General features: G+C 50.6%; 2 protein-coding genes and 1 long non-coding RNA gene across 3 annotated transcripts in view; all 3 read left to right on the top strand.

Moving 5' to 3' along the window:
* Window positions 1-13,879: 13,879 nt before the first annotated feature.
* On the top strand, window positions 13,880-28,617 carry Wnt6 (Wnt family member 6). Its single transcript, XM_070016933.1, has 4 exons — window positions 13,880-14,174; window positions 25,120-25,340; window positions 25,577-25,911; window positions 27,417-28,617. Exons 1-4 carry the CDS (start codon window positions 13,945-13,947, stop codon window positions 27,876-27,878), a joined length of 1,248 nt encoding a protein of 415 aa, XP_069873034.1. The 5' UTR covers window positions 13,880-13,944; the 3' UTR covers window positions 27,879-28,617.
* A 7,046-nt stretch (window positions 28,618-35,663) lies between these two features.
* Wnt10a (Wnt family member 10A) lies at window positions 35,664-50,575 on the top strand. Its single transcript, XM_070016919.1, has 4 exons — window positions 35,664-36,248; window positions 37,247-37,509; window positions 45,675-46,054; window positions 48,297-50,575. The coding sequence occupies exons 1-4, from the start codon at window positions 36,136-36,138 to the stop codon at window positions 48,792-48,794; spliced, it is 1,254 nt and encodes a 417-aa protein (XP_069873020.1). The 5' UTR covers window positions 35,664-36,135; the 3' UTR covers window positions 48,795-50,575.
* Window positions 50,576-64,653: 14,078 nt separating this feature from the next.
* Window positions 64,654-69,629, top strand: part of LOC138829843 (uncharacterized) — a 15,535-nt gene continuing 10,559 nt past the window's right edge. The window contains exon 1 of the long non-coding RNA XR_011372755.1: window positions 64,654-64,737. This is a non-coding gene — a long non-coding RNA (uncharacterized lncRNA). The remainder of the gene's footprint in view (window positions 64,738-69,629) is intronic.

The following is a 69,629-nucleotide window of genomic DNA, read 5'->3' as shown; positions in this document are numbered from 1 at the left end:
ACAAACAAAAGCAGACAGAAGATACATAAGAGTCTGCAACAGAAAGGTTAGAGTAGGAAAGTCTAAAACACACTTTAAGATAGTCCCTGAAAGAAAGGGGAGAGAAAATGGGAGCAGGACACTGTGTGATAAGATTAGCCAAGTCTTTCTGGAACTGATGAAAAACAACAATGTCTTCATTTGAGCTGGAACAAATCTGCAGGTGATAACAGGGAAGAAACTTGGCAACTTCATAGTAAAAAAATCAATGACATAGAAAATCAATGACAAAGACAAAACATTTGAAAGCAACCGGAATTTCAAAGGCAGATTACCTGCAAAAGGCCTTGTATCATTTTGTATCATTTACTGGCAGGCTACTTTTGTATCATTTACTGCTACCAATAATTCCTTAACAAGCTATTTTATTTAAATAACTTGAAATTACTTTGAACTTGGATGTAAAAATGGACATTCGGGTTTTGAGAAAAATTCAATAATTTTCCATGATACTAGATTTTGTTACCCCAAAGATCATTTTAAAAAGCTGGGCACTGGTGACTGACACCTATAATCCTTGCTACTCAGGAGGCTGAGAGCTGAGGATTGTGGCTCAAAGCCAGACCAAGCAGGATAGTCTTTGAGACTCATCTGCAATTAACATTCAGAAAACCAGAAGTGGTGCTGTGGTTCAAGTGGTAGAATGCTTGCCTTGCTCTGAAGAGCTGGGGGGGGAGGGGGAGGAAGCATCATCTTTAGTGTGTGGGTCCCAGGGAAAATGGTGCTGGTACCGAATGTTACCTATGAAGGGTGAGGGTTGGTCTTTAATTGCTATAAACCCAGACAGAAATGCCTTCCTTGGAACAGACCTGGAAACCCTGTCCTTCCTCAGAGCCTTGTCCTGAGCAGAGGTCCCTGTAGTAAATCAAGCCTTTGGGAAATCTCAATCTGAGGGTAGACCACTTTCCCCTGGCTTTGTGATTCTTCCAACTTCCTGCTGTAGTGCCTGAAAATTGCTCCTTAGGGCCTGCCGCCCTCTACTGGCTCCAATGATTCACCACATTCCTTAGAGGGTGTGGGACTTTTGCTGACTCACTCTGTATAAGCATGTAAGAAACCCAGGCAACCAGTGAAGTGACTGGTTGAGGATCACAATGCATATTCTCAGCTCCTAGGAGCAAAGCCTGGGCCTCCTAGCCTTCTTCCAGCACACCATTGGTGGAAGAAATCCAGAAGGCCCACGAGGTGCCAGACTAGACCCCTGGCCTCAGGGACGCCTCCCACGTTGTCCTCAGAGGTATTTAGGAGCTCCAGCCACAATAGGGAGTCCCCTGGGCTACTCATCTTGAGCTTCTGTGATATTCGGGGACACTGGGCCCTGCCCCCTCCCATGGATGCCTTATTTCCAGAGGAACAGGCACAGGCCATGTTCTGCTGAACAGCATCAGCCTGTGTCTTCAGGTATTTTATCATGTTCATGTACCACCTACACTATTATTCATTGCCACTCTTCTTCAGTTGGTCTCAGTTTAAGCTTAAATTTCCAAGGAAAGGTGTCCTCCATTCCCTGGGTCCAAAATCCAGGAATGTTCTGGTTCCTTTGGTGTTGTCTTGAGTCCCCATCATACTTATTTAGTCCAATAAAACTTGATCTGCATCCTGAATTCATCACTTCAAATAACAAAAAAAGCAAAAACATAAAACAAAAAAACCTTATTTTCTGGGCCCTGGCAGTCCATCTACTCAGGAGGACCTGAGATTTGAGGATCCCAGTTCAAAGCCAGCCTGGGCAGAAAAGTCCATGAGACTCTTATCTCCAATGAACCGACAAAAAAAGGCAGAAGTGGAGGCATGGCTTAAGAGGTAGAAAGCCAGCATTGAGGGAAAAAGCTGAATTCAAGCCCCAGTAGCAGCAGGAAAAAAAATAATAAATAATACAAAGTGATAGCTTAGAAATGATGGCAGGGGCAGCCTCTGTGTCGCAGAGGCTCCCTGCAGAGGTGGTAGACAGTGACCAGGAGGACAGCATGTGGGCCATAGTATGACAGAGGCAGGGGCAAAGTATGGGTCATAAGTCCTCAAGATGGGCTGGGGGGAGGGGAGGGAAGAGTAAGAAGGAGCCACTTTGGGGTCCTGCCTTTGATGTCGTTGGCCCTGCTGAGTATCCTGTGGCTTGCTTTGATCATGTACAGGGCATCAGTCACATGTTCTCCATGGGAGCCTGTCAGAGGGGGAATGGCTCTTAGGCCTCCCAGGCGTGGTTCAGAACTGCTTTGGGACAGGCAGAAAGGAAAGGGCTGAACACATGCGCAGAAGCCAAGCTGGAATGATGATAACTTGCAATGATATGGACAGAGGCCTCAGTGTTCTCATTCGCCAAAGGTCTCATTGGTGTGAACACATAGATGTTCCACCCAGGCTTTCTGTCCAGGAGTGACTTGCTATGGGAACTGTGGGCAGCAGGTGGTGGGCACTTGCTGTCAGCTCCTTCAAGGGAGCTCAGCCCTTCAAGGGCCTCAGCAGTAAGGAATATCCCTTACCCTTTCTGAGCCTGCCCACCAGCTGCCCACCAGCTTACAACAGAAGGAGAGGTGCCAAGGCATGGGCTGTTGAAACCCAATAGGGGACACTGGTGGGACAATCATCCTCTGCTGTTCTGGGCGGCTGGGTTAAGGGCTGACAGAGGCTTTGTCTGCTCAATCCTGTTTCCTTCTCTTCTTTTTTTTTTCTTTTTTTCCAGTCGTGGGGCCTGAACTCTGGGCCTGGGCGCTGTCCCTCAGCTCTTCAGCTCAAGGCTAGCGCTCTACCACTTGAGGCGCAGCGCCACTTCCGGCTTTTTTCTTTTTGCTTATGTGGTGCTGAGGAATCGAACCCAGGGCCTTAGGCATGCAAGGCAAGCACTCTACCACTGAGCCACCTTCCCAGCCCCCTTCTCTTCTTTTTCATGTGTCTACTCCAAGCAAATCTCATTCACCCCAAATAGTACCTAATTCTGGAGATCCCAGCTTGTAAATTATTTATTTTATATGCCCAAAATATGGGAGGCACACAGCTAGGTGGGGTTTTTTGGTTTTTTGCTTGTTTGTTTTGTGTTGGTTGTAGGGCTTGAACACTGGACCTGGGTGCTGTCTCTGACTCTTCAGCTCAAGGCAAGCACTCTACCACCTGAGCCACAGAACCACTTACAATTTTCTGGTGGTTTATTAGAGATAAGAGTGTCGGGCTGGGAAGTTGGCTCAGTGTTAGAGCGCTTGCCTTGCATGCCTGAGGCCCTGGGTTTGATTCCTCAGTACCACATAAGCAAAAAAAAAAAAAAAAAAGCCGGAAGTGGAGCTGTGGCTCAAGTGGTAGAGCGCTAGCCTTGAGCTGAAGAGCTGAGGGACAGTGCCCAGGCCCAGAGTTCAGGCCCCACAACCGGACCCCCCCCAAAAAAATCAAGAGTCTCATGGACTTTCCTGCCCAGGCTGGCTTTGAACCTCAATCTTCAGATCTCAGTCTTCTGAGTAGCAGTCAGGTGTTTTGGTATGTTTGTTTTTACTGGAACTTGACCTCCAGCTTTGAGCCCTTGTTTTTTGTTGGTTTGTTTTGTCGGTCATAGAGCTTGAACTGTAGGCCTGGGGGCTGTCCCTGTGCTCTTCAGCTCAAAGCTAGCACCCTACCACTGAGCCACAGCACCACTTCCAGTTTTCTGGTGGTTTATTGGAGATAAGAGTCTCATGGGCTTTCCTGCCCAGGCTGGCTTTGAACCGCCATCCTCAGATCTCAGCCTCCTGATTTGCTAGGATTACAGGCATGAGCCACCAGTGCCTGGCTAAGCTCTTGTTTGACTTTTTCCCTCACAGCCAGTGCTCTGTTACTTGAGCCGTCCCTCTACTTCCAGCTTTTTGCCTTTTTTTTTTTGCTCAGATTTGTGCATCTTGGCTAGCTTCAAACTGTGATTCTCAGATCTCAGCCTCCTGAGCATCTAGGGAGATAGGCATGAGCTGCCGATGCATGGCTTGCAGCCAGTTTTGGTCATCTGATTTCAGTTATGAATCCCAAGTATGAGAATTATCCTGCGTGGTGAGGAGTACCTTCTGACCACCCAGGGGCTCATTTTTGTGAGAAGCACTGAAGGTAGACAGCTAGGAAGGTCTGGCTGTGGGCTCAACGACATCTTCCCTGCATAGTCAGGCCTTCATAGAGCCAGAGAGAATAACTTGAAGCCCTAAAACGAAGGACCAGTCAAGGAAGGCTTCATGAGGAAAATATGGCACCTGGAAGATGGCAAGTGTGACCAGGCTCTGAATTGTGTTCACTTAGCAGCAGCACCTTGCAGAAACACCTGCAGAAAGACTTGACCCTGATTGCCCTCAGCCCTGGGAACGTTGGTTATCTTCCTAACCAGTTCTCTCTTTGGTTTATTTTTTTTTCCACCAAATGCCTGATTTTTTGTAATAAAACCAAGGGATTAACCAAAGAGTAAAGAAATCGGCTGTGTGCTGGTAGCTCATGCCTGTAATCCTGACTACTTAGGAGGCTGAGATCTGAGGATTGTGGTTCAAAGCTAGTTCAGGCAGGAAAGTCCATGAGACTCTTATCTCCAATAATCACCAAAATGTCAGAAGTTAAGCTGTGGTTCAACTTGTAGAGTGCTAGCCTTGAGCACAAAAGCTCAGGGACAGCACACATACCCTGAGTTCAAACCCAAGGACTGGCGTGCACACACACACACACACACACACACACACACACACACACACACACACACACACACACTTGCACGCACACACACAAAAGGCAAGAAACTCTAAAAAATGTTTCTTCATCAACTATAGGATTTTAAATCCTTTCCAACTTCTTTATTGTTTTGTTTTTGTTTTGGGGTCCAGTCATGGGGCCTGAACTCTGGGCCTGGGCGCTGTCCCTCAGCTCTTCAGCTCAAGGCTAGCACTCTACCACTTGAGCCACAGCGCCACTTCCGGCTTTTTTCTTTTTGCTTATGTGGTGCTGAGGAATCGAACCCAGAGCCTCAGGCATGCAAGACAAGCGCTCTACCACTGAGCCACCTTCCCAGCCCAAATCTTATTTAATTTAACATGCTCTACTGCCATCCAGGCATTATAGATGCTTCCCTTTCCTAATATAGAAAATGTATTTATGGTTACATTTTCATGTATATAAAGGTTTCTTTCTCCTCTTGAATAACTTCCTTTGGCTATCAGCCTAGAAATGAAATCCTCCAAAGTTTCTGACCAGTTTGGGCCACATGCTCTCCAGCAAGTGTGGCCAAACTTACAGCTCTACCAACAATACACAAGAAATTCTCACTGGGCATCCGTGGCTCATGCCTGTAATCCTAGCTACTCAGGAGGTTAAGACCTGAGGATTGTGGTTCAAAGCCAATAAACTACTCAAAAAACTGAAATTGGCACTGTGACTCAAGTGGTAGAGTGCTCGCCTTGAGCTGAAGAGTTGAGGGATAGTACCCAGGCCCAGAGTTCAAGCCACATGACCAACAACAACAAAAAAAAAAAAAAAGAAAGAAAAGAAAAAAGAAAGAAAAATAAAAATAAATTCTCTGTGCCTCTGCCATTTTCAGCTTTATATTTTCTAAAACATTCTTGCTCAGCTGCACATGGTGATAGAAATCTGTAATTCTAGTACTTGAGACTAGAGAATTGTTAAGTTCAAGGCCAGCCTTGTCTATATTTCAAGACCCTATGTCAAAAAGAAATGTCATATCCAAGTGCTCATAGCTCAGAGCTGTAATACTAGCTACTCAACAGGCTGAAATATGAGGATCACATTTCAAAGCCAACCCAGGCAGAAAAGTCCATGATATTCTTATTTCCAATTAACTAGCACAAAGTCAGAAATGGAAACATGGCTCAAGTGGTAGAGCACCAGCCTTCAACAGAAAAAGCCAAGTGAGAGCACTAGGCCCTGCAGTCAAATGTTAGTACCAATACACAGAGAGAGAGAGAGAGAGAGAGAGAGAGAGAGAGAGAGAGAGAGAGAGAGAGAGAGAGAGAGAGAGAGCAAGAGCGAGAGAGAGAGAGAGAGAGAGAGAGAAGGGAGAGAGAGAGAAAAAGAGAGAGAGAAATGTTCATGTTGTTCATTGGTGTTCATCCTAAGTTTAGTATTTAATTTGTATTTCTGTCTTGGACCTAGGCCTTTTCTCTTGGGAAAAGGCATGCCATCATACCAGGAGATGGCGCTGTGGCTCTGTGCTTAAACTCCCTGAGAAGGTGGATAGAGTAGGGTGTGTATGCACCAGGAGAAGGCATGCCAATAAATCTACTGGACCCCCAATTTCTCACCTGAGTTCAGAGTACCTAGTTTGAGTGAGGAGGTACCACTGGGGTGCCCTTTCCTAGGAAAGCTCAAGTGTGTCCCCTACAGGCTAAACTTGCTTCATGTCCTTGCAAACACTAAATCAATGGGAAAATACACAGACAAAATCCACTCTGAATGTTGCATTTCTTATTATAGAGCACACTCAAAGTTCTGTCAGTTACTGGAAATGGAAGGGATTTCCACCAGCTATACAGTCGTCTGAGATCATAGGGAAAGAGGGGGAGTAAGGTGCAGACAGAAAAGGGTGGAGCCAGGGTTTAGGGTCTAAGAGCCACTGTGCACTCTGAGGCTCTCTTAGAGACCATATTCAAGATGAGGCTGAGAAGACCAGGCAAGCAAGAGTCAAACTGTGGCACACTGAAATGAAACTAAGTGCAAACTTTGTTTTACAAGCAAATCAGTGTCAATGAAAGTTTGACTCATGCCTATAATCCTAGCTACTCAAGAAGCTTAGATCTGAGGGTGGTAGTTCAAAGCCAGCTCAGGAAATAAAAAGTCTATAATACTTATATCTAATTAACCACCAAAAACCAGAAGTGGAGCTGTGGCTCAAGCAGTAGAACTCCAGCCTTAACCACAAAAGCTGAGGGGCAGGATCTAGGCCCTGAGTTCAAGCTCCAATACCCCCCCACACACACACACGCACACACACACACGCACACACACACACGCACACAGAAAGTTTGACAGCAAGAAAATGGCATGGAGCTGGGCCGGTGGTTCACGCCTATAATCCTAGCTACACAGGATGCTGAGATCTGAGGATCATGGTTCAAAGCCAGCCCAGGCAGGAAAGTCCATGAGACTTTATCTCCAATTAACCACCAGAAAATCAGAAGTGGCACTATGGCTCAAGTGGTAGAGTGCTCACCTTGAGAAAGAAAGAAGGAAGGAAGGAAGGAAGAAAGGAAGGAAGGGAAGGAAGGAAGGAAGAAAGGAAGGAAGGAAGGAAGGAAGGAAGAAAGGAAGGAAGGAAGGAAGGAAGTAAATGGCATGGGGTGTTTGTATCTTGACAAAGTTAGCTCCTGGTTTAGCTAAATCAGTAGCTTTTTTTCTTCCTGAGTTCTAGACCAGATTTCCCCCTTATTACTGACCTCTCAAAGGGGTTGAAGGGGGTCACCTACTTCTCCCTATCCAAAGTAGCCTCTTTCTTTGGCTTTTGTGAAACCATAATGCTTTGCCCTTTTCCTCCATGGCCCCACTTCTGACTCTTCTACACCTCTTCTCTAAGTCCAGCCATTGAAGACCTTCCTTCACCAAAGCCCCTCTCAGCCTGTACTCTCCCCTGGGTGATCCTCCATAATTATACCTTACATAGAGATGACTCAATGCGGGCCTCCCCTCTCAGCTCAGACCTATATACTCAACTGCCTGCTTGACAGGTCTTCTTGAATATTTGGGAAACATCTCAAAAGTATTTCCTAAACTCCCTCAACCAGCCTTGCCCCCATGAACGTTAGTTCTCTTTCTGTGTTCCTTGCTGGATAGATGAGGCCAGCATTTATTCTGTTAAACAGAATAAAACTCTCAGAAGTATCCTTAGGGGGTGGGAGGCATGGCTCAGTTAGTAGAGTGCTAGCCAGTGAGCAAGAGAAGCATCCCTAAGCCCCTCCCCCATTTCCCACCTTTTCCCAAGACCATTCTCACCCATTTCCTTGACACTTTCTGCTTCTTCCATGTTTTCTGCCACTTATCCAGGTCAACCTGGAAAGCCATCAAGCTCCCTAGATGGTCTTTATGCCTCCACTTTGACTTGTCTAATATGTCTTCATACATGGTTTCATACAAGCACAGAATGGATCCACTATTCCAGTGAAATCTCCACAGAACTTCTCATTATGTTTAATTTTTTATTGTTAAGACAATGAATACAAATCAGACACTGGTGGCTCACACTTGCAAAGCTGAGAACCAGGGAATTGCAGTTCAAGGCCAATCTGGACAAAAATGTTTGTGACACTCCTTTTCAATTGATAGCTAAAGATACAGTGGCACATGTCTATCATCCTAGCTGCGATGGAGAGCCTAAAATAGAAGGACTGAGGTCCAGGCATGTGCCTTGGCAGGAAGCAAGATCCTGGAATGACCAATGTACGCCATCATGCCCAGCTATAGGTTGAGATAGGTCTCTCAAAACTTTTGTCCAGGGTTGGCCTCAAACCATATTCCCAGTCTTTGTTGACCAAGTAGCTAAAATTATCAGTGTGGGTCACCATGTCCAACCTTGTTCTTTCTTTATATATCTGTTAGTTCTCCTTTAATCTAGAGATTCCCTTCTCTTTCTTCCCTCTTGCAGTGGATTTAACCTGTAGAGTTCCATGTCTGTAGGCCTTTCTTGGTCCTATCACTTGGTCTAAACACTCCAGCCTAATCTCTCACCAGACTCTGCTTTACTTCTTTCCAATTCCTGCCAACCTTGTTTTGCCACACCCCCACCGACCTACTCATGTCTGTCCCCCCCCCACCCCCACCCAGTGTTTTTGGCAAGACTTTTACATTGACTGAGCCCTCTGCTTGCAAGAAAGGCCTTTTCCTCCCTGTATCTCCCAGTTAACCCCTTACATCTCAGTTGGGATGTTGGCTCCTTAAAGAAGTTTCTTCCCTCCCTGACCTGGCCCCTGATCTGGCCAGTCCTCCTCCCCTGCCCCCACCCATAGTAGTTTGCACAACCTCTCCCTTCTCCCCAAGGGTGGTCCAGGCATTAGTTTTCTTTCTGTTTGGGAGATGATGTGATTAGTGACTGTCAGTTGGGGACAAAATCTGTCACTGCTCACCATTGTCTTGCTGAGTGCCCAGCACATAGTAGGTGTTTGGTTACAAACTTGCTTACTTCTGCCAGTGAGAGAGAGCCCCCAGCTAAGCAAGGCAGCCCGGACAAGGCTGGCTCTGGAGACTTGGACTCAGGAGTTCTGATTTCTCTGAGGTGAGAGCTGGAGCCCCAGGGAGCAGTGGGAAGAGCAGAGGCTCCACCCCAGCATTTAGGGCATGCCAGGGCCCTGCTGCCTAACCTGTGGTCAAAAACCACAGGGACTGGGCTGGGGATGCAGCTGGGGGGCAGAGTGCTTGCCTAGCTTGGGTGAGGCTCTGGATTTGACCCCCAGCAGAGCAGAGCACCACAAAACAACAAAAAAACAAAGATCCTTGCAGAAGTTGGCCTGGTCTGGGATGGCTGCAGAGGCCCTTGGGGCTGACCACTCCCACTCTGTCCACTGAGGCTGAGCTAAGTGGGAGCCAGTGTTCCCTGGCTTTTTCCCAGCCAGGTCCTGGTGAACAGCAGACCTCCTGCCTCAACCTCTGCTCCCCACATTCTGCCTCTTCTTACAAGATTCTTCCTCCTTGGAGCTCTTGAGGGGCAATCGAAAAGTTGGGGCATTAATAATAGAGGGATGTGGAAGATGTAAGTCAGATGGGCTCTGTGGAAGGCCCAAAGGGAGTCTCAGGAAACATGGTCTGCAAAGCAGGTTAAGATTCTGGCTAAGGGTGGGGGGACTTCGGCTCAAGACTTGGTGGGGGCAGGGGGTGCTGGAGTAGAGCCCTCTAGGATACAGAAGAGAGAGGAAATAAGTCTTTTTCTTCTTCTTTTTCCTTCTCTCCATCATGTTAGGAAGTTGGCCTTTCCTCTCTCCGTTCTCTCGGGACCCAGGGCTCTTAGGAATTCTCAAGCCTTATCACTTCCCTGAAAAAAGAATGAGAAGTCATTGCTGGAGGCGGAAGGCAGGCAGGAGGGAGGAAAGAAGGTTACTGGGAAGGGAAGAGTCACAGGCCTCAGATTCCTGGGCTCCTGTAGCCATTCTGAGAAATGAAAGGCGGAGGGAGTGGGGGGGGGGAAGAGAGAGAGAGAGAGAGAGAGAGAGAGAGAGAGAGAGAGAGAGAGAGAGAGAGAGAGAGAGAGAGAGAGAGAGAGAGAGAGAGAGAGAGAGAGAGAGAGAGAGAGAGACCAGGAGGCAGACATGAATAGAGACTGAATTCTGGACATGGGAGAGACATGAAAAGACACACAGAAAGGCAGCAAGAGAGGATCCAACGGAGACAGAGGGCTCTGCTTTTGCCTGCAGCGATTCTGATGTTATCTGTCTCCAGCTGCCTCTCTCCCCCTCCACAGTCCCCACCTCTGCCCCTCCTTCTTCTTCAGCTCCTCAGCCAGACACCCAAGCCTCTCTTTCCTGGTCTCTCTTTTGTACCATGTCCTAGGAATGGAGTTTACAGGTTCTCAGCATGAAGGAGCCCAGTACCCAGACACCAAAGAAGGGCACAGACTGGCACCTCTCCATTCAGGATGCCCATTTCTGGGTGCTGTCTTCACATTCTGGTCTCATGAATGTTTCTCTGCATGCACATCTGTGCAGCAATGGTATGTGTGTGTGTGTGCACACGCGCACATGTACACACAGGCACTGCATCATTGGATGGCTGGCATGAGTGTCAGCCTGAGCCAGCCCATCTCTACCCTTCCATACTTGTGGGTGAAAACTGCCTAAAGTTACTCAAGTATATTGTCTATGGGAAGAAGAGGCTGTGGTTTCTTTGAAGTTGCCTGGCTGCTGGTGCCCAGTGATCAGTGCATATATCTGTGTTCTTCTTGGGCTGTCTTTGTATGTCTCTCTTGGCATTGCCCAGTTCCCAGCCCTGCTCCTTGGTGAGGGGAATGGGAGGTGATAAAGCCTCCAGGAACCTTTGAACTCATAAAGTGTGGGGGAAGGAATAAAGACATAAGTCATTGTTCTGGTACTGCCCAGATGCCAGCCAACCCCTAGATGGGGGGGTACAGAGAGGGCAAAGGGAAGTGGGCAGAGCAAAGTTCTCTTTGGAATTCAAGTTCTGAGAGTGGAGGTTTCTGAATGCCTGGGCATTACAGACCCCAGCCCCACCCATGGCTCCTGGGCATGCACCACTAGGCCACCTGACTCTGGAATAGGACTCTGTTGGGGTAGATGAGGGCTTGGGAAGTTCAAGGGTGGCTAAGATTCTGCAAGATCTGGCTGGAGCAGCACTGCAGGAGGGGTGGGGCGAACTGTGTCTGTTTGTAGGAAAGGTGGGGGGGGGAGAAAGGCCGCCTGCGGGGGAGCAGGCTTCTTGGCAAACGCCCCAGTTTCCTGAGCTGATCCCTGCTCCCTGCCACTGCTCCCAATTCTGTTGTTTCAATAACATCATTTTTATCCACCCCACAGAGAGACTGTGTCTTAGCAGGGGGAGGCAAGGGGCAGGGCTAGACCATAGGGGGAGGGGTGGTCACACAGAGAGGCAGGAGTTTGGAGTCAGCAAGGACTAGATTTGGGGCGCTCCCTCCTCAGGCAGAAAGACAGGGCGATCCCAGAGCCCAGGTCCCCTGATGACAAAGACAAATACATTAAAATTCTTGCCGCAGAGAAGAATGCAGGATAGGGGGAGCATTTCATAATCTGTAATAACAGTAGCAGGGTGGGGGCAGGGGTGGGCAGAGGGTTTGGAACCCAAGCAATAACTCCCAGGAGGCTGGTCAGTGGTCACCTGTAGCCTCCAGGAACCTCTAGCCCTCTAGCTGCTTGTTTTGGCACTATCTGGCCTGAGTGTGAGCCCAATCTAGGTGTGTGTGTGTGTGTGTGTGTGTGTGTATGCGCGCGCACACGCACCAGTAGTGGGGCTTGAACATGGCCTGGGCACTATCCCTGAACTTTTTTCCACTCAGGGCTGGTGCTCGACCACTTGAACCACACCTCTACTTTCAGCATTTTGCTAGTTACTGGGAGATAAGAATCTCTCCAATTTGGCTACCAGGGCTGGCCTTGAACTATGATCCTCAGTGCTCAGCCTCCTGAGTTGCTAGGATTACAGGTGTGAGCCAATTACTCATCTAAGGTATGTCTTCGAATGTGCAGTGTCCAGGGTTAGAATGGCCCTGAAGAAACAATTCTATACAAAATTACTAGGTACCAGGGCTGTGCATGCATTTGGATGCTAAAACGGGAGGGGCAAGGCTTGGACCATATCCACCTGAGCCACTCCCCCGCCCCTTCTTTCCCCTCGATCTCAGTCCACTGTACAAGAGATTGCAGTGTCACACCTTGTACACCAGGCTTCTGTGATGGGGCTCTCAGAAAATGCGGGGCCCTTCTTCACGTGTCCAGCCCAAGGCTGTTTCACTTCTTGACTCGTGTAATCTTCCTTGCCCAGATTTGCTTTCTGTCCTGTGGTCTTGTGTCACCTTCCATTCACTCCAGCATCTTCACACCTTTTCTGGATGACTAGCCTTTTCTGGATCTAGCCGTGGCAGTGGTTTCAATCTCTATCCCAAATGACCAAAAGCCTCCTGGGTGCCTGAAACTTCTGCCCTGTGAGCTTGAGGTCCCCCATCCGCCCTCCCTGTAAGAACAGCCTTCAAGGTGGATGGACACTGGAGACAGTAGTGACCAGGAAACTGGCCCCTGCTTGCAAATGTCCTCACCAGCTGTCCCTAGGCACTCCTGGGGCACATGGGGGGGGGGGAGGAAAGGGTTCTGCCCTGGGCCAGAAGCAGGGGCTGCTGCCCCGCTGCCAGCCACTTGGCGTGATGAATGGAGCTGTCCCTCCTCTCCACGGGGCCTTTGATCTCCCCCTCGTGGGGAGGGGGCCAGGGGCATCAAAGACATTTTTGTGGCATTAGAGAATCAGATAAACGCCATCTCACCTGCAGCTGGCTCTCCTACCCTTTCTGGCCAGGCCAAATTGGGGGAGGAACTGGAAGCAAGGAAGGACCCGGGCCCAGCTTCCAAAGCCTGCAATCTTGGAAGTCTGCACCCTCCGCCACCCGCCCGCATACACGTGCAAGTGTCGGCCCGGGAGTGGGTCCTCCGGCTGTCTACTCTCCCCACCCCACCCCACCCCCAAAAAAACCGCGGGCTAAAAGGGGCAGGATGGCTGGGGAACCCGAGTGGGAGCTTTGGGCTTCCCTGTGGGGGAGGCTGCAAAAAGGGGCGTGGGGCGGAGGCGGCACCCTGCTAAAAGAAGACCCTCCCAGGTCCGCCCGCCCGGGAAGGCTGTGGAAGTTCGGCACCCCGCACCCCACAGCCGACTTCCTTCCCCGGCCCCCGCCCGCATCCCTTCCGCACTGTTCCCTCCCCCCCAAAAGAACTCCCTCATTCCTGGGAAGTTTTCTCTCTTTACAGTCAACAAACCTGTCAAACGTCTCCCTAGCAGCCAGCAGCCCCCCTGCTCCTCTCAGCTCATCTTCCTCCCTCCCGCCTCACCCCTCTCCACTCCTCTTCCCCCGCCCCACCCCGTGCCCCCTGGGACTCCTGACATCTCGGGGCGGCTGGGAGGGGGACACCCCGGGAGGGGGGTGCGAGGCGAGGGGCGCGGCGGGAGGGTCGCGGAACTCGGAGCGCGCGCGTGCCCGCGGGCCCCGCCCCAGCACCGGGCTGCAGCCCCGCCGAGCGCTGCGCCCGCCGCCCCGGGGCGCACCGCTCTCCCCCGGGAGTTCCGCCGCCTGACTGTCGCAACTGCCACTCCCACGGCTCCCCTGTCCCCCCCTTCCCCGCCCACGCCCCTGCCCCGTTCCCCTCCCACCCCCGCCCCCGGCTCTGATTTCTTCTCCCGAGCGAGCTCGGCAGGAGACACAGGCGCTGGCGGCCCCGTCCGCTCTCCGCCTCCGCCGCGCCCTCCTCGCCCGGGATGGGCCCCCCCCGCCGCCGCCGCCGGAGCCTTCGCCTCCAGGCCGCCGACGCGAGCGCCGCGCTCGCCCTGAAACCCGGGCCACCGCGCGCCCCTCTCGCCCCACGGCCTCGCCCCCTGTCCGCGCCGGCCCGGGGTAGAGCGGTCACCATGCTGCCGCCGGTGCCCTCCCGCCTCGGGCTGCTGCTGCTGCTGCTCCTGTGTCCGGCGCACGTCGGTGGACTGTGGTGGTGAGTGCTGAGCCCGGCTGTCCCCTGCACGGCCCCCACCGCAGGAGGGTGGAGACCCCGGAACGCCCGCCGCAAGTGTGTCCGCACCGAGCTCCTGCAGCCTCGGGGCTCCACTTGCTCCCGGCGCCCAGCGGCTGGGCAAGTTGCGCTGCAGACCTCGGAGAGGATGCCTCGGATTCTCTGGCATCTGCCCGGGCACTTCTGACGTGCCGATTTAAACATTCCCAAAGCCTGGACACATTCTATTGTGCTTTCCTCCTCTGCTGTCCCCCCCCACGAATGTGCTCGAGCCCGCTCACCGAGGAATGGGCGAATAGGTAGCTGGAAGGAGATCTGTAAAGCCATTTGAAGAAAGAGCTAGGAGGAGCCCTAGGATTAGGAGATGGGCGCGGGAAGGGGCAAGATTTGTGGCGGGGAAGAAACAAGGTGAGAAGCCGCAAAGGGGAGGGGGCCAAATAGCTACTCCTTCATCAGCTTCTCTTCTGGCTCCTTTGGCATAGGCTGCAATGGCAAGAAAAAGAATGTAAAGGGAGAAACTGAGTCATGACTCTCTCTCTGCCTCACCCGAGAGACAGTGACAGAGAGACAAAGAGAGAGACAGAGAGAGTCAGAGACAGAGACAGAAAGAAAAGAGAAAGGAGATGGGGGAATGGATCCATGCTCTCGACCCTCAGACATGGGGTCAAGGATAAAAATATGAAGCCCAAGAATACGGGAAATGGGGTCTTGGTGGAAGGGAAGGGGAGCCACGCTGGGCTAAGGGATCTGACATCGTCACAGACCCAGACTCTGGACTTGTCCCTAGCTAGAGCAGATACCTACATTGTGAAGATGGCTAGAGCTTTGAGCCGTGTGGGGTGGGTAGGGACAGGGATGGTGTGTTCTTGGCCAAGACAGCTCAGAGATCCAAATCCTGAAGACTTTTTTTTTTCCTTCTGACTTTTTGAGAGCACCAAACACCCGCCTGGAATAGCTCAGTGTTCAGAGAGGAGGGATTTGGGCAATAGTGCTAATGGATTACCCAATCCTAAAAGAGCAGGAGCTTGTCTATTTGCATATTGTCATTTCATTGGCTGAATTCCTACCCTCCAGTCCTCTCCCTTCCCCCGAGTTTGGAACGAGGGGTGGGGCAGGCAGATCTCTCCTGGGGAGTTGAGTAGGATGCCCACACAGAGAGCTGCTGACTGCCGTCCTTCTTTGATGCTGAGAGATTTCCTCTTGGGTGACAGTGAGGGGGCAAACTGAAAATGAACCATGTTTCAGCTAGAGAACTTGTGTCTTTAGATCCTGGGTCTCAAATAGAAAATCAGGGTTTTTAGAACCTGGCTTAGCATAATGTCGACCTGAGATCCAGTCCTTTACATCTATGGTCTTGGGTTAGTCACTTTCCCTCTCTGTCCTATAGGATCTCAGTTGTAAAGTAGGAACAATAATCTTCCTACCTGGTAGGCTTGCTGGGAGGAACAGGTGGGAAGATCTATGAGATGATCCAACATTGGGAAGTGTTCTTCACAACCCAGCTGCTCCTGCACAAAGTCCTCAGGTGAAAAAAAGGGGGGGGGTAGGGGGAATTACATTACTTTAAGCTAAAAATCTAGAGGTCCAAGAAAATTTAGTTAAGGGATCTCCCTTTGGTTCTCCTAACATATTTTTCCTAGGCCTTTCTCAAGGTATAGGGACAGGAGTCTTAAACCTTGATAGTGGTTGCCTTCCCTCTCCTCATTCCCCATGCTAAGTTGTTCTCATTCTTACAACTAAAATAGCATTTACAGTCATGGGCCTATGGTTCAGGCCTGTGATCTAGCTACTCAGAAGGCTAAGATCTGATGATCAATCTCACTTCCAAGCTAGCTCAGGCAAGAAAGACCATGAAACTCTGTGTGTGTGTGTGTGTGTGTGTTTGTGTGTGTGTGTGTGTGTGTGTGTGTGTGTGTGTGTGAGAGAGAGAGAGAGAGAGAGAGAGAGAGAGAGAGAGAGAGAGAGAGAGAGAGAGAGAGAGAGAGTACTGTCCTGAGCTTCTTTGGCTCAAAGAAGTGGCTCTTTGACACTTCAGCCACAGTGTCACTCCTTTCTTCTGAGTAGTTTATTGGAGATAAGAGTCTCAGAGAGGGCTGGGAAGTTGGCTTAGTGGTAGAGTGCTTGCCTTGTATGTATGAGGCCCTGGGTTCCATTCCTCAGCACCACATAAACAGAAAAAGCTGGAAGTGACGCTATGGCTCAAGTGGTAGAGCACTAGCCTTGAGCTGAAGAGCTGAGGGGCAGTGCCCAGGCCCAGAGTTCAGGCCCCATGATTGGCAAAAAAAAAAAAAAAAAAAAGAGTCTCAGGGATTTTTCTGCCTGGGCTGGCTTTGAACTGTGACCCTTAGGTCACAGCCTCCTGAGTAGCTAGGATTATAGATATGAGCCACCAGCACCTGGCTTTCTTTTCTTTTCTTTCTTTCTCTTTTTTTTTTGTCGGTTGTGGGGCTTGAACTCTGGGCCTGGGTGCTGTCCCTGAGCTCTTCAGCTCAAGGCTAGCACTCTACCACTTGAGCCACAGCACCACTTCCGGGTTTCTGGGGTTTATTGGAGATAAGAGTCTCACAGACTTTCCTGCCCGAGGTGACTTTGAACCATGATTCTCAGATCTCAGCCTCCTGAGTAGCTAGGATTACAGGTGTGAGCCATTAGCACCCGGCTCCGGCAAGACTTTTATCTATAATTAACCACCATCAAGCCAGAAGTGGAGCTATAGTTTAGGTGGTAGAGTACCGAAAGCCAAGGGTGCCTAGCTCTTGAGTTCAAGCCCCCTATTACCAGCGCATGAGCGCGCATGTACACACACACACACACACACACACACACACACACACACACACACACACACACACACACACACACACACACACACACACACAACTTTCTCCATGAAATTATCCCTCTGTCCTATCTCAGTTGCTTTCTCTGTATCCCACACAGCTGTATTAGGCAACTATGTGGTACTGCATTTAACTGCCAACCATCTCTTAGGATCTCCTCCCCATTCTCCTGGAAGGCAGAACCTTTGCCTCCAGGGTCCCAGAGGCCCAGGCTAGTGTAGGTGCTGGAGATAGATTTGTGGAGTGTTGTTGAACTGGTTATTTCACCTTTCAGGGGATTTGTATCTGTGGGGGTTCCTTTGTTCAGAAGGGACTGATGGGTGGGATCCAAGCCAACAAGAGAGGGGCGCCCGGTCCCTTGCAAGCTGACCCTGAAGCTGGAAAGCAGGGAGTGGGGGAGGAGGTGAGGAGGGCAGGTGTGGGAGAACACAGAGGCCTTCATGGCCACAGCTGTGGGGGGAAGCTGGGTGAAGAGTGAGGGGCCTGGGTGATAAGGTAGCCAGCGAATGCTTTTCTCAGATGTGTCTCAGAACCTACCCGTCCCACCTGCCTTAGCCCCCTCCCTCTCCTCTGTCTATTTCTGACACTTCATTCCTTTAGTCTGAGCCCAGGCTCCCGGAATGATCTTTCGTTCTACATGCACTCTTGTCTCCCCTCTACTCCACCCTACCCGACTCCACCATTGCTCTCCAAAGTCAGGTTTGAGTGACTGGGTGGGATCTTGTTCTGTTGTTGGCCTGAGGTTCTTGCCACTTTTCACCCCATCTTTCCAGCCTTGTGTCGTCTGGGAACATCCAGACTACTGATCAATGGCTAGGCCTTGCTTTGCTGGCCTGTGTCTCCCTGCTTCCAGGGGGTGCTCACCAGGCCAGAGCTCCAGTGGTCGCTGGGAATTACAGGATCTGCCACAACCATTCTGACATTCTTGTCACAGCCAGGCTGGGAGCAGAGGATTCCAACACCTCTGAGTGACTTGACTGTCCTAGTCAAGAAAAGAAGGTCTTGAAGGGAGATGACCCAGGCCCTAGAATCAGTTGGGACCTAGCTCTAGGTTCTAGAAATTTCTCTCCCGCCTTCCTTTCTTCTTTATCTCCCTGTAATATAATGCTTGCTTTTGATTTTTTTTTCATTTCTCACTATATAGCAATGCATGCTCTCTGAACTCTGCCTCTCTCTCTATCTGTAACCATATCCTGTGAATCATAGAATCCTAGATTCCAAAACATTAACGAGGCTCTCTTGAGGTCACTTTGTCCATCCCACCACTTCCAGGCCTTCCAGCCTATGCTTTGGCCCTGACAGGCCCTGTCCTGAGGGTGGAACAAGGGAGAGGCTCTGATTCCTTGGTCATCAGCCCCTCTTCCCTACCTCTGCTTCCTAGTCTCCTCCCCTCAGAAGATCTTTGCAATGTCTGATCTATCTTTATATATACCTTCAATCAGTGCATGTAGAAAATAGCTCACTGTCATAGAAGAGCCAAATCAATCTTCCTTTTCTTTTCTTCTTTCCTCTTCCTGTTCTATATTTTCTACGAAAGAAACTAACACTCTCCTTGTTCGGCTAGGAACAGCATAGCCCAGTCTCTCATGCTCCCCACCTCCCCTCTTGCTTGAGCCCCCCTCTACCTCCTTATGTAAAGCTGCAGCCTAGGACAGCTCCACTGCTGGCCCCACAGGAGACCTCTCCTGACACCCAGGTTTTCCAGCTGCCACCCCAACCCCAGGCTAGGCCTGGCCACTCTTCCCATCCTGTCTTTATCTGGGGCCCCTGACCCTTCGTGGGCAGTCCTGTTGCTGGCTCCCACTAACTCCAGGGTGGGGTAGGATGGGGGTGGGGTGGCCATCCATTTCCCCCCCTCCAGGCCTCTTGGTTTGGCAGCTTCCCCTGGAGGGAGACAATGGGGCTGTGAGCAGAAAAGGGCAGGGGCTAAAGGGAGGCTGGCTTGATCCAGGCCAGAGCATGCCCTGGGCCCACCAGAGTCCTGGCACTGGGACATTTCCTGGGGGGTGTGGCTCCCTCCTGCCCCATTCTCATCAGAAGCCAGGAGTTGGTGGGGGGAGGACAGCGGGAGGCTGTATCACCAGGGCCCTGTGAGGGGGATTCCAGAATGTGCACTTTGATGGAGAAGTGCAGCTGTGAGGGGATGAGGCAGGGCAGGGCAGGGCGGGCAGCCAGTGTCCCGTCCCCCCCTCTCCCCCACATCCCCCAGCGAAGCAGGAGGCTCACTGGGAACCGGACCCCTGTCCTCTGCAGACTGGTGAGAGCGCCCTCTAGCCTGGGACCTCCTTCATGGCTGGCTGGGAACTGCCTGAGGTGGAGTTGAACGAGGGAAACGTGGCCAAGAGTCTGCTTTGGCTGGTTCCACCAGCTTTGAGCCCTCTATTTAATCTAGAATTGGATCTAGAAGGGACTGAGAGATCATCTGGCCTGATACTGTGACAGATAGAGGCAGAAGGTCCAGGAACAAGAGGTGACTTGCCCGATGTCACCCAGAATGTTGATACCTGGGAGTGGGACTGAGGCCGCCCCTGGCTCAGCCCCTGCTCTCATGTCCCCATGGCATGGGGCGGGGAATCAGGAAAGAGGGAAGGGCCTTCCACAGGCTGCTCTGCTCCCTCATCCCACCCCAGGATGGGTGCTCCCCACCCCACATGCTTAAGCAGAAGGCACCTGACAGCTGCTCTGCAGGTGTCCCCTGAGGGCCCACTTGCCTGGTGCTTTGCCTCCCAGAGCCTCATCCAATGGGAAACCCATTGGAAGTCTGTCAGGGAAGAAAAGCCTCTGCCTCTTCTAAGTGGTGATGAGTTACGGAGACACAGGGAACCAAACTGGGTCCAGTGGAGAGTGGTGGAAGGGGGGTGGCAGGTGGGCAGTGGGGAGGCAGGGGTTAATGAAATTGGGGCATCACTGGCTTTGATGTGGTGGTTGGGGTGGAGGTAGGGACTGGGGGAGGGGGAGCAGTAATTACCGAGTTAGGAGTTAGACAGAGCAGGACAGGACAGGCGGGCGGGCACAGGCCCAGCAGCCGTCAGGCAACATTTTTCTGCCCCTTCTCCACCACTCACCTCCCCCACCCCTGTACAGCCCCCACCCACAGCCCCAGGGCTCAGGGCTCCCTCTGGTGGCTTCTGGGAGGTGGGGTCAGTGGAGGGACTGTGCAGGTGGGGGTGGGGAAATAGCAGGAGGCCAGGTATGAGGCCCTTCACAGGATTGTGGTCCCTTTGGCTTCAGTGATCTAGCAGGAATGGTTGCTGGGGAAGGAAAGGGGTCCTACAGGGTGCTTCTGGTTCCAGGCCAGGATGTGAAGTGAGGATAGAAAGTTGGAAGAAAGGGCATTCACAGGAATCCTCAGGTGAACTCCTAGTGCTTGACCTGTACTCTGCAGCCCAAGAACTGAAGATGTGAATGGGTAGACCACATGCCCTGGGACAGGTCTTCTGCGTTTGTAAACAAGGAAGGAGGCAAGAATTACAATTTCCACTTTCCAGTGGAGGAAACAGAGGTTCAGGAGGTTAAAGCTCACTATCCATTCAGCAGATGTTAAGTATGGCTTCATATGCTCAGGATACTCTGAACATCCATACAACAAGCAAAGGCCAGAGCCTGGATCTCACCTCAGTTCTGGAGAGTTCCCAAAGCCATCAGCATGCTTGCTGATCACATCATGCCCACTGGTGAGATGCTTGTCATTAGTGAAGTTTCAGCCTAGCTGGGCAGACAAGACCAGCAAACATGTTGGCAGCATAACAAACATTCTCAAATCGATGCAGTGAGGAAAGGTAGGTGGGGTCTGGGTCCAGGGGTTTTCTCAAAGCTAGTAAGAGCTACAGTGAGCTTGGAGAGATGCTGACTAAAAGCATTTGGGTTGCTTTGGGTCAGAGAGAATGGCACTGAGTCAGAACTTTAGTGACATGGCTTGGGATGGATTCAGTACTCTGGTAGAGGGCAGGCACTGTATGAGCTGGATATCTCTGTTGTGGGAGAGGTTACCCGAAATCTTATGCCTTGGGCAGCCATTTCCTTCTAGCATTCGGGTTTTAGTAGTATTGGGGTTTGAACCCCGGGGGCCTTGTGCTTGCTAGGCAAGCAGTCTACTACTTGAGCCACAACTCCAGTCCCTGAATCAACTAGTTTTTCTTGCAATGGAGATCCTTCCTTTGACTGGACATGGTGGATCACTTCTCTCATATCTGTTGACTGTGACAGAGGGTGAGGTGGGTAGGATCTTGTGCATCCTCTTTGTCCCTCTAAATCCAGAGTTGGAAGGCTAGATTTGGGCCAGAACCCGGGGCCTCTGGAGCTCAGGCCCAAAAGTATTCCAAGCAGGAGTTGGCTGGGCTCATCTGGTACCAACTTACGGGGCCATCAATCCATGGTCATCCTTGGGGAGAACCTCTCAGTGCCCATTAGAATCACCAGCCCTAGGCTTGTCCCTTCTTGTCTGCTTAGAATTCATTTAGGGTTAGCCTCATTTTTTTTTCTATTCCCAGGAGTTGAAGCTTGGTCAGAATCATAGATCTTATATATCCTATATTCCCTAATACCATTGTTCTCCAGATTCTAAAACATGCAAATTCCCCCAAAGGAATGCATCTTGTCTGGACTGATTCCCAGGTCAATGCTAGCACAAACTCCCCCCTCCCCCAGAACAGAGTTTATTCCCCAAGGAAGCAGGAAGGAAGGAAGGAAGGAAGGAAGGAAGGAAGGAAGGAAGGAAGGAAGGAAGGAAGGAAAAGAAGAAGACAAGAGGGCACAGGGGAGCTGGTTCTGGAGTTGGAGTCATGTCACAGTTTTTGAGGTGGGGGTGGGAGAAGTGAACTTATTACACCAACTCATCCTTTTTCTGAAGCCCAGAAAGGGTACTGACTTTTCTCATGTAGCTCAGCCCACCCAGAACTGACCAAAACCAGACTCAGAAGCATAACTGAGCATTTTCCTTAATGTCCCCTGCCTTTCTCCTTCTTGGAGTTTCATTCCCTGTGTATTTAGGATGGGAGGGAGAAAGAGAAGATGGGAGGGAGACCGGGAGGACAGGGAGCTAGTTGGTCCTTTGGGATTTCTGCTGTTAGTGCTGCCCATCCTTCCTCCTGACCAGCTTGTAAACAAGCCTAGTTCCCAGGGAACCAGACAGCTAGGGAAAATTGGCTTTGCTGCAGCCTCCTCTACCCTGTGTGAAGGGCCAGCCCCACCCCCTTCCTGGGGCCCCTGTTTGTCCTATGCCCATGATTCCTCTCCTATCTCTTGCCTTAGGGAAGCAGACAAGGTCAAGCGGTTTTTGCCTTTTTCTCTTGCTTGCTCTCACTCCTTCCTGCTTTCCTAGAAGAGGAGGAGGGAGAGGAAAGGGAGAGGGCAGAGTGACCTTGGGAAGATAAGTCCAGTCAACCTTGGGGAAGTAGGGAGTTAGCAGAGAGCAGGGGTGGATGGAGGTGGGGCTGAGGGACATAGCAGAAGGCTCAGTAAGGATGGGGCAGATGAGTTTGCAGAGCTCCAGACATATAGGAGACATGCAGGTGGGAGCTGGGGAGCTGGATAGCTAAGGAGAGATCCCTCTTCTCTGCTTCCAGATCCATGACATGGGGGGATGTTGGAGGAAATTAATTAGAATTCATGAAGTAATATGTTGACATGTAGGGGGTGGGGTAGTGCCTAAGAGAAGTCCTTCTCTTTAAATGTCTCATCCAGTTCTTCAGAAACATGGATTCATGACATTCATTAATTTGTCATGTGCATGTTATTCATATGTAATATAAAATTCACACTATACAAATTTATATAGTAAAATGGGGGGATATAAATTAGGCACTGAAAAGTCTGCCAGAGGAGACTAAGGAAAACGAGACAGTCTTTAAATCTAAAGGAGCTCAGAGTCTTTATCCACTCGCTCTGTACAACCATGCTAGAGGCCATTCAAATCCTTTTTGTAAGGAAGTGAGATATTTGCTGCAGAGGAGGATAAATAAATGGATAGATGGATAGATAGACACATAGAGGCTGATCGATTCTCCCAGGTCATTTAGCCATTAGAAGCCAGCTTAGGCTGCCCTAGGCTTAGCCCATTTCTTACTACTCCAGTATGTCCCTTCTCTAGGATTGGGAAGATTTGGGACTGGAGCTGGCCAGGTCCCAAGCTCAATGAAAGGTCCTAAGCTCTGTTGTCTCTGCCTAAAAGATGCCTGCTTCCTTACCTAGGCAGGAAGAGATGGTGGCAGCCACCTGACTGCAAGGTGTGCTTGTATGTCAGGAATCCTTAAAGAACTGAGCTTCTGTGTCTTTCTGCAAACACTTCTCTAAGCATCTCACCCTCGGTGTTGAGAGTTCTACCTTAAGACCTAAATTCCTCTTGCAGCTATTTAAGACCATTACATTTCAGAACATGCCTGGGCAGCCTGTACTTGTGGAACTAATGGGGACAGTGTGGCAGATACGCACCCGAAGCAAAACTAAAAAGTAGGCCACCTTGACCTTTCACACTCATCTGCCAAGATTTTCCTCCATGTTTTCTCCCAGCCCTCCTGTGCCCCCTTTCCTCACCCTGTCTTTCTTTGCCCTATGTTGAGGGCTTTCCAGGTAATCTCAAACTATTCTATCAGGACTCTGCTCACATATTCCTTTAATACAGGAATCCCAGCTATATTCAAATAGATTCTTTTCCCACAGCTATGAACTCCTGGCTGACAAAAAAACCTATGGCCACCAAATGGCAGCTCTCTGCTCAGGTAGAAAGCTGAAGGTAGGGGTGGAGGGATTTCTCAATGTGTGGAACTTTCCCATAAGGTCTCTTCCACCAAGCCATTGTCCATCTTTCCCCTCTGCTCACCTGGTTATGTCACCCAGTGCACATGCTTGGCTTGCTGTCCATCCTGACCTGGGAAAGCCAGGGATCCTGGCACTGGAGAAGGATGTCACCTACTCCCCAACAATGCTGTCAGCCCCCAGTTCCTTCCTTGTGCTCTTGGGTTCAGTAAAATGGGATATCATGCTAAGAAGGCCCACCTTAGAGATGTAAGCCTCATTCTCAGAGGCGCCATTTCCAAACCATTCTAATAGTGTGTGTGTGTGTGTGTGTGTGTGTGTGTGTGTGTGTGTGTGTGTGTTGTTTTTTTTTTTTTTTTTTTTTTTTTGGTCATGGGCCTGAACTCTAGGCCTGGGCCCTGTTCCTCAGCTCTTCAGCTCAAGGTTAGTGCTCTACCACTTGAGCCATAGCACCACTTCTGGCTTTTTCTGCTTATGTGGTGCTGAGGAATTGAACCCAGGGCCTCATGCATGCAAGGCAAGCACTCTACCACTGAGCCACCTTCCTAGCCCTATCCATTCTAATAGTAATATGGCTTTCTGTATCCCTGAAGGTCTCTTGCTTTTCCTCAGGTGTCCAGTATATGGTCCACTAGGACCAGATCCTTTCCTGATATTGCCTACTTTTCTTTAGTGTCCCATTATGATACATGGCTTCTTTCTCCGAAAGCTTTGATTTTTTTCCCCCCTCTGTTATTCTTCCTTATCTCCTATTTGGGCTAGGCCTGTTGAATTTTAACCTTGGCTTACCTGGTGCCAGCTGCCTTCAGCCTGAGTCAGGATCCTTTAAGAATTTATCAATGAAGGGCTGGGAATGTGGCTTAGTGGTAGAGTGTTTGCCTAGCATCCACGAAGCCCTGGTTAGGTTCCTCAGTACCATATAAACAGAAAAGGCCAGAAGTGGCACTGTGGCTCAAGTGGTAGAGTGCTAGCCTTGAGCAAAAGAAGCTCAGGAACAAGGCCTAGGCCCTGAGTTCAAGCCCCAGGACTGGCAAAAAAAAAAAAAAAAAAAGAGAGAAGAAAAAGAATTTATCAATGAAAATGAACATAGACGTATAAGACCAAATCTCCTTGCTCTGCAACTATTTTCAATCTAGATTCTGTTAAAAGAGGATTCTGGTTTGAAATGGTAAGGAAACCAACAGGACGAATCTCAGTTGCTGCCCTTGGGGACAGGATAGGGAGAGGCTGGTCTGCTCGTGGCTGTGGGCTGAATGGAACTCTTCCACTCTCCTCTACTCCCATACCCCTTCCTTTGGTGAGTTCCATGTCTGACCTGCTGTTCTGCTCCCCAGGGCCGTGGGCAGCCCGTTGGTCATGGATCCTACCAGTATCTGCAGGAAGGCCCGGCGGCTGGCCGGGCGGCAGGCTGAGCTGTGCCAGGCTGAACCAGAAGTGGTGGCCGAGTTAGCCCGGGGCGCCCGGCTCGGGGTGCGCGAGTGCCAGTTCCAGTTCCGCTTCCGCCGCTGGAACTGCTCCAGCCACAGCAAGGCCTTTGGTCGCATCTTGCAGCAGGGTCAGTGCGTGGGGACAGGCCCTGGGGGAAGGTGCTTTCACGCCCCGAGGGGGGATCATCTATGAACACCCTGACCCACCCCGCCCCTTGGCACCCAAGGCCACCGACCCAGTCTCCCAGACGGTTCCCGCCACCAGCCTCCCTGCCCTGCTCGGTCCCACCCAGCGCCCAACTCCAGATCCCTGGCCCCAGCTGTGGTTCCGTGCGCTCACGGTCCCTCTTCCCTCGCCCCGCAGACATTAGGGAGACGGCCTTCGTGTTTGCCATCACCGCGGCCGGTGCCAGCCACGCGGTCACACAGGCCTGCTCCATGGGCGAGCTGCTGCAGTGTGGTTGCCAGGCTCCCCGCGGGCGGGCGCCGCCCCGGCCCTCGAGCTTGCTGGGTACCCCCGGCCCCCCCGGCCCAGCAGGCTCCCCGGACGCCAGCGCCGCCTGGGAGTGGGGAGGCTGCGGCGACGACGTGGACTTCGGGGATGAGAAGTCACGGCTCTTTATGGACGCGCGGCATAAGCGAGGACGCGGAGACATTCGGGCGTTGGTGCAACTGCACAACAACGAGGCGGGTCGGCTGGTGCGTATGGGCGGGGAGTGTGGGAGTGTGCGGGTGAGTGTGAGCGGATGTGGGAGCCGGGTGTGCGTGCCAGTGTTTGCGGGCGTGTTGGCACCGAGTGTGTAAATGAAGGGGTGTGTCGATGTGTGTGGGAGTGGGCGGGACCTGGGCTGACTGGGAGGAGTCCGGGATTCACTGGCTGGTCAGAGTCCAGACTAGAAGTGTGTGTCATTGGTGGTGGTGGTGGTGGGGGGTGATGCTAAATGGGACTTCGGGCAGAGTGGTGAGGGGAAATTCAGGAAACAGGACTGAGAGCCTTAAGCGACCAGGGTAGGGAGGATAAAATTCTTAAGATCATGGAGGTAGAGTTGGATACCAGGGGTAGGGGCAGGGGAGAAGCACAAAGGCTGGGCATGGAAGAGTTGACCGAGGTGTGGCGTCTGGAGGTAGGGGAGAATGGGAGAAGAGAGGGAAACTAGGAGGGGCTAGGACTGGCCTGAAGAGAAGTAGCGCTGAGAAAGAACCAGGAGCCCATCTTGCTGGAGGTACCCAGTGGCCAAGCATAGGCCAGGAGAGCTGATTGTGGGCACATATCAATGTCATGCCCGCCCAACAGCTCCAGATGAGGCTCAACTGCCCAGAGCCTTGCCTGCTTCCACATCCTCTCTACAAAGAAGCAGGACCCCAGGAGATCTGCTTGGGTCTTTCCAGAAAGAGGACAGAGTAGAGTCAGTGAGTGGGAGAGGATTGCACAAATCTGTATGTTAAGTTGGAGCCTGGCCTCTGAGTATTCCCTGGTGGGTTTTCTGGGTCATCTGACCCAGATATGCTAATAAGGTTGTGCACCTTAGAACCTAACTTCAGACACTAATAGCAAACAAAGGGAGGTCTCCCGTGTTCTCAGTAGAACATTCATGATGGGCCCTCCCATGCCCTAGTCCTCAGCTCCAGAATGCTCTGGAGACATCCCCTGCCACGCTGTGTCCTTTAGGGTTCAGCCAAAGGCATTCGGCAGGCAGAGAGGCAGGCAGGGAGGAGGGGGCCTGGGAGAGGAATGTCCGGACAGGCCCACATACCTGCCGAGAGGGTTGGGGAGGGGTGGAGGAGACAGACGTCCAGGCGGCTGGCTCTGTGTGTGATCAGCCCAGCCTGGGGCCGCGAGGGACAGGAATGAAGAGGCCGGGTTGGCAGGAGCGCTAGGCTGCGACAGCTGCCACCTCGCTCCCCACCCCCTCCAGGGAGAATCTCACCCATGCGTCCATCCTGTTCTTCTCCATTCTCTAGCTTTGGACCTTGGAATCTCTGTTCAACTTACTGCCCACCCCCTTTCCTGTTCTTCTTTGAAAATTCGGTCATTCTTCCTCTTGTTTATGATTACTTTTTAAATCGACTTGTTTCCCCTCTTCGGTTCACCTGGCGCCCCCTCCCCCGCCCCGATCTTAATTTCTGGGCATCATCAGCCATTCTCTATCTCGCCCCCACCCGTCATCCATCCCCATGTGTGCCCGCTCCTCTGCTTCCCGCAGGCCGTGCGGAGCCACACACGCACCGAGTGTAAGTGCCATGGGCTGTCGGGCTCGTGCGCGCTGCGCACCTGCTGGCAGAAGCTGCCCCCGTTCCGCGAGGTGGGCGCGCGGCTGCTGGAGCGCTTCCACGGTGCCTCGCGCGTCATGGGCACCAACGATGGCAAAGCCTTGCTGCCCGCTGTCCGCACGCTCAAGCCGCCGGGCCGCGCGGATCTCCTCTACGCCGCCGACTCGCCCGACTTCTGCGCGCCCAATCGGCGCACTGGCTCGCCCGGCACCCGGGGCCGCGCCTGCAACAGCAGCGCCCCGGACCTCAGCGGCTGCGACCTGCTGTGCTGCGGCCGTGGCCACCGCCAGGAGAGCGTGCAGCTGGAGGAGAACTGCCTGTGCCGCTTCCACTGGTGCTGCGTGGTGCAGTGCCACCGCTGCCGCGTGCGCAAGGAGCTCAGCCTGTGCCTCTGACCCTGCGCCACCTACCTGTCTCTCCAAACGGAGACCTGCGGGACTTCTGAGCGCCAACAGGGGGCGTTATCGGGCAGACCGGCCGATCGCTAAGAGAGTCGGTCTTGTCGGCCTCCAGAAACTGTGAGGCTAGGGACATGGGGTGTCCTTATGCAACCCACGCTGGATGGGTGACTATAAAGGCCCTTCCCTCCCCCTGGACCCCAGGTGGATACGGAAAAGCCAGTGTCTAGGTCTCTGGAGATGGTGTTCCTCAAGAACTGCTGGCCAAGGGAGATGGATGGGCGAGTTTAGTATCAATAAAGATATTTAAACCAGCTCAGCGCCAGTAGTTCGCACCAGTAGTTCACGCCAGTACATATCCTAGCTACTCAGAAGGCTGAGAGCTGAGGATCACGGTTGGTAGCAGCCCAAGCAGAAACTTCCATGAGAATCTTACCTCCACTTAGCCAGCTAAAAGCTGTGGCTGAAGTGGTAGAATGCCAGCCTTGATCGAAAAAGCTAAGGGGCAGCACCCAGACCCTGCATTTGAGTCCCAGTACTGGTGCGCATGTGCACACACACAAGCACACGCACATTATTTAAACCAATAGGACTGGATCCACAGTCTGGGAGGAGAGCTGACTGTGCAAGCTGCCAATGCAAGGCTCTGCAAAGAGTTTGTAAAGGGAGATGGTTTCGATAGAACTAGCATGGCAAGGGTCATCACCCTGAGTCTCCATCTTCCCCCACAGCAATAAAATAGGCTTTACTGGAACCTTGTATCTCTTCCTTGGCACTGTTGTGCTCACTCTTTTCCCTTAAAGGGCCTGGATCTGGGCAGGAGAAATAGTGATCCCTCATTAAAGGCTCAGAGATAGAATGTCCAGGAAAAGGGACCAAAAGCCTTTGGTGATGTACTCAGCTCTCAGGCCAGCCCTTGCTTTAATGTTGGGGTCATGGTATCTGTTTCTGTGACTTGGAGAACTCAAGTGTAGACTTTTTGGGGCCATCCAACTCCATGGGATTAAAGCTGTTTATAAACTGTAGAATATGATGAAACTAGGTGATTACCAACACCAGTTTATCAAAACGAACTTCATCCCCACCCCCCATCTCTACAAAGACTGTCTAGCACAACATTTCTAATCCTCCTTGGAGGAAAAGCAAGATTGTCTCAAAGTTTTCTGGGCAGCCAACCAGATGGCCTTCCTCTGGTTCCTCTCAGGAAGCTGGTGATTGGGGATGAAGGGACCTAGCGGCAGTTCTGGGTTCTCCAGAGCTAAAGCCCAGACCCCTATCTTCTTCCAGATAGAATGAGGCTGGAGGACAGAACCAAAATGTGGAGATTCAGTCCTCCCCCACTTTTCCCCAGGGAAAATACTGCAATGGGTAATGACTCCCCTTCAAGATATGTAGGATAACACGAGCTTTAGATTTCCAAGCACTCTGAGTTTGAAGCTGGTACTGACTGCTGCTTACATGCTTACAACCTAGCCTCACGATTACATTGCTACATAACAAAGAACTGGAAGTAACTATTTCTCAGGATTCGTTTAAGTCAAATGTGGCAGAGCTCAACTGGGTACTGACATGTGACAAACCCATTAGCTAGGGTCAGTCACGTGATCATCTTCTGCTGGGGCTATACTGGGTCGGATAGTCTAAGAGACTTCATTTCTATACCAGGACCTCAGAGCCTCTCCAGTGGTCTTGTTCTCTCCATGTTGTAAAGAAGCTTGGGCTTCCTTACAGCATGGTGGCCTTAAGGCAGTAAGACAGTCTGTCTTCTTTCATATTTCTCTATATGATAGCTGATGAGCCAAAAGTTGCCATCACATTGAATGGTAGAAACTATAAATGTCTTCTCAGGTCCAACCTCAGATGTTCCTTAGGAGCACTGTCTCTTTTAGTCAAAAGGCAGCCAAAATTCAAAGAGAAGGCAAATAGTCTTCATCTCACAGAAGAAGGAGTGACAAGGAGTTTGCCATCTTTATCTGTGCTACTCATAGAAATGTTGAGAATTTTTTCTGAAACATGAAAAGCACTAAACTCAGTGTCTGACATAATATATGTCATGTTTATGTCTGATAACTGGTAGTTTAATGTAAAAATGAGGGTAGAAAGCTGATATGTTGCAGGTATTGTACAGGCCCTGATTGCAAATAAAGATGCTCAACTTTGGGCTGAGAAGGTGGCTCAGTGGTAGAGTGCTTGCCTTACATGCATCAGGCCCTGGGTTCGATTCCTCAGCACCACATAAACAAAAAGAAAAAAGCCAGAAGTGGCGCTGTGGCTCAAGTGGTAGAGTGCTAGCCTTGAGCTGAAGAGCTGAGGGACAGCGCCCAGGCCCAGAGTTCAGGCCCCATGACTGGACCCAAAAACAAAAAAAATAAAGATGCTCAACTTTTTAAAATAGGCCAAAAAGTTCAAGAATAGGAAGTCCAGCCATACCTGTAAACCTAGCTACTCAGGAGTCTGAGGTCTGAGAACTGCAGCTCTAAGCCAATCATGGGCAATAAATCCCAGAGATTTTTTTTTGCCAGTCCTGCGGCTTGAACTCAGGGCCTCGGCACTAGGCTTCATTTTGCTCAAGGCTAGTGTTCTACCACTTGAGCCACAGCACTAGTTCAAGCTTTTTCTGTTTATGTGGTACTGAGGAACTGAACCCAGGGCTTCATGTATGTTAAGCAAGCACTCTATCACTAAGCCACATTCCCAGCACCCAGAGACTCTTATCTCCAATTAACTAACAAAAAGCACTAGACTTGAGCAAAAAGCTAAGCAAGAGTACAAAGCCATGAGTTCAAGTCACAGGACTGACACGCACACGCATGCACACACACACACACACACACACACACACACACACACACACAATGGAAAGTCCATTCATTCAGTCTGAACTCAGTTTTAGCTGAACCTAGGGTTCAATGTTGGAGATCATTCTCCATCTACTCTAAACCTGTATCCCCTCATCTATTATTTCTGCTTACCCTGTCTCTCTCTCTCTCTCTCTCTGCATATTATCTTCATTCTCTCCTCTGGTGCATTTTTTTCTATGTGACTGTTCTATGCCTACATTCTTAGGGACAATGATGCCTCCCCCAAGGAAAAAGGACAATCTTCCTAGTTACCTACAGAATTCCTAACTAAGGCCTTGTCATTGTCCCAATGCCTGAACTGTGTCCATAGAAATGTGCCAGAACTGAGATTGGCAGCCCCATAGGCTCTCAGGGAATGGGGGCTCAAAGAGGAAAGCAGAGCTCTTTCAATAGAACAGAAGAGCTGGTGGCTCACAGCTGTCATCCTAGCTACTCAGGAGGCTGAGATCTGAGGATCACAGTTCAAAGCCAGCCCAGGCAGGAAAGTCCATGAGACTCTTATCGCCAATTAACCACTAGAAAACCAGAAGTGTCGCTGTGGCTCAAATGGTAGAGTGCTAGCCTTGAGCTGAAGAGCTCAGGAACAGCACCCAGGCAAAAAAAAAAAAAAAAGGAAGGTTATCTCATCCTTAGATGTGACAAACCCTAACCATGGCTTCTACTACATCCATCCTCCTCTTCACTGTGCACCTTCATTAACTCAGGCAGGCATATGGGCTCAGATCTCAAATCAGGCATGTTGTGGGGGCAGAATGTCAGGCTGGGGGGGGGGCGGGAGGTATCAGTAGTTTCCTTTCTGCCTTCTCCTGGCTCTAAGATCCACTGTCTGGCCTGCAGGGAAAGGTCATGATTTTGGACTCGGAACCCATTTGCCAAAGTAAGCTCTTTTTAACTTCCAACAGACAGCGTTGCATTGCCCTAGTGGACAATAAGCAGGAAGCCTTCAGCTTCCTAAAGGGCAGGGCTTATAGTCACATCTCTGCCTTTTCTAGAACTCTGCACTAAACTTCCTCCCCCCCCCCAACCCCATCCCACCCCTTCCCTTCTCCTTCTCATCCCTTTCTCTTTCCTTCCCTCTGCTGGGGATGGGACCCATGACCTGCATACTCAACCCAGAATTTTATTTTTTAAATCTCCTGCAACTTTCTCAGGGACCACAAGAGGGGGCCCAGAGCCCAGCTTCCCTACTCACAGAGGACAGGAGGTGCCAGATATTTAGGAAATTCAAAGCAATGGGAAGCTGAAGGCAAAACTGACAGGAAGCAGACTCACCAACAGCTTGGCCAAGCTGCCAGGGTTCTAGCCTATATGGGAACTTTAGGCTAGCCAGGCCTAGGGCTGGGATGCAAGACTCCCAGTTTCCACTACTGCCTAATCCTAGTTGGTCGTGATGGGATGGGTAATGCTGGGATTCATTCTTCACATTGCCAGAGAAGGAACCTGGGAGTAGCGGCATGAGCTAGCACCAACCCGAGGAGGTTGAAAAGAAGCCTAGTGAAACAGTATGGTACCGTGAAAAAGGCTTTGTTTTAGAGCTTGAACTTGGTAGAGTCCGTTCACGTGTTTCAAGTGCAGTCTTTCCATCACAAAATAAAGATGTCTAACCGTTTCTTAGCACAAGGTGAGAGTGCACTGAAGTTTTCCATTGCTAGTCATGAGACTGTGATCCATTTTCTATGACCAGATCCCAAGTCAGGAATTGCTTTCTGTGAAGGGTGGCAGTGATGGCCCGCCAGGCATGATTGGACCCATTAGCCTCGTCCTCTTTAAGCCTGAAGATGGCTCTGTGCTCCTGCACTGCTGTCTGGGAAAAGAGGTCAGAAGCAGAGCTCAGCAGAACCCCACTGGTCCCCCTGCTTGCTCACCCAGCTGCTCAGCCCCAGGCTCAGGCTAGGTCCCCTGCTGGCTGAGTGACGGAGGACATGTGGAGCTGGGGAGGTGGGGGAGGAGTACAGAGCCACCCCAGATGTGTGCGTGACCACACCGGAATGGCAGAATTCAGGCAGATGGGTGAGGAGGCTGGGTGGAAAGCTTAGGATCCGCCTGAGGCCAAGAGCTCAGAACATATCTCCCTTTCCCTTCAATGCCCAAACACTAGGAGACAGGAGAGAGGGAAGTAGCAAGCTATTCCCCCTCTTACCTTGCTGCAGGACTGAGCAACAGGCCAGCGGGCCCCCTTATACGTCTGGGACTCCTTCCCTCTCTTCTTCACCAATGCAGAGCATCAAGGCCCAGCCTCAGCTGGACTGGGCTGAGCTGGAGCTGTGAGGGTCCCACCTGTTCTCATCCTGGAGCCTCCCCCTGCCCTTCTTCTCTGAGACCTCCCCCTGAGCTGCCACAGCTGGAACCATTCTCCCAGCAGCCTTTCATCTCCCCCACTCCCCCATCCCCCCCCCCCAGTGGACCCTGTAATTGTGGTCTCAGGCAGAGGCTGCGGGGGCTGGGGTTAGGCTGAGGGCCAGGACCAAGGGCAGGGCTGGGGTGGGGACTACTGGTGGGGGGGGGGATGCAGATAGGGGCTTGGCCATGGTGAGGGTTATATGGGGCTAGGGCCCCAGGGACAGTGTACTCAAAGCCTCACCACCATACACACCAAGACCCTGTCTATGGCAGCCTTGCCTCCCTCAGTTGAGGTGAGGGCCTCTAGATTTGGGCACTCATAGCCACTAGGCCAGAATCATATTAAGGACAAAAGTCTTAGGAATCTTCATTTATCTCATAGGGGTTTCAAAGAAAAAGTCTCTTCTTTGTACCCCAGGGTTTCAGGAACAGGGCAGGTGGGAGAGCAAAGAGATGCCCCTCGTTAGAAAGAGATGGAAGTAGCTGGGTGCCGGTGGCTCAAACCTGGAATCCTAGCTACTCAGGAGGCTGAGATCTGAGGATAGCGGTTCAAAGCCAGCCCAGGCAGGAATGTCTGTGAGACTCTTATCTCCAATTAAACACCAGAAAACTGGAAGCGGTGCTGTGATGCAAGTGGTAAAGCACTCCCCTTGAGCTGAAGAGCTCAGGGACAGCACCCAGGCCCAGAATAACCTAAAGGTGGTCCCCCAGCAACACACTTGAAAAACTCTGACCACCCCTGCGCACACACAGCCTTGTGCCTGGAAAGGCCGAGTCAGCTGTGTAGGGAATCAGTATTCCCCCCAATGGCCTATCCCAAGGGATACATACAGGGCACAGAACATGGAAAGACTAGTGTGAGCACTGAACTGGGAGCAAGGAACTCTGAAACCCGAGCATGACCTTACCGCCCTGTTGTGTTAGCTTCAACCCATTCTGGGACCTCAGTTTCCCCAATGGAAGCTACAGTGCAGCCCACCGATGTCTTCTCCAACCCTGTGCTCAGCCTCCTTGCTGGTTGGGTCTGGTTCTAGCTGGAACCTACCCCCTTTTTCAAACTCTAGCCCCAAGATGTTCCTGCTCCCCTCCCTGAAGCACAGTGGGGAAGAGAGGGGAGGGCAGGGGGTGGTTAGGGTCAAACAAGGCTCTGGCTGACGCAGTCTGCTTCCTGCCCCCGGCTGTTTTCCTGCTGTCCAGCCAGACTGCTCCCCTATTACCCTACCCCCACCCCCAGCAGCCTCAAGCCCTTAATTCCTGACAGCTGCGGTGGCTGCTGCAGGCAAAGATGGGGGGATACTGGGGGAGTATGCATCGGCCTGCTGTTGCTCAGGCCATCCCCACCACCTGACAGTCTGGGGACAAGAAAGGCCCCTCCTCTCTCCTCCAATTCCCCAAGGATGGGCAATTCCAGGAATGGGCCCCTTCTGACTCAGAGCCCAGAGGCTCTGGTAGTTCTGTCCCTAAGCCAGGAGGATTTCTCTTCAGGGAGAGGGGACAAGAGGGGGAGGAGGGGGAGGGATATGTGTGGTGGGTGGGAGGCTTGTGCCCATTTTACAGCACTAAGGAGCAAGATTTATTATCAGAGCCAAGATTAGAGCCTAAAACAGAAGCCATCGCCTCCAGCCCTTGGTTTCTCAGGCCTCACCTGGGCTAAAAACAGTTGCCCTGTATGGAGGAGGGGCCTGGTATTCTGCTAAGGAAGAAAGGAGCTCAGAAAGCCATCGCCAGAGCAAAACTCAGACCATGCCTGGGGAGACAGACAGCACTCATGTAAGGACCATAGCTGCTAGGCTGGGAGTCCGGGGAAGTGGATCAGTTCCAACTCTTTCACTCATTAGCTGTGTCATCTTAAGTAAGTCATGACCCTCTCTGAGTCTTAGTATCTTGTGAAAGATACTAAAGGGCGGGGGGAGGCTAAATAAAATGATCACAAAACTTGCTTCTAGGAGTAAGGTCTCTCAAATGCCCCCTCCCCCAACCAGGGTGCTTGGCTCCCTAAGGAAGCATTTACTAGAGATCTGGCGCTCTGGCCTTTTAGTGGACCGGTGCCGAGGTGAGGTGGGCCTCATTCACTCCATTTCTGAAGGGGGCAGAGGTACCTCTTTAAGGTCACACAGCAAAGGGCAGGACAAGCCAGAGGCTGTCAAATCCCTTCCTAGGACCCCACACCTGCTTCCCCAGGCAGGCAGGCTGGTGTAGGGGTGGGGGTGGGGTCCCTTCTGATCCATGGAGGCAGGGGGCAGCCCCCCTCTCCCGTCCCCCCCCCCCGCAGGTGTGTGCTGGCTGGGGTGGGGCGGGACGCTCCCCAGCACTGCCTGTCTCAGCCTGACAGGCGTACACAGACCAGTCAGCCCTTCCGGCCCCTGCATCTCCCCAACTCCACTCCGGGTGCACCAACCCCAACACCTCTCCTCCGGCCTCTGCCCTCCGGCTCCCACCCCTGGTCTTCAGCAGTGGCCTAGCGACGCGCACACGCCTCCACCCCGTGACGTCACGTGGGGAAGAGCTCTAAGACACTACATGGGTGTGGGGGGGGGGAGGCGGCAGAGCGCCCCAGCTTGGGAGTCAGGACAGTCACACATTCTCCGGGCTGTGGGGCTGGGCGCAGCCAGCGTCGCCCCCCCTGCACCCCTTCCGCCCTCCGCGCGCACCCTGGGACGCGCAGGCTCTCCAGCGCTGCGCTTGGGGGGGGGACTCCTCGGCACCCCAGCCTTGAGTCCCCAGCCTGCTGCACCTCCGGGGGTCCCCCCCCCTCCTAGCCGCCAGAGACACCAGGAGTTGTCGCAAGGGGGCCTCGGGAAATTCCCTGGACCCCTGTGCCAGGAGGTGCCCGGCTCGCCCGCTCCCCACCCACACCCCCCCGAGGGCGGTGCCGGGGGCGCTGCCCCATGGTGCGGGGAGGCGGGCGCCGTCTGCTCCAGGAGCCGTGACCTGAGTCGGAGCTGTGTGTCGCAGCCGCCCCGACCCCTGCTGATCATGCGTCGTCGTCCCTGGCTTGCCAGTCCCGCCGGGCTGTGAGCCCCTCATTCCCAGCCGGGCACGGCCCGCGCGCCATGGGCAGCGCCCACCCCCGCCCCTGGCTGCGGCTCCGACCCCGGCCCCAGCCGCGGCCTGAGCTCTGGGCGCTCCTGTTCTTCCTACTGCTGCTGGCTGCCGCCGTGCCCAGGTGAGCCCTCACCTCATGCTCCGCCCTCCTGGAGAGCTGGGACCCCCGGGGCCGGGGCCTCTGGCGCGCCTGCGGGCGCTGGGATCCTGAAACCAGGGAGGGACAGCGAAATGCTGGTCTCCAGGGAGTGAGCCAGTTCCCTGAGAGGAGGGGGTTGGACTGGTGACAGGATATGGGCAGAGTCCAGGGAGACAGGGCAGTGCCCAGGGGAGTGATGGCAACTAGGAGGGGAGGTGAATGTGGAGGGAGGGAGTTCCTGCCGTCCTGGCTGAACACCCCCACCCCCACCCCCTAACTCCAGGCATAAACTCAAACTACCAGTTCCACCTGGCAGATCCACCCCCAACAGGGGCTCTGGGACTGGGAGGTGGTATCCAATCCCAGGTGGGGTCAATGAGGGACTGCAGTCATAAAGGGTGTGTGCTGTGTGTGTGTGTGTGTGTATGTGTTCACGAACAAGTTGTGTTGGTACGTTGGTATGTATACATGCATGATGCTGAGTGCTCATGGGTCAATATAGAAAATAAACGTGTGTCTTTGTGTGTGTGTGGTGACGTGTGCACATGTGTTCCCAGGGCTGTCCACCACAGTGTTGTGATGTACTTGAGTCAATGTGACAGATGGCAGGCAACATGCTTGTGGGAGTGGGCTCAGTGGCAGGCATAGAGGATGAGTAGGTGGTGAGGAGGAGGAGGAGGAGGAAGAGGAAGAAGAGGAGGTGGAGGAGGAAGAGGAGGAGGAGGAGGAGGAGGAGGAGGAGGAGGAGGAGGAGGAGGAGGAGGAGGAGGAGGAGGAGGAGGAGGTGGTGGTGGTGGTGGTGGTGGTGGTGGTGGTGGATTGGTTGTGGTGGTGGTTAAAGAAAAGTGCACTGGTGGGCCCAGCCTCCTGAACTGGGAGTTGGAGTAGAGTGTTTCTGGCCTTTGAGGCGGGTGTTATTAACTGAGGCCCTCATGTTTTCACCCCCCCATGCTTACCCACCCCACCCTACATGCCTGCAGGTCAGCACCCAACGACATCCTGGGCCTCCGCCTTCCCCCAGAGCCTGTGCTCAACGCCAACACGGTGTGCCTGACATTGCCGGGCCTGAGCCGGCGGCAGATGGAGGTGTGTGTGCGTCACCCTGACGTGGCGGCCTCGGCCATCCAGGGCATCCAGATTGCCATCCATGAATGCCAACACCAGTTCCGGGACCAGCGCTGGAACTGTTCTAGCCTGGAGACTCGCAACAAGATTCCCTACGAGAGTCCCATCTTCAGCAGAGGTAGCTGCCCTCACCCCTGCTTTACCCTGCCCACCCAGCACCTCCACCCTAGAACCTGTTTGCCAGCCATCCCTAACTGACTATCAAGCTGGCAGCCCCTCAAACCCTCACATCTGCCAGCCTTGCTGCTTTCTTGCTTCTTTCTAGTCTCTGGAAAGCCATGGGGGGAGGGGGGAACGTGCAGACAAATGGGACCAAAGTGGCTATGGCTGAGGGTTGGTGGCAGGTTCGATACCTGAGCGCTGGGCTCTGGAATTAGCCTGCCCTGTCAGTGACACTGCCTACCTCAGGCCCAGGAAATATGCCCATCTCTTACCTACCTCAAGCTGTGCTTTACTTAGCAAGCCACACCTAGGATAGAGGGCCTTCGAGGAGGCACCTACCATCAGCAGAGAGGGGGTAGGAATTTCCTGCCCAAGAGGAAGCACCAAGCATGGGCAGGTAGATGGTCTGTTCTTCTGCAAAAGCTCTGTCGGCAGGGTCCACCACCAAGCTTCGGAACCAGGGCACTGGGTGTGTGCCAGCTTTGGCATGGTGGCACAACAGTCCTGTCAACCCCTCACAGCTCCAAGGTGCACAGACTGCAGCCCACACTTTGTCCTCTTTCCTTGATTTCCGGGTGACCCACGGCCTACCCAGACAATCCCTAGAGGGGTCTGGAGACAGCAGGAAGGCTTGTAACCCACTTTGACTTATGCCTACCTCCCAATCTATCATAGGCTTTGAATCAGGTCTTTGGGGGGGGGAGGGCAAAATGGTGCCTTATTTCCTGAATTTGCCTAGCTGGGTATTTACCTGGGATCCTCTCCCAGCTGCTTGGACGGGACAGGTAGCACTCCATTCTAGGGACTTGCCCCTAATCCTAGTTGATAGCAGAAGAGGTCAGTCAGCAGGGGGAATGCCCAAATATTAAGTCGCCTCCCTCGGGGCCTGAGGTTTCTGGGGTGGAGCGAGTCAGGTTTCTGTGCACCTCAACTTCAGAAAGAATCCAGCCAAAGCCTTTCCCTTCTTTCCGGGACCCTTGCGCTTTACATCTCTTGGGCCCCCAAGTGAGAGGCCACCCCAGCCTTCGGCAGCCCGGCCCCGGGCCGCCGCCCCGCCTCTGCGCGCTCCCTCCTCCCTCCCCCGCGCGCCCGGGGCGCTGTTTCTACCCGGCCGAGCCCAGCCCGACGCGTGTGGCGGCATGCAGCCGCGAACTAATCCCCGCGGGCCGCGGCAGACGGCTCCTGCCCCTGCCGCGCAGCTCTCCGAGGAGAGGGTGCCCCCAGCCCCCTCTCGCCCCGCGATCTCACCGCTCGCGCCCCGCACGGCCTCGCCACCGTCCCGCCGCAGCTGTCTGGGGACCCCACCCCAACCCCTGCCGTCAGGCCAGCCCCGCGCCCCGCCCCGCCCCGCAGCGCGCGCGCGCTTAGCTGACACCAAGTGGCCAGGCCTTGGCTTCTTCCAAGCACGGGCACGGGCCGCTCCAGGCTGACGCTCCCCGCCGCCAACGAGCGCTCGCTCCCCAGCTTGGGATTCGAGATCCTTCGCTCTCCCCAAAGCCTGCATTTCTCGCTGACCCTCGGGTCCCCAAGGGGACTCCGCAGCCCTGGCTTCCGTTCCGGCTCACTTAGGGACGCGGGCCGGCGCTGGGGTTCTCACCCCTGCCGCTTCGGATGAGGCTGGGCGAGCTCTTCCGCCCTCTCCCTGGCCTCGGTGTCCCCTCTGGTCATTCCCGATCCCTCTAGACTGAGCGAGCCCAGGCGTCCTGGTTTGGCTCCTGGTTCTGGCCCGTGTGGCCTGGAGAAGGACCTGGGGTCTTTGAAGCTTGGGGGCGAGTTTGGAGCGGTGGAACCGCGAGGCTTTGGCGCAGCGCCAGGTGCTCCTGGGTTCACCTGCAGTTTAATAAGCGGGAGGTGAGCTGGGGGGACCGTGGGGGGGGGGGGGAGGTTAGGGGTGGAGTGGGGGGAGACTTGCCGGGGCTAGCCGGGGCGGGGCGGCGCCCAGCGCCAGGAGGGGGCGGGACTGAAGCTCCTGGGTTCCTTCCCCGGCCCGGAACACCGCCCCACCTCCCTGGCTTCTGCCCCCCCCCCCCCCCGCCGTTGCAACACCTCATTTCTACCTCTCCCTCCTCAGAGGAGGCGACTTGGAAAGAAAACTGCCACTCCCCCTTCTCCACCTTGCCACCCCCGTGTCTGCCTGCCACCACATCTGAATCTGTCCTTCTGGGTCATTTCCTGGCCCATTTTGGACCTCTCTGCCAGAGCTACCTAAATTTGAACCCTGTAAAGCTACTCGTGGTGTGTTTTGTCTCTGCCAGTCTGGTATCTTTCCTGGTTCTCTCTCCAGCTAGGTATGGATTGATCATTGTGAAGTCAGGTGACCTTGCCTTCCCCCAAGGATATCCTGGGGTTGACACTTCATCTGTTCTAGGCTGCCAAAAGAGTTCTCTTTAAGTGAAGTCTGCCATGTTTGAATTTCCAAGACTACTAAGCAGCATGGATTCTTTGTGTTTTCCTTAAGGCTGCTATGGTCACCTGATTGTCCTGACACCTTTCCCCAAGATGGTCTGAGCTGGAGAAAAGGGTCTGATAAATGAGGTGCTTGAGCAGTCAGCGTAGACTACACTGGGAATGAAATAGTACTTTACCTAGCCAAAGACAGGTTCTAAGGCCAGAAGGAGGGTAGGGACAAGCACAGAGGTCTTGGGGGGCGGGGGGAAGGTACTGTCCCTGAGCTTCTTCTGCTCACTCTACCACTTGAGAAAGAGCACCCCTTCTGGCTTTTTCTGCTTATGTGGTACTGAGGAACTGAACCCAGGGCTTCACACATGCTAGGCAAAGCACAAACCACATTCCAGTCTGGTATTCCTATTTATTTATTTATGTATTTATTTTATTGCCCTAGGGACCCAGATACATTGGTCACTGGGCCTGAGACTGCATAGAATGTATCTGTTGGTGAGGAACATAAAACCTTTCTATCTCTTTCTTGCAGGAGGTAGGGACAGGAGGGAAAATTGTGGCAGGAGCTGCTGGGGGATGGAGTCAAGCACTGGTCTGGGCAGAAAAGTGAGATCAGGGAGAGGCTGGAGGAGCTGTTTGTGAAATATGCAACGCAGGTCTCGGGAGCCACCACAGCTTAGGTATTGCCATCTCGAAGGCCCAGACCTACTTGGAACAGGTGAAAAAACTGGATCTGAGGCCCTACAGGAAGCCAGGCTCTCAGCCCAGAGGAACATAGCCTTTGCTCTCTAAGATTTGGCTCTTTTCCTGCTGACCTTTTTACTTATAGGACTTGGAGTGTGTGGTGGCACTGAGATGGGGAAACCAAGACACGCAATCATTTCCTAGGATCACTTAAGGTCCTATGATTCTTTTGACACTCAGTAAATCAGCAAATGTATCAGACATTTGCTGAGTATTGAGCATTGTTCTCAAACACTTTATCTATGATTTGGGGCCCTTAAATAGTCCCCACAGGCTAGGTCCTGTTACTATCTTTATTTTACAAATGAAGTTAAGAGAGGATTGCAATTTGCCATTCATTGAACAAATTGTAAGTGAACCGTGGAGCCAGGACCCACCTGACTTTAGAGTTTGTGCCCAACCCCCTGCTATACTATACTGCTTCCAAAGTTGCAAGGCCAGCTTGAACACCCACCATGTACACAGAGGTGAGCCAGTGCAGTCGGATTGTACTCCAAGACATAAACCTGATATGCATGCTCCCCCACACACCTACTCATGTTTGTGCAACCATGTAGCCCCAGCCATTGTCATGCCTAAGTGTTCCCACATGCACAAAATTCATTCTCTTCCCTCCCCCTCCCCCCTGCCCCCCTTGCCCTCTCTTCCTCCCTCCCTCTCACTGACTAGGCACACCAGCGCATGAATTATTAGCATGGAAGGAATGGAGACCAGACTTCTCTTTCCTCCCTCTTTGATTAGAAGGGGAGGAGCTTTAGCTTCTCTAACCCCTAACCCCTCCTAGTTCCCTGCTGGCCCCTGAATCTTCTTTCTTCTACACTCTCTATCCCTCTAAGCCTCCTTCCCTAGCCGTTTCCTGGCTGTTGGCTGCATGCAGCCTGTAGCAGCAGCTGACTCCACTTAGATGCTGGCAGTCCCTGTCCCAGATCAAAGGGAGGGCGGCTAATTGTGCGTCTTAACAAGACACCCCCCCTTCTGCTCCGGGCAGCCCAGCTGGCCATGGCCCCACCCCTTTCCCCCTCCAGCTGGCCAGATGGCACAGTGCCTGTCTGCCCCAGACAGTCGGGGGCAGGATCGAAACTGGGGCCCTGAACAGGAGCTGGGGACAGACCCAGTGGGCTGGACTTCTCTGACGCCTGATACTTGTGGCAGAGAGGGTGGCTAAACAGGCCCTGCCTGGTCACCTCCGCACGTGGCTGTGACAGCTGTCAGAGGCCATGGGGGTGTGTGGGAGGAGGTCTCTTGAGCTACATGGAGTAGGATGTTCTGTGCAAGCTGTAAGTTTACATTTCTCCATGTCCCTCCAAGCCTGCCCTTGAACTTGACAGAGCCTGGAAGATGGTAGTTGGCCCTGCACACTCCCCTTGACCCTCTTCTTGCACTCCCTAGTGCCAAAAGTAGACAGGGACTTGGAACTGAACTACCAGGGCTTGGGCTCCCCCATTTTCCATAGTATATGCTTGTGTGTTTGGTAGTAGCTGTGGTATGTGTGTGTGTGGAGGGGAGGGTGATTTCTGAGATTTGAGTATTGCCATGTGTACTAAAGCAGGCTGATGATTCCCCTAGCAATAAGAGAAGTACTCTGAGTTCCCATGATAAAATGCAGGGTGTACTTCCCAGAGACTTGGGATCTATCCTCCTTCCCTAAGGGGGAAGGGCCTAAGGGCTCTGCCACCCCATAGCTGTTTCTGCTCCTCTGAAGAAGAAGCTCCTGCCAATTCCCAGCATCCTCTTTGAAGGCTCTAGCATAATCCTTTCCCCTCAAAGCGGCTCCTCATTGGGCTTCTTATGGATAAAGGTACCAAGAGACCATGAACTAAAATGAGAAGCTAGAGAGGGAAAGCCTGATTCCTAGTCTTCCAGTAATCTGAATGGTTTAGTTTAGAAATGGATCATGAGCTTCTGCACTCTGATCAAAGGATCAAGGTGAAACAATGATCTCAAAGTGTAGCAGGGTTCACTGAGGTCAGCAAAAAGAACTTCTCAATAATAACGGATGTTTACTTAGCATTTACTATGAGTAAGGCAGTATTCTAAGCATGTTAATTTATTTAACTGACCTTAACTTATTTAATTTGTGTGAGGTATGTGTGTGTGTGTATGTGTGTTCACACATGCTGGTCCTGGGGCTTGAACTCCGGATTGGAGTATTATCCCTGAGCTTTTCCGCTCAAGGCTAGTGTCTACCACTTGAGCCACAGCTCCACTTCCAGCTTTTTTGGTAGCTAGTTAGAGATAAGAGACTCAAATTTTCCTTCCCCTGGCTGGCTTCAAACCGTGGTCCTCAATCTAAGCCTCCTGAATAGCTAAGATTACAAGTGTGAGCCACCAGTGCCTGGCTTTAATTCTTAGCACAACAATGAGGCATAACAGTTTTACAGGTGAAGAAGCTGAGGGTAGTTAAGACATTTGGCCATGATTATATAGCTATTATCGACTACTAAGTGGAAGTACCAGGTTTGAACCTAGGTAATCTGGCTCCAGAGTGCAATTCTTAAATACTAAACATCTTGTAGTATCTGTATTATTATTATTATTATCATCATCATCATCATCATCATCATTATTATTATTATTATTGCAGGAGGACTGAGCTCTGTGATACTGAGGGTAAGGATTAAGAAGGCTGGGATTTCTGTCCAGTCCTGATTAGTTCTCTAAGGTCTGTGAGACCTCTGAAAGCATGTTCTTCCAAGTCTTTCATGCTGAGGTGGAAGGACCCAGAGTTTTTGTTTCCTCTGAATATCTGGCCTCTCCCAAGATCATGAGCCTTCTTCCAGGTTTTGGGCTTCTAGTACAGGGACCCATGGAACAGCTGGAATCTCTTCCCTCTGTGTGGGCTGTTCTTACGCCCCAGCTTCTCCATTGCCTGCCCTGTCTGGGGTCCAGAGCTTGTTGGAGACATGTACTACAAACTGTTCCTATCTAGTCTTTTCTTGGACACAAAATAATCAAGAAATATTCAGCTTATCTAAGCATGGAGATACATACCTCTTATACTGGCTACTCTAGAGGCCAACCCAGGAAGAAAAAAAAAAGAGAGAAGGGATCCTAGTTCAACAACAAAATGCACAACAAAAAGGGCTAGGGCTGGAGTCATAGCTGAAATGGTTTTACCTGGAATGCTCAAGGCCTAGGGGGTTCAATCCTCACTATTATGAGGAGAAGAAGAAGGTGGAGGAGGAAAAAGAAAAAGAGTGTCAAGAAGGCTGGGAATGTGGCCTAATGGGAGAGTGCTTGCCTAGCATGCATGAAGCCCTGGGTTCAGTTCCTCAGTACCACATAAACAGAAAAAGCCGGAAGTGGCACTGTGGCTCAAGTGGTAGAGAAGCTTTGAGCAAAGAGAAGCTTAGGGACAGTGCCAGACCCTGAGTTTAAGCCCCAAGATTGGAAAGAAAGAAGAAAAAGAAAAGAAAAGAGAGAGAAAGAAAGAGAGAGAAAGAGAGAAAGAGAGAAAGAGAGAAAGAAAGAAAGAAAGAAAGAAAGAAAGAAAGAAAGAAAGAAAGAAAGAAAGAAAGAAAGAAAGGAAGGAAGGAAGGAAGGAAGGAATGGAAAGAAAGAAAGAGAGAGAAAGAAAGAAAGAGAGAGAGAAAGAAAGAAAGAAAGAGAAAGAAAGAGAAAGAGAGAGGGAAAGAAAGAAAGGAGAAAGAAAACAAAAAAAGTACCAGGGATAGGCTGAGATCTGAGGCTTTCTTTCCTTCCTTCCTTCCTTCCTTCCTTCCTTCCTTCCTTCCTTCCTTTCTTTCTTTCTTTCTTTCTTTCTTTCTTTCTTTCTTTCTTTCTTTCTTTCTTTCTTTCTTTCTTTCTTTCTTTCTTTCTCCCCCCCTCTCTTTCATCACAGTACCACTTCTGGATTTTTCTGTTTCTCAGCTTGGACAGGGAAGTCCATGAAACTCTTATCTCCAATAAACTACCCCCTACCCCTAAAAAAGTCAGAAGTGGAGCTCTGGCTCAAGTTAGCCTTTAGCAAAAAAGAAGCTTAGAGACAGTGCCTAGGCCCTGAGTACAAGTTCCAGGGCTGGCACAAGGAAGGAAGGAAGGAAGGAAGGAAGGGAGGGAGGGGAAAAGAATGAAGGAAGGAAGGAGGAAGAGAAAGGAGGAAGAGGAGAAAAATAGGAGGAATCCCTTGTCTGCTGGTCTGAGGGATGAACTTATCCCTGAAAGTTGGCCATTGGCCACCCACAGGTCCAGGGCATTCCTAGATGGTCCAAGCTGAAGCATGAAGAAGGAAACACTGTGGACAAGGAGTGATTCAGTCAAGGAGAAAGACAGTCCTTGTCCCTCCTGAGTATATAGTGAAAGGTGACTTCCCCTTCTGTGTTCAACACTACTAGTATTGGATTCACCTATATCATCACAAACAGGCAGGGTGGCTCTCAGGCCTGTCCTGTGGACCAGGGGTGGAGATAGTTCTTAGGCTGGACCTATGGTAGACTCACACCAGAAGGCAACCTTGGGGTAGGGTTCTGTAGTAGCAGACTATCTATCTGGCTTTACTCCCCGCCTCCTGCCCACTGGCATCTCTTGGGGCCTAGAATTCCATCACAGTTAATTTACTCTTTAGGTTAAACCTTGCCTTCTTTCTCTAGGCTATTTTAAAATTACAGATATCACCATAAAGGCAATAGATTAAGTCCTTGATCCGAAAAAGAATGTGTTTACTCGATACTTTCTGCCCTAGAGGAGAGAAACACAAATTCTGAACTTGCTAAGGGTAATGCTAGTAAGGGGGAGAGAGGGTAATGGGGCCGTTGTAAAAAGAAGAGTGCTCAGGGGGAAACATCTTCACTCTATCCTGTGTGCAGAATGCCGGCTTTTGGTTAGATTTCTGCCCTTTTTGGAATCTGCCCTAGACTACCCCCTCGCTGGGCCTCAGTTTCTCCTTGATGTAACAAGTTTGGACCGGGTGGGTAGAAAAAAAAGTATGGGATGTCGTGGCCTCTCCAACGTCTCTGTTTTCTGGGTCACTAACTGCAGGTTTCCGAGAGAGCGCTTTCGCCTACGCCATCGCCGCAGCTGGAGTGGTGCACGCGGTGTCCAACGCCTGCGCCCTGGGCAAACTTCGAGCCTGCGGTTGCGATGCGTCGCGACGCGGGGACGAGGAGGCCTTCCGTCGCAAGCTGCACCGCCTGCAGCTGGACGCGCTGCAGCGCGGTAAAGGCCTGAGCCATGGGGTCCCAGAACACCCTGCCCTGCCTCCTGCCAGCCCAGGCCTGCAGGACTCTTGGGAGTGGGGCGGCTGCAGCCCCGATGTAGGCTTCGGGGAGCGCTTCTCTAAGGACTTTCTAGACTCCCGGGAGCCTCATAGAGACATCCACGCCCGCATGAGGCTCCACAACAACCGAGTTGGGAGGCAGGTGAGAGCCCCATCCCACCCCAGACCCTCTCCCCATCCTTCTGCACAGGTTCTGTCTCCCTCCTCCCCCACCCCACCCCCAGTCCTTTCTCTTTTCTGGGGACTATTCTGCCTTCTCTTGATTCAGCAGTCTTCCCATTGCTCCCTCCTAATTCAGTCTGCTAGCATGCCTTGAGGATCTTCTGTGCACCAGGCAACAGGGGTTAGACAACCCTGCTGGGGCATCAGCACAGTCCCGCTGAGCAGCTTGCTCTTATTTCCTCTGGTGATCTTCAGACAAAGGACTGAACTGGCAGGAGCTAACTCAAAGGTCTAGGTCTGGGCTGCCATGCCTTCTCCTCCCCAATAGAGTCAGAAGATGGAACTTCATCTTGAGTCAGGTCCCCCAGCTCCATTGTTCCTTGGTCCCCTGTGGCTGTGGTTTTGGATCTCAAGCTTTCTGTATACATCTGGCATGAGTGATTCCTGCAGATTGAGAGGGCCAAGCAAGATTCCCTGAGCCACCCCTTCCCCACCTCCTGTGTTCCAGTTGCCTTCCTCCTGTCCTTTCTGCCCTCTGCCCTCGGATGCTCATACTACTACCATGCAAAAAGAAATTAAATACATGAATAAAAAGGAGAAGAAAGGGAAGAACTCTCTGCACAACAGACTGCATGTATTGAGTGCTTACTGTCAGACACCATCCTGAGCTCTTTACCTACTTAATCCTTTCAACTACCTTGGACAAGAGCCTTGCTACCAGCTACATGCTTAGATAGGGAAATCAGGGCCCAGATTGACCAAGAAGCTTGCCCAAGGTGATGCAACTAATGAGACAGTGACCGTTTCCCTGTGCACTCATACCCAGAGGTCCAGGCAATGCTGTAATTCCTTATTGGTCCTCTTGGAGCTCATCACCTTCTTTACTGGTTATTCCATCCCCATCCCTCCTCTTGGCCCGGCCTAGCCTGCTCAGGAAGCCTCATTCCTGGTTTCTCTTGCTCTTACTTTCCCTTGGCCTCCTAGCCCACTCCTTCTTCCTCCCACATAGATGCCTTAGCTGATTCAGCAATTGCCATCTTGAGTTTGAGGCAGGGTAAACTGAGGCACACCTACTCTCAGATCCTCCCCAGCCCTTCTCTGTGCCTGTGGCCCCTTTCCCAAGCTTCAATACCATCCCAGTCCTACCAACAGTGCCTCCTCCTCATCCTCGTTAAACTGGTTAATTAATGGCTGCTGCCTGTGAGAAGCAGATGTTCTGGAGCTGTTGGCCTGGGGAAGCATTGGGCTGTTTCCCACGTGGTGTTTGGCACCACAGGCTACACATGCAAGCGGTGTGGCCCTCTATGACCCAGAGGGGCAGGTTCTCCCTCTCCTATGGCCCTCCTGCCCAATTTGGGGGGTTCCAGATCCTTGTTCTTCCTGAGAAGTGTTCGAACAGTGAAGTGGTGGTGAGGGGAGGACGTGGCCAACTTCCTGTAGGATGTCTGGCAAGGATAATGCCAAGGAGTTCTTTGGGAGGAGGTTGGAGAGCAGGTTGAGCACTGGGTGGGAGGCAGGTAGGTTGTGTTCTCCATAACCATCTCCCTTGGTGGTCTAGGAACCTGTTTCTACTTTCTGACAGCCTGGTTGGCTCACTGCTCTCCCTCCTGTATTTAGATAGAGCTTTGGGGCCCCTGTGGCCACTCAACATAGGGCAGAATAACAATCCTGGTCAGTTTCATGGAGGAGGCACCCTACAAAGAGCTGTGTTCAGCATGGGAATGGTGGTGGTGATCAATCTTTCTCAGTCTTTCTAAGAGACCCTCCCCCCCAACTCCCTGCTCACAGCCTGGGGAAAGACCAGAGCCTTTGGGGCTGGGATGTAGTGAGGGCAGACAACCCCCTGCTTCTGGGATGGAGGGAGAGGGAATTCCCCCGAAGATCCGGGATCCCCAAGAGCTCAGGAATCTACAGCCCCCAGCTCCAAGGGGCCCCTGCAGCTGCGGGGGGAAAGGCAAGCCAGATAGGAAAAGAGCAGGAAGGAGGGAATTCCCCCAGGCCTAGCCTGGTGGGAGGTAGGTGGGAGGACAGCCGGGGAGTTTGGGTTGTTAAGCTCGGGAGTTGTGAGGCGCAGCTGGAGGGGCCGGGGATCAGTGATGGCATCTGTGCAATGGAGCTAGTTTCAAAAGCCCCTGACACCTCACAGTCCAGTTTCCGAGGCGAGAGGAGGGCCCGGGGATGGCCGCCCCGCGTCCCGCCTCACCTGCCTCCTCCTTCCGCAGGCGGTGATGGAGAACATGCGGCGAAAGTGCAAGTGCCACGGCACGTCGGGCAGCTGCCAGCTGAAGACGTGCTGGCAGGTGACGCCCGAGTTCCGCGCCGTGGGGGCGCTGTTGCGCAGCCGCTTCCACCGCGCCACGCTCATCCGGCCGCACAACCGCAACGGTGGCCAGCTGGAACCCGGCCCCGCGGGGGCACCCTCGCCGCCGCCGGGCATTCCGGGGCCGCGACGTCGGGCCAGCCCCGCTGACCTGGTCTACTTCGAGAAGTCGCCCGACTTCTGCGAGCGCGAGCCGCGCCTGGACTCGGCGGGCACCGTGGGCCGCCTGTGCAACAAGAGCAGCGCGGGCCCGGACGGCTGCGGCAGCATGTGCTGCGGCCGCGGCCACAACATCCTGCGCCAGACGCGCAGCGAGCGCTGCCACTGCCGCTTCCACTGGTGCTGCTTCGTGGTCTGCGAGGAGTGCCGCATCACCGAGTGGGTCAGTGTCTGCAAGTGAGCCTGATCCCGAGAGAGGGCCCCCTTCTAGAGCCTGGGCCCCTGCCGCCTGAGATCTGGGCGCCGGCACGGCATCTCCCTTGGCTCCTGGAGAGGGGGTGGCACCTCCCAGCTCTGAAAAATCTACAATCACCTGACAGTCCACGCCTATCTAAATCCCACTGCCCACTTCGATGGGCTCTGAGATTGATTGGTCTCCCCTCTTCCTGCCCCATACAAGTGTTAGCCAGGCAGCCCAGCCTCTCCGACCTATCTCCCCTTCCCCTGGAGTGGGAGAAAATGAACTGAAACGGATGGGCTGGGAGAGGAAGATTAAAAAGAGGAGCTGGACACAACTGAGCTGAAGTGGTTCTATAAAAGATCCCACACACGCTCCCTTGTCCCTCCATTTAGCAGATATTTATTTTTGCAATCTTTTCTATGGGTCTCGGGGGAGAGGAGAGGCCATCTTGGAGTTTACATGCTTGCTAAGGGAGCTGGACAATAAACCAATAAACATATCAGCAAGGGCATTTTCAGATAATGCTGTGGGCTATGAGGAAAATAAAGCAAGGGACCAATGGAGAGTGGAGAGGAGTGGGAGCCTTTCCTGTAAAGGCAAGAATGCTGAGACCTGCCACGTGGGAAAGAGAGCCATGCAGAGAAGGAAGGGAAGGGCTTCCTGGGTAGTGTCTGTGGGATGCCAAAGCAGAAGGGGAGAAGGAGCTCTGCTGTTGGAGAAACAGCAAAGAGGCCATTTGGACTGGAGAGAGACATCTAGGGGCCTATCCAGCAGCAGAAAAGCTAAGAGGGTATGTAAAGCTTGCATTATGTGTCTGTCTATGCCCACCTAAAGGAGTAGAGATTTTATTTAGGAAGAATGAGAATCTTCAGTCTTAAACAGAGACCCAGGAGATCAGTCCCATGGGTAACAGCTGGAAAGCTAAGTAAGGGGTTATAACAATCATACAAAACATAGTTGAACTGGATGGCAGTATTGGAGATGTTGAGAAAGGGCCAGATCCAGGGATCCAAGCGCTAGGTGCCAGGGCTCTAACCGCCCACTTTGTGCCTGAGCCCTCTGCCACAAGCCAGGACGAGTGGCCGTGCCCAGCAGCAACTGTCAGCAGAGACAGGAGGCACTCTGAGAGGAGTAATCCTGGGCAAGACCCAGCTCAACCCAGCCCAACGCCCCAGGGAGCAGGTGGGGCCAGGAGGTGCGGCTGGGAAGAGGCTGGTGGAGGAAGGCGGCAGACTCACTGTCTGGAGCTGGGCTCTGGAGAGCAGGCCAGGGAGGCAGGATGTGTAACTAAGACTCAGGAGGGTTAGGCTTTCAGGGTCTCTGGTGCCTCCAACTCAGGGTGCCCCTTAATCAGGTTAATAACCTCACATACATCTTGTGCCTCCATCAGGACACTGCTGAGCTAGAAGTGTAGGTCCAGGGTTGTGTTTTCCTTGGTTCCCATCTAGTGACATCCTGAAACAGACCCCCAAGATGGGGGTGGGGAGAGTAAGAACACAGTACTTAATTCATCTGGGCCTCTTGCTGCTTGTAGTTGGAGCCTTGCTGGCTGCTTGTTTATCCCCGAATGGCACCCCTCTTGATCAACCAGAAACTGATACTTTTCCTTTTGTCTTCTTCTCCAGGCTGGCTTGCACAAATCCTTTATATTTCCCTACCTCTGCCCCATCCTCCTTATCTGTGGGTGGAGGGAAAGTAAGAAGGATTATATATCCCTGTGGTTCCTCCAGCTGGGAGATTTGTCCCCATGAGTTTGTCTTCAACTCCTTACCCTCCAACTGCATCCTAGAAGTTCCTAGGCATGGCCAAGGCAGCAGGCCTTCTTGAAAGCTCCATTCTGCCACTTTTGTGAAGAACAGGGTTCTCTTCCTCTCTCCCATAGCCAGCATCACAGGCAGGCAGGGAGAGTCTTTGGGGAGGAGGGGTGCACAGGAGCAGCTAGACACACCTGCCTCATTCCTTTCCTCTTGTTCACCCAGCAGAGTAGTGGGGGCTGGGTTCCCTGCCCCCTCCCTCCATTCCAGGAAGGTGAGATGGGGGGGGCGGGAATTAGAGAGGTGGGATAGTACCATCACCCTAAGCAGTGTCCACTACAGCATTAGCCTTAGTCTCACCTTCCTCTGCCTTCCAGGCTTAAAGAGCTGAGGGAAGGGAGAGGGAGGGAGAACTCTAAGATCAAGTTGAAAGAATAAGGTAGGACAGTACAACAGAGCATACCACCTCTGGGGGGAAGAGTAGGTGACAGGGCAGAAGGCTGGGCATTGTATTGTGGGAGAGGGGACATGTTCTAGTGAGTCAAATCATAAAGATCTGATACAAGTTTACAAGTTAGTGTGGCTGGTTTAGAAGGGGAGGAAAAGTTGGGAAAGGGACAAGTAGAGTGTTGCCATTGGGTCAGAAGGTGGCTGAGCCCTGGGACCAAGGCTAGACTCCACAATGGGAAAGGGGTGTGTAGAAGTTGGAACTAGCCCTCATCAGAGATGTGGAGGTAGTGTGGGGGGTGGGTGGGAAAAACAAGATTCAAGAGGCACTGGGCTTATACATCTGGCAGAAGTGTGCAGCAGGAATCAATGTGCTGATCACAAAGAAAGGAAATGGGCTGAAATTAAGTGGGAGTTGAGATGGGAAGAACTTGGCAACAGTTTGGGAGATCAGAATGTGGCCAGAGATAATTCAGAAGGGAAGAGGACCTCCCTTGCCCCCAACATCTTTTACCTACGCAGACAGAAGTATTTGTAGGGTCTAATGGAGTCTAGATAGTCCCCAAAGGAGAGAGGGAGGGAGGGGAACTAACAAAATGAGGGTAGTGGACAGCGCCGAAGACAGTGGTGGGGTTAAGGGTGAGGGAGCAGCTGCCAGGCTGGAGGAGGATCAGAACGCAAGCATTCTGCTTTTCTGTCGCCAGGGCACCTTGGGAGGGGGCGGAGGGAGAGGCAGGCATTCAAAGGTAGACTTGGCAGTTGCAGGAATGCCACAAGAAGCAAGGTCAGGGCCATCCAGGCGCTCCCAGCTCCTCCCGAATCAATGATCCCAGCTAGCCCCTGGCAGGGGGCCCTTCCGCGTTGGAGAGTGGCCAGGCCCTGGTCGCGGAACCCATCTTTCTATCCCCCCCCCACTTCTCATGTGGTTGCCGGCAGCTGCCTGCGGTCGCCGCAGCCCCAGCGCTCAAGGCAAGGGGACTTTCCAACAGGGGAAAAAATGACTTAATGAGAGTGGGAGCCGGGGGCGGGAAGGACAGGTCCCTGTAATCACCGCTCCGCTGTGGGGCCTGCGCGCCTCTCGTCCTTCCCCAGCTTCCTGCTCCCAGCACCCCCCTTGGGTTCTGCTGGAGGTGGGGGGGGGAGGGGACCGGGCTGGTGACCGGGAGATCCCTTTTCAGGTCCGGCTCTCTAGGACTCTGGACTAGGCCTTTTCTGGGGTTTCCTATGTACGGAAGGTGGGACACCCCAGGATCCCTCTCTGGACCCTGTCCAGAAGCTGGGGTGGGGTGGGGTGGGCCAGGGCTCTTTTGCCCGTGGGTTAACATTGGGGTAGTCACAAGGGCCCTCAGCCACTTGGCCACTACGAACATCCAAACGCCCCCGGTTGCTTAGCAACTAGGGCAGCCGAGGTGTGTCCGCGGGGCTGGGAGGCGCCTCCCCCCCCCCACCTTTTCTTGCAGCCCTGAGGGCCAGGCCCAGCCACCGTGGTGCGCGGGGGCGGGGGTGTGCCGTTACCATGGCAAGGGTGCGCTAAGAGGGCACATTCTTCCCCAGGGTGGGAGCGCCCCGGGGACACGAGAAGGGGGGGTGTGTGTGACGGGGGCGGCAGAAAGGGGAGCAAAGGGTGGTCAAAACAAGGGAGGAGCATCGGACTAGATGAACCCGGGCTGCAGATGCTGGGGCAGGGAGCGTCCACTCCTACTCCAACCCCCTCCCCTCCCACCGCACACCCCTGTTGGGGTTCAATTCCAACACTCAACGCACACTTTCACGAGAAGAGTTAGCCTCCCCCTTCCCAACTATTGACTCAAAGGCCTTTGGTTTCCTCCAGAGCCGGACCTGCAGCCATAAGAGGCCTATCCCCCCTCCCTTCCCCGCCCTCCACCCCCCGCAGCGGAGGAGCAGCCCAGACTGCAGGCCAAAGCCCTGCAATTAAGCCCCTCGCCCGCCCCTGCGCCAGACCGGGTCTGCACCGTCAATTACCGCCGCGCACAGCAGCTGATTACCCTGGGAGCGGCTGGGGTGGGGGGACAGCAGGCAGGTCTGGAAGACGCGGGGGTGGGGTGGGGTGGGGGGAAGAGGTCCTTAACTGGAGCTTTCAGGCGGCTCTCTAGCCCAGCTTCTCCTCTTCGGCTGATTGGGAGGTGAGGATCTACTCGGTGCTCTGTCGTCCTGCTGAGCCTCAGTTTCTCCCCTTTGAATGCACGTCGCGCGCAGGATTGAAAGGGCCTAGGGATGATCTGGTGTGGGTGCGCGCGCGCGTGCGTGTTATGTTGAGCTCCTGGAGGACGGTTATCCAAAAAGTTCAAGGACTTCAAGGTTGCTCTTTCCCCAGCCGACTGGCTTAGGAGTCTCTGGCCGGGCGGGCGTTCAACCCGGAGGACCTCGCTCGGCCTTGCTGAGCGAGCCACACAGCGCCGCTGCCAGCGCACGCGGCTGCGGGGCGGGAATCAGAGAGCAGCGCCGCCTCTGGGCAAAAGGCTCCCCTCGCCCCTTCTGCCAATTGGGATGGCAATCTGGGAGTAACAATGGTGCAGTCTGCCTCCACCCGTTCCCCTGTGGTCCCTTTTTCACTCCCTCCTACCGGGTACCCTGCAGGGACTCCGGTAGAGCTTCGCGCCTCCTCCCGCAGCCCAGCTGCCCACATCTGGCCGGCATCTGGGAGCTGCCCACAGCAAACTGCTGAGGGCCTGGTGCCCTCTGTTGGTGTGAGGTGGCGGCGCATCAGCTTTCGGGCCTGGATAGCACTTCGACACGGCTGCCGCTGGCCCGGCCCGGCGTCTCCCTCCTGTTCTTGGGGGTCTCGGACTCCCACCTACTTGGTGCCCTTGGCCCGTCGGAACTACCCACCCTCCTCTTCGAGATGCTCCCAGATCCACTCAGTGGGTCCTTTGCTCTTTGTCCCCCCCACGATCTTGCTGATCCTTGTTCCTCCATCCCTATGTGTATAAAGCCCTCTGTGGCGACCAAGCAGCTGTCCCCGGACCTTTGTCTTCTTTAGTTGTCTGAGCTGCGACCGCAGGTTCTGTGAACAATTATTCTGCGCTCAATACATAAGTTCCAAAATAGGAACATGGTTACATAAATCAACGCCCATTCACTCAATGGAATTCCTGTGTCCTTAAAAATGAGGTGGTTGAAATAAATACTGAGACAGTATTTTCTCTACTTTGGAAGGAAAAATGTAAGACACAAAATTGCGCAGGGCAGGTCCCTCTTTTACCACAACAACCATGGATAGTTGTAGTTTCCTTTCTAATAGTCTAAAATAGGCAACAAATTCTAACATTAATTTTGATGAGAGATTTTAGGTGACCTAAGTATTTTTTTGTATTTGCATTTCATTTGTCTACAATGAACTTGTATTGCTGCATGCAGTAAGAATCCCATGTATACAATGTGGAAAATGACCTATGTAACTGTGGGTAGGGATGGAAGGCAGCAAATGGGGGGAAAGGAAAGGAGTGATGCCCAAAAAAAGAAATGTACTCATTACCTGACATCATCTTTAAGTAGTTGTGGTAACCTTTCTGTACAACTCCTTAATAACAATAAAAGTATATTTAAAAAGTCTCATGCATAGAGTATTTTGGTATGAAATGAGAACATCAAATCGTGTTAAGGCATATTCAATTTTAGAGGTGCACCCAAGTGATAAGAGTTCCTTGTGGTTAAATCTCAGTACTTTTTTATTTTTTGCCAGTCCTAGGGCTTGAACTTAGGGCCTAGGCACTGTCCCTCAGCTTCTTTTGCTCAAGGTTAGCACTCTACCACTTGAGCCACAGCTCCACTGCCAGCTTTTTTTGTTTATGTGGTACTAAGGAATCAAACCAAAGGCTTCATGCATGCTAGGCAAGCACTCTACCCCTAAGCCACATTCCCAGCCACTGCCCCTGCCCCTGTCCCTCTGCCCCCTTTTTTTGTTCTAAAAGAGAACTCTTTAAAACTAGGAATTGGGAAACCCGACCTTCTGGCAAGAGGTAATGATTACATCATCGGGATTTTCTTTTTAACATCATAATCGATATTAGTGAGAACAGTTTTCAAACCTCTGAGCCTTCTGAGAGTAGGGAAGCCGAGATGTTGTTAGAAGGGTCCTCAACTCTATATACATTCACAACTACTTAAAGATAATAAAAGTTTAAAAATCTGTACACATTCATTATTGTCTGTGGGTGGGATGACTGATTTTTTTTCCATTTTAAGGCTTATGTATGAAGATGTTGCCATAATAACAGTGCAGAAAACTTAGGGAGTGAATCTGATCAAAGTACATGACAAGCATGAATGAGAATACTGTAATAAACCTCCTTGGTATGATTAATTTATACTAATCAAAACATTATAGAAGTTTTTGCAAAAGTTTATTTCCTTCTTTTTCAGTTATCATTCTCCCCAGTCTCTTTGCAATACTATACATCTACTTCTTAGACACATGACCTTTAGGTGTCCTTGGAGAGTGTACTGACTCCTTTCACTCTCCACTGCCTCAGACATTTCATTTGTACTTTTTCCTTCCTCCCTCTCCTCTCATCTTTTTTTTTCTTTTCTTTTCTTCTTTTCATACTAGGAATTGAACCCAAGGTCTCTCAAAGGTAGGCAAATGCTGTCATTGAGTTGTATAACTAGCTTGCCTTTTTCTTTTGAATTCATTTTAAAGATACAGAAAATTACATTAATTTTTTTGGCCAGTCCTGGGGTTTAAATTCAGGGCCTGGGCACTGTCCCTGAGCGCTAGCCTTTTGCTCAAGGCTAGCACTCTACCACTTGAGCCACAGCACCACTTCTGGCTTTTTCTATTTACGTGGTACTGAGGAATTGAACCCAAGTCTTTGTACATGCTAGGCAAGCAGTCTACCACTAAGTCACATTCCTAGCACCAAATTACATTAATTGTATAAGGAACTCCATTCTTTTTTAAAAAAATATTATTATTATAAAGGTGATGTACAGAGGGATTAGTTATATAAGTCAGGCCCATTCTTTCTTGAACCACACAAGTAAGTTGCCTTCATTATGCCCCATTATTGCCTAATGGTTTAGCATATATCTCCTTAAAACATTCTCTTTGAGTATCTAATACAGTGCTTGTAATCAGGAAATGAACATTGATGTTAGCATCTTCTAACTTCCACACATTATTAGATTTTCATTAGTTGAGCCAATGATGTCCTATCTAACAAAAGAATCCAGTCTATAATTCTCCATTGCATTTAGCTATCATCCCCTTTCAGTGTTGTTTTTTTTTATCTGACATACTTCCTAGTTCTTCCCTTTAGTTTCCTGGCCAGAACAATTTAGACAATTACAGGCCTGTTATGTTCCTTAATTTTATTGGTTGTTCCTTCATGATTAGATGTGGGTTATGCATCTTTGGTGATAATGCTGCAGATGTTGTCTTTGCCTCATAGACTACTTATTTGATGCTTAAAACTTCCCAGATTTGATCTAGCTGCCAAGATGGTTTCATTGAGCTGTTCTCTACCTCATGACATGGCAACAAGTCCCAAGCTCATTTTGTACTTTTTCTGAATCAGACTTGGCATCATTTTTCCAAGTGACCCTTGATAGAAGATAAAATGTACCAGTCAAGATTTAGATGTCAGATGTGCTCTTAGTTTTTGGAGTGTCACAATCTAGACTCCTCAGGACAGTGCTAGGAAATATTTTTATTATATACATACTACTTATTATTTATCCTACCATCTATTAACTTCTCCATGTAGAAAGCAGTGATTTCATCTTCAATTATAATTCTATACTGCCTGGTTTATTTTTTTTTTTTATCATTTTTTCTATGTTTGTAGCTCTTTTCACCCTTCTTACATCTGCAATGCTTCTTTCCTCCCTCTTTAGGCTTCCTCTACTTTAGGCTCTAATAACCTCTACCAGTCCAATGTTGCTTTCCCACACCGGATGCTTCATCTTTATTGTTCTTTTTAAAAAAAATAATTTATTTATATGGTACCAAGGAATAAAACCCAGGCCCTCACCCTCATGCATGCTAGGCAAGCACTCTATCACTAAGCCACACTCCCAGTCTTTTTTTTTTTTTTTTTTTTTTTTTACCAGTCATGGGGCTTGAACCCTGGGCCTGGGCGCTATCCCTCAGGTCTTCAGCTCAAGGCTAGCACTCTACCACTTGAGCCACAGCGCAACTCCCAGCTTTTTTTCTGCTTCTGTGGTATTGAGAAATTGAACCCAAGGCCTCATGCATATGAGGCAAGCACCCTATCACTGAGCCACCTCCCCAGCCCTACATTCCCAGTCTAGATTGTTCTTAATCATGGCTTTTGAGTGAAATTACTTAGAAAGAAAGAAGTCAGGCAGGCTGGAAACAATTCTACTTATTCTTAGAGCTTTAGGTACACTTCTTACTCCTCTCTGTTCAGTGACAACTATTCTTCTACTATTTCCATCAAGACCTCTGAACTCCCCATATTCTTTTATTTCTCTAATACCTCACATCCAATCCATCCGCAGATCAGGCTAATTCCCAGTCAGTATCACCTTTCCATCACTGCCATCCTGTTCCAGCCATCATTATCTCTTGCCTTGACTGACCAGTTTGCTAGCTGGTCTCAATTCTGCTTTCCCCTCTAAATCTACTCTGTAAACAACAATCTGACAGAGGTACTGTGGCTCAAGTGGTAAAGTGCTAGCCTTGAACAAAAGAAGCTCAGGGACAGTGCCCAGGTCCTTAGTTCAAGCTCCAGGACTGGCAAATAAACAAGCAACCTCCCAATCCCCGCCCCCCAGCAATCTGAGGGACCCTTTTAAAGTGTTGGTCTGTGTGCCACTTTGCTGAAGAGTCTTCCTATAGCACTCAAAATAAGAGCCCCACAGGGTCTGGCTCCCTGCTACCTCCTGATTCATTCCCACTTACTCTTATTCATCTACTAGGTTGCAGCCACATGGAATCTCCTAGAAATTCTCTGAACCCAAACAGTGGCCTGCCTCAGGACCTTTGTGCTTATGATTCCTTCTGTCTGAAAGAATTCCTTCAATAACCACACAGGTGTTGCTACTTTTCATTCAGGACTTCACTAGCTATCTCCTTATAAGAGGACCTTTGAAGAACAGGTTGCTTTGACCTTGTTTGTTTCTTTATATGATGCATTTTTGATCTATAGTATATCTGTTTCCTGTCTGCCTCTCCATTCTGACTAGAAGCTCTATACAAACTGAGACTATTGGGGTTCTATTTTTACTTTATTTACTTTTTTTTTTTGTTGCCAGTCCTGGAGCTTGAATTCAGGGCCTGTGCACTGTCCCTTGGCTTCTTTTGCTCAAGGCTAGCACTTTATCACTTGAGCCACAGTACCACTTCTGGATTTTTCTGTTTATGTGGTACTGAGGAATTGAACCCAGGGCTTCATGCATGCTAGGCAAGCACTCTACCATTGAGCCACCTTCCAAGCTCAACTGTTGGAGTTTATAAATTTTTTTGTGCCATTCCTGGAGCTTGAACTCAGGGCCTGGGTGCTACCCCTGAGCGTTTTTGCTCAAAGCAAACACTCTTATCACTTGAACCACATCTCCACTTCCAGATTTTTGGTATTAATTTGAGACAGAAGTCTCACGGAATTTTTGGCCTGGGCTGGCTTCAAACTGCAATCCTCAGTATGAGCCACTGGCACTTGCAATTTTTTTTTTTTTTGCCAGTCTTAGGGCTTGAACTCAGGGCCTGGGCACTGTCCCTGAGCTTTTTGCTGAAGATTAGTGCTCTACCACTTGAGCTATAGTACTACTTCCAGCTTTTTCTGTTTATGTGGTACTGAGGAATTGAACCTGGGGTTTCATGCATGCTAGGCAATCACTCTACCACTAAGTCATATACCTAGCCCTACCTAGCTAATTTTTTTTTTCGGTCATGGGTCTTGAACTCTGGGCTTGGGTGCTATCCCTCAGCTCTTCAGCTGAAGGCGAACGCTCTACCACTTGAGCCACAGTGCCACTTCCAGTGGTTAATTGGAGATAAGAGTCTCATGGACTTTCCTGCCTTGGCTGGCTTTGAACCACAATCCTCAGATCTCAGCCTCCTGAGCAGCTAGGATTACCAGCATGAGCCACCAGCGCCCACCCCCACCTGGCTATTGTTTTAGTAACAATTCTAACTGATGTGAAATCAGTCCTTTTATTTATTTATTTATTTTTTGCATTAGCTGATTTGATTGTATGTCTGGGGTTTGTGACCAATAGAGCCTTGACTAAAATGAGCATGATCTAGGGTTTAAGGCTCAGCAGTAGAATGCTCACATGAGGTGCTGGATTCTATCTCCAGCACTGTAAAAAGAAAAGAAACAGAAGTAAGAGAAAGAGGAAGAGGAGAAGCCATGAGCCAGTCTGGGAAAGAAAAGAAAAGAGAAGAAAAGAGTTATCAAGATCATCAAAGAACAAGGTGGGAAGATCACAGACCAAGGCTGGCCAGGGATAAAAGCACAAACACCCTAACCAAAAAATAACTAAAGCAAAAGGGGGCTGGTAGAGTATTGCCTAGCAAGCATACATGCTGAGTTCAAACCCCAGTACTGCCCCAAATAAAAACAAACAAACAAACATATCCCTATGAAATGAGCTCTTCTGTCTATTGTTTAGTTGTCCCGATTTTTAACTCTAAGGTTCCTTATTGTATGTTTCCACTGACAAAATCTGCCCTCTGACTTTTTTTTTTTCCATATGTGAGATGTCAACAATTTTAATCTAAAAACAGCAAATCATGATGGCTCAAAAGCCTTGTAGTGCTGGGTATTGGTGGCTCGGGCCTGTAATCCTAGCTATTCAGGAGGCTGAGATCTGAGGATCATGGTTCAAAGCCAGCCTGGGCAAGAGACTTTTTTTTTTAAAGGTTGGAAAAATTACTTTATGAAGCCTTAAGAAGCATTGAGTATAATTAAATTATAATCCAGGTTTAGATACAATTTAATAGTTCATTTCCAAAATAAAAGTTGTTATAGGAGAAATCATGAAATTTCCTAACACTTGATTTTAATACATTGCGCTAATTATCTAAATTAGGAGGAACCAGTATTTACAAGAGCTGGAAGTATTTATGAAAAAACTGTCATCAGATTTATACATGTGTGAATATGTGTGTGTGTGTATATATATATCTGTATATATATATATCTGTATATGTATAGAACCCAAGATTATATGACCTAGGAAACAGGTTGTATGTCTAATATTGGAATTAGAGTGCAGAGTGTGAGACTTGAGTCAAAAGCATGGGATTTGTTGGGCAAGAGACTCTTATCTCCAATTAACCCACAGGAAACTGGAAGTGGTGCTGTGGCTCAAGTGGTAGAGCACTCGCCTTGAGCTAAAAGAGCTCAGGGACAGTACCCAGGCCCAGAGTTCAAGCCCAACAACCCACAAAAACAAAAAACAAACAAAAAACATTTTAGGGGCTGGGAAGGTGGCTCAGTGGTAGAGTGCTTGCCTTGCATGCATGAAGCCCTGGGTTAGATTTTTCAGTACCATCTAAGCAGAAAAAGCCAGAAATGACACTGTGGCTCAAGTGGTAGAGCACTAGCTACTCTTGAGCTGAAGAGCTGAGGGACAGTGCCCGGGCCCATAGTTCAGGCCCCATAACCAACAAAAAACCTCAAAAACCAAAAAACAACAACAAAAAACATTTTAGTGTCTTTGAGGTGAGTAGGTGGTTATTATCTTACCAAGACATGATATATACATATTTTTGCTGTATTTCTAATGCTGGGAGTACTGAGAACTACCATATAATGAGTAGTAGTAGTAAATAAATACAATGAATGAATGAATGTAGTAATGACTACATTAATCTGTTTTCAGGCCTAGCTAGCCTTTCTGTTCTGGCTGTTAGTTAGACATGTTTTTCTCTACATCTGGAGCATCAAATTCAAAGCTTTATTGATGCAAATTCATTATCATATGTATGTGTTTATTTTTTGAAGAACTGAGATCTGTTTTGTTCACAGATATCTTCTGAATGCTTCTTAGTCCCTCTCATAAATCAGGCATTTAATATTTGTTGAATAAATGACTTGCTTCTCTCTCCTTCTTCTTTTTCTGGTACTGGAGTTTGAATTCAGGACCTTGTATTCACTCAGCTTGCTTGCTTGGCTGGCACTCTACCACTTGAGCCTCACTCTAGCTCAGATTTTTGCTGCTTAGTTAGAAATGGAGTCATGAAGACTTCTCTGCTTAGTTTGTCAACCCACGAGCCTCCATATCTCAGCCTCTGAGTAGTCAGGATTACAGGCATGAGCCACCAGCATCTGACAGTTTTTCTTTAGAACATCACTGTTTTTCCAATTGCCAAGTCTCAAAATTGCTGTCAACTTGGACTCTTTCCACTTTTGTCTTTTCTGCATTCAATCAGTGGCCAAGATCTGCCCATTCTACCATTCCATTCTCGAGATCAGTGTCCTAGTTCTCCACCCGCCACGTGTCACAATTGCCTCCCAGCTGGTGTCTCATTCTTTGCTCCCTCTTCAATCCATATCATCAAAATGTTCTACTTTCCTCTCCTATAAAGTGTTCTGATCATGTCATTTCCTCTGACTGAAGCTTTCAATGGGTCTTTATTCCAATTAGACTTCTTAATTGCAGAAAACAGAAATGGACTCTAGTTCACTTAAGTAGAAGAGTAATTTCCTGGACTGACATTAGGCAGCTCCTAGAATTATGTGAAGCCTTAAGAATCAGGCTTGGGGGCTGGGAAGGTGGCTCAGTGGTAGAGCGCTTGCCTTGCATGCATGAGGCCCTGTGTTCGATTCATCAGCACCACATAAGCAGAAAAAAAAAGCTGGAAGTGGTGCTGTGGCTCAAGTAGTAGAGTGCTCAAGTGGTAGCCTTGAGCTGAAGAGCTGAGGGACAGCACCCAGGCCCAGAGTTCAGGCCCCACGACTGGACCCTCCCCCCCCCAAAAAAAAAGAATCAGGCTTAGGAAGCTGGAACTTCTGTTAAGTCCTGTTTCAGAATAGCCTGGTCATAGGGACTATAGCCCCTGGGCTCTGGGGTCATCTCTTGCACAGCTGTATCAGTCCTGAGAACTGGTTGTTGCTGTCTCTTATAAACTGTCCTCCACTTAGTGAAGACTGAGAGCCCTGTGTGGAAGCACTGGTTTGACCATGATAAGGGAACAAGTGTGTGATTTCCAACCAAGACTCATATTAAGAAGACTCATATTAAGGGCTGGGAATGTGGCTTAGTGGTAGTGTTTGCCTAACACATATGAAGCCCTGGGTTTGATTCCTCAGTACCACATAAACAGAAATAGCCACAAGTGACACTGTGGCTCAAGTGGTAGAGTGCTGGCCTTGAGCAAAAGCAGCTCAGGGAGTGCCCAGGCCCTGAGTTCAAGCCCCAGGATTGGTAAAAAAAAAAAAAAAAAAAAAAGGAAAATTAAACAGAAAGAAAGAGAAAGGAAAACAAGAAGGCTCCTCCAACATGGGAAAAGGTCTTAGAGACTGGACAGCTAAAGACCTCAGTGCATATCCACTGAGGTCCTGAGCATGTCAATTAGATCTACTACTTGCCTCTATCTTCTCATTTTTCTCCCTTGCATACCATGTTCCACCAAAGCATGACTGCATATAGTTCCCTGAGCTGTCCCTCTCTGCCTAAGTCCTTGAGACAACTGGTATCCAAAGATAATCTCCAAAGAACCATGTTTCATATCTATACATTTGTCTTCTCTTCTTGGATCTGGGCTGGTTCTGTGATTCATTTTCATTGACAGCATGCTGTGCAAGTGATGCTGTGTAACTTAAGAGAAGAATCCTAAGATTCAGACTCAGTCCTGTAGCCTCTGCCTCAGTGTAGGGAGCCGAGGCGAGACTCCGCCCACTCCCTTGCAGTTTTGAGGATTACCACTCCAGACGGTTCTTGGCCGGACGCCTGGGCTGTGCGCGTGCGCGAGCAAGGTAGTGTCCCCAGCCAATCCCATGACACCTGGTGACGGTAAAAGGCAGGCGACCAACAATAGAAAAGACCCGTGTTCGAATTCCCTATATAAGCGGCTGTGTTTCGGGTGCACGCTCTCTCGCGCCCAAGCTCTCCTACAACTAAAAGGCTCTCCAATAAAGCGTGATCTGAGAAGACTCCTGGTGTGGTGGTCGTTTTTCCTCGCTGGTGGAGTAGGCGGTCACTACACCTCAGTCTCTTGGAATGTTCACTTTCCAACAAGCCAGCTACCAAGTATGAGATCTGTGTATCTGACACCATAGTGCTATAAGGAAATCTAAATAAGCAATGAGGCTGTATGGAGATGAGAATAATGCCTAGCCAGACCCAATTCAGATGAGGTGTCAGATATATGGTTAAAGAAACTTTGGGGGCTGGGAATGTGGCTTAGTGGTAGAGTGCTTGCCTAGCATGCATGAAGCCCTGGGTTTGGTTCCGCAATACTACATAAACAGAAAAAGCTGGAACTGGTGCTGTGGCTCAATGGTAGAGTGCTAGCCCTGAGCAAAAGCAGCTCAGGGACAGTGCCCAGACCCCAAGTTCAAGCCCCAGGACTGGAAAAAACAAAAAACAAGAAACTTTGGACATCCAGCCCAGTTGAACCATTAGGTGACTCCAGCACCAGCCTCCATTGACCAGGCAACTGCTCTCTCAATGAGAATGGAATGCAGCCCACCTTTGTATGGTGAGATAAATTATTTGCCATGAAATTTTGGGTGGTTTGTTATTCAGAAAAACCGAAACCAGTTCTTTGTAGCACGTTTGGCTCTTTGGCATGTCCTGTCCTGGACACGTTGCCCAGTCATTGCTTCACCTGTCAAAATTCCTCTAAGGCCCCGGTGGCTTATGACTGTAACCCTAGCTACTTGGGAGGCTGAGATCTGAAGGTTGCAGTACAAAGCCAGCCCTGGTAGGAAAGTCTGTGAGACTCTTTTATCTCCAATTAACCACCAAAAAGCCAGAAGTGGAGCTGTGACTCAAGTAGTAGAGCACTAGTTTTCTCTGAGCTTTACTTTCCTCATATGTAACCTGGATTTGATTATTCTATCAATATAATGGGGCTTGGTGTCTGAGCTGTCTCGTTAGGCAACACTGCCCCCTCTAGGCAGAATTGCCAGAACCGTAAGCCATGTCCCTTAACTCACAAAAGGAATTTTCAGGATGTCCCCAATTCAGGTTCCATTATGGAGAGACATTTAACTAGTGGGCAGGGGGGGCCTATGGTAAATGTGACTGCAGACGGGCAGAGGCTCCAGGAACTTATGACCCCTAGTGAGAAAGATCTTGCTGGATGGGTCCACCAAACACAGCAAACAAAGAGGTCTTACTTGGAATGATGTGAGGCTGGACAGGACCATCTTGTGGCCCAGTGCACTCCTATTCCTGGTCAGTGCCCAGGCCCCGAGTTCAAGCTCTAGGACAGGCACACACCCGCACGCGCGGGTCCAAGAGCTGGTCACCAGCATTTCACCCGTGCAAGGCCGACCCGCCCGGGGGCTGCCGACGCTCCCGCCCTTGCCTCCCGACCGGAACCGATTCTTAAGAATGCACCAGTGACATCAGTAGTCCTGTGCGTGTGAACACAAACGGGATCAGAGAAAACGCCTGGTCCCAACCGCGGCCGCAGAACCAGCACCAGGAGACCCACGAGGGCGCCAACATCAAGACAGCTCGGGCGCGCGAGAAGGCGCTATCGCGAGATCTGGAGGAACTCACAGTCTCCCCGGCCGGAAGCGGGAGGCGGGCCGGAGGGAGCGCGCTCCTTTTGAAACCTACAGCACGCGGAAGGCGGGGTAGGTCGAAGGTCGCGGTTCTTTCCGGGTCCGCGGCGGGGCGCGAACCCTGGCGTAGGGTTTGGCTGGGGCTCGGACAGCGCCTAGCACCCCCAGGCTTTCCGGAGGCGGGGCCCAGCCTCCCTCCGACGGAACGCGCTTTGGCTCGGCCTTGCCTGGAGCCCTTGTGGGCACCGGTGGCCGTCGCCTGGGCGCCTCTGCGGCTCGGCAAATGTTTACAAACTTAGCAAAGTCCTTGTGGGGGTCTTTTGCCTCTTGTCTTCTTAGGGTGGGCTCAAGGGGGCGCAGAAGTGGAGGGAGGAAGGGTGAACCTCAGTATACCATATGAGGGAAATGACTTGGGCAGCTTGCGGGCAGGGGTGGGAGGAGGAAACGGGGAGGGGGAGGCGAAGGAAGGGGTGACATTGCGCTAATGAGCCACACTCCTTACTTAGTGTATGGATCGGTAACGCCTCTGGACAGCACCTTAATAGTAACAATAAAATTTAAAAATCTAGCAAAATGCAGATATTTGACCCTGTATCTGTTAAGACCACGGTCTCTCCACTTCGATTTCCCCTGTCCAGGGTCATTGGGGTGGCTGTGTTTTGGGGATATTTTGGAATAAGGAGTTCTCTGAATTTGAGTGTAGTTGGGATTTATTTATGTGACTCCTGTTATGTACACTTAAGGTATCTTTAGCCTTCTCCAGGTAGGAATGGCTTGTAGAATATCCCTAACACACTCTGCACTGGATTGATTACACATGCGGTGACCTGAATATATCAGAGTTCTTTGGTCCAAGGCCCAAAGTGCCAGAACTGGAAATACACACAATTAGCCACTACTTAAGACAGTGTGAAATATCTTGGATCTTATAGCTCGTTAAAAAAAAAAAAAGCTTGGTAAAGATTTGTCCAAATTTCTCAACCATCCTAAAATAAGGAGTTGGGAAGCTGAAAAACTTTTCCTAACTGACAAAACCATGGGTTTCTCCATTTAACATTTCTGTTACCGACAGCTATCAGTATTGCATAGAAAATTCCAGAATTTTAAATAACTCATACTAATACATTATTATATTAACTATTTTATAATTAGTTGTAGATTTCTTACTGTGATTTATAAGTTCAACTTTATTATAGGTATGTATGCAGAAAAAAAAACCGTAGTATAAACAGGAATTAATACTATCAGCAATTTGAAGCACCCACTGGAGGTTCTTAGAATGTATCCCTAGGGGATTTAAGGGAAACTAAGGTAGAAAGAACAAATTTTTACCATCTGTGAGAGAGGAAAGAGTGAATGAGTTTCCTATTTTTTCTACAGAAAATTATTTGTGCCGGGCGCTGGAGGCTCACGCCTGTAATCCTAGCTACTCAGGAGGCTGAGATCTGAGGATCGTGGTTCAAAGCCAGCCCGGGCAAGAAAGACCGTGAGACTCCTATCTCCAATAAACCACCAGAAAACCGGAAGTGGCGCTGTAGCTCAAGTGGTAGAGCGCTCGCCTTGAGCTGAAGAGCTGAGGGACAACTCCCAGGCCCAGAGTTCAAGCCCCACGACCGACAAAAAAAAAAAAAATTATTTGTTAAAGAAGTCATTAAACAATATATATGGTCGAGGGTCTCTGTAGTCCTGGCTATTTAGGAAGCAGGAAAAGGCTAGGAGCTGAAGTGAGCTCAGATCACTTAGACTGTCTCAAACAAAGATTGATGTTTTTTGTATATATTAATTTTTAAAAATGTGTAGTTGGATATCATTTGTTCTCTTTATAAATATGTATTCCTGTATTTACCTAGCTACATTTGTGTTGTTGAACTGTGGGCTTGAACTCAGGGCCTGGTACACTACCACTTGAGCCACACCTTCACTTCTAGGTTTTTGCTGGTTAATTGGATATAAGAGTTTCATGGCTTTGAACTGACTTTGAACCTCAGTCCTCAGATCTCAAGCTCCCTACTAGCTAGGATTACAGGCATGAGCCATGGGAATCCAGCCCTTTGACTATATATATATATATATATATATATATATATATATATATATATATATATATATATATATATATTTTTTTTTTTTTTTTTTTTTTTTTTTTGGTCAATCGTGTTGCTTGAACTCAGGTACTGGGTGCTGTCCCTGACTTATTTTGCTCAAAGCTAGCGTTCTATCACTTGAGCCATGGCTCTACCTCAGGCTTATTTTAGGATGGTTGTGACCAAAAAGTCTCATGGGGACTTTTCTGCTTGGGCTGGCCTTGAGCTACAATCCTAAAATTTCAGTTTCTTTTCTTTTTCTTTTTCTTTTCTTTCTTTCTTTCTTTTTTTTTTTTTTTTGCAGGTCGTGGGGCCTGAACTCTGGGCCTGGGTGCTGTCCCTCAGCTCTTCAGCTCAAGGCTAGTGCTCTAGCACTTGAGCCACAGCGCCACTTTCGGCTTTTTATGCTCACGTGGTACTGATTAATCAAACCCAGGGCCTCATGCTTGCAAGGCAAGCACTCTACCACAGAACCACCTTCCCACCCCAATTTCAGCTTCTTTAGTAGCTAGGGATGGAATTACCAGTACCTGGTTCGATTTTATATTCTTAAGGGATCCTTGAGATTACATAAGGTCTAGATTCACAAAAATCTAGGTTTTCCTTTGCATAGTCACTGTCTCCTAACTAATTTGATTAGAGCAGAGAATATGTTTCTTCTCTTGTTTAGATGATGGAAGACCAGAGAAGTTGCTAACACATGGCTTTGTGACAGGCTGAACAAGAACCTGTCTCTTCTTCAGTTCAGAAATGTAGCCTTACCAGTTCAAGTACCTCATCCAAATCTTCCTACAGTCCTTAGTGGACAGAGCTTGAGTGTGCCTACTTGTCCTCCTTTGAGTTCTGTATGCAACTAAATAGAGGCTAATAATATTTTTAATGTGTCCCCAAATCTCAGGTAACAACCGTGTGTGTGTGTGTGTGTGTGTGTGTGTGTGTGTGTGTCTGTCTGTCTGTCTGCCTGTCTGCCTGTCTGCCTGTCTGCCTGTCTGTGTTGGTCCTGGGCTTGAACTCCTTTTTTTTTTTTCAGGGGTTAACTGGAAATATGAGTCTCATGGACCTTACTTCCCCAGTCTGGCTTCCTCAGATCTCTACCTCCTGAGTAGGTAGGATTACAGTTGTGAGCCACAGGCACCTGGCTGATAGCAGACTTTTCTGTTTCCTCTCATTCATGCCTTGTACAGTGAAGGAAGGCCAGTTCCTGGCTGTCGATAAGCACTGAAGAACTATGGTCCTCTCTCTGTGTTAGCCTGAGAAACGTGCAGTCTTTGAACAAAACCAGAATTCACTGGTGGACCGGCTGTGTGTGAATATGCATGGGAACATGTCTTTTGTTACTTTTAAAGCCAAGTGTATTTTTGGTCTGTTTCCCTGGAGACTTGTAGGGAATAGGGAGAGGCCTTACCATGTGTAGTGTTGCCAGTTCTTCCTTTCCCTGTCCCTGAATTAGTCACCCTCCCCCTCCACCTGGATTGATTTTTCCAAGGTCACTGATGAGTTCTTTGTTGCTTAATCCAATTTTCAGTTCTTATCTGAATTTTTTTCCTCTGCTTCTCTTGGTCTTTTCAAATCTGCCTTCATTTAAAATCCTTTGGTGGCTCTGTGTTGCTTTTAGGATTAAGCCTGGAAGAGTTGGAACCAGTGTCAGGCAATCTTTCTTTTCTCTAACAGAAAGGAGAGATCTTTCCTGAGACAAGCCTTTTGCACATATTCCTTTGATCACTAACATATTTATACCCATTTGCTAGACCTTGTTTTAGCATTAGAGATACAACAGTGTGTGAGGCAGCAAAATCTCTGCTTCAGAGCTTGTCTTCCACTGATAGCTCTTTTTTTTGGTGCCTATCCTGGGACTTGAACTCAGGGCCTGGGCATTGACCCTGAGCTTTTCTGCTCAAGACTAGAATGCTACCACTTGAGCCACACCTGGGCTGGCTTTGAACTGCAACCCTCAGATCTCAGCCTCCTGAGTAACTAGGTTTATGGGTGTAAACTTTTTTTGTGTGTGTGCCAGTTCTGGGGCTTGAATTCAGGGCCTGGGCACTGTCCCTGAGCTTCTCTTGCTCAAGGCTAACACTCTAGCACTTGAGCCACAGCGCCCTTCCAGCATTTTCTGTTTATGTGGTACTGAGGAATCGAATCCAGGGCTTCATGAATGCTAGACAAGCACTCTACCATCAAGCCATATTCCCAGCCCTATTTTTATTATTTTTTAATTGCTATTATAAAGGTGATGCACAAATGGGTTATATTTACATAAGTCAGGAAAAGAGTACATTTCTTTACAGTCAGTGTTACCCTTTCCCTCTTGATTACTTTTTTGTTGTTCCTTTTTTTCATTGTAGTGACTTAATTATATTTAAATAACAGCTTTATTGAGATAAAATTACAATGTTAAAAAATTATGATTCTTTCTTTTTTTTTTGGGGGGGGGTCCGGTCGTGGGGCCTGAACTCTGGGCCTGGGCGCTGTCCCTCAGCTCTTCAGCTCAAGGCTAGCACTCTACCACTTGAGCCACAGCACCACTTCCTGCTTTTTTCTTATGTGGTGCTGAGGTATCGAACCCAGGGCCTCGAGCATGCAAGGCAAGTGCTCTACCACTGAGCCACATTCCCAGCCCAAAATATTATGATTCATTTATTTAAATCACACAGTTTTAAATATCATAACATCTATCACCACAATATATTTTAGAACATTTTTTATCATTTCAGAAAAAACAAAACGTATTCTTTAATAGTCACTCTCTCTTTCCATCCAATACCTTCAGTCCTCATCAGTCAATCTACTTTCTTCTCTATAGGTTTGCCAGTTCTAGATATTTCATTTGAATAGAATCATAATTGAGGCTACTCAGGAGGCAAAGGTAGGAGAATCTAC

Source organism: Dipodomys merriami, unplaced genomic scaffold, assembly GCF_024711535.1.
Source record: "Dipodomys merriami isolate MVZ:Mamm:240054 unplaced genomic scaffold, mDipMer1.0.p SCAF_1, whole genome shotgun sequence".
In the NCBI taxonomy this organism is placed as follows: Eukaryota; Metazoa; Chordata; class Mammalia; order Rodentia; family Heteromyidae; genus Dipodomys; species Dipodomys merriami.
This window is presented reverse-complemented; position numbering and strand designations above follow the sequence as displayed.

Bases quoted from the DNA above. Each gene is read 5' to 3' on its own strand.
- Wnt10a (XM_070016919.1), top strand. From the start codon at position 36,136: ATGGGCAGCGCCCACCCCCGCCCCTGGCTGCGGCTCCGACCCCGGCCC. The intron at 36,249-37,246 runs GTGAGCCCTCAC...ACATGCCTGCAG, and splicing joins CTGGCTGCCGCCGTGCCCAG to GTCAGCACCCAACGACATCC. The intron at 37,510-45,674 runs GTAGCTGCCCTC...CACTAACTGCAG, and splicing joins GAGTCCCATCTTCAGCAGAG to GTTTCCGAGAGAGCGCTTTC.
- Wnt6 (XM_070016933.1), top strand. From the start codon at position 13,945: ATGGGCCCCCCCCGCCGCCGCCGCCGGAGCCTTCGCCTCCAGGCCGCC. The intron at 14,175-25,119 runs GTGAGTGCTGAG...TCTGCTCCCCAG, and splicing joins CACGTCGGTGGACTGTGGTG to GGCCGTGGGCAGCCCGTTGG. The intron at 25,912-27,416 runs GTGCGTATGGGC...TGCTTCCCGCAG, and splicing joins ACAACGAGGCGGGTCGGCTG to GCCGTGCGGAGCCACACACG.